General features: G+C 43.1%; 7 protein-coding genes across 11 annotated transcripts in view; 2 read left to right on the top strand and 5 right to left on the bottom strand.

The window, feature by feature from the left end:
• The first annotated feature begins 11,469 nt into the window (after nucleotides 1-11,469).
• On the top strand, nucleotides 11,470-15,101 carry LOC134092278 (NADPH oxidase organizer 1-like). Its single transcript, XM_062545081.1, has 8 exons — nucleotides 11,470-11,579; nucleotides 11,778-11,858; nucleotides 11,954-12,026; nucleotides 12,166-12,343; nucleotides 12,555-12,757; nucleotides 13,117-13,230; nucleotides 13,467-13,584; nucleotides 13,924-15,101. The coding sequence occupies exons 1-8, from the start codon at nucleotides 11,514-11,516 to the stop codon at nucleotides 14,627-14,629; spliced, it is 1,539 nt and encodes a 512-aa protein (XP_062401065.1). The 5' UTR covers nucleotides 11,470-11,513; the 3' UTR covers nucleotides 14,630-15,101.
• Nucleotides 15,102-18,133: 3,032 nt separating this feature from the next.
• slc2a10 (solute carrier family 2 member 10) lies at nucleotides 18,134-22,647 on the top strand. Its single transcript, XM_062546397.1, has 6 exons — nucleotides 18,134-18,228; nucleotides 18,873-19,220; nucleotides 19,551-20,780; nucleotides 20,960-21,082; nucleotides 21,439-21,574; nucleotides 21,955-22,647. The coding sequence occupies exons 2-6, from the start codon at nucleotides 19,217-19,219 to the stop codon at nucleotides 22,046-22,048; spliced, it is 1,587 nt and encodes a 528-aa protein (XP_062402381.1). The 5' UTR covers nucleotides 18,134-18,228; nucleotides 18,873-19,216; the 3' UTR covers nucleotides 22,049-22,647.
• A 1,183-nt stretch (nucleotides 22,648-23,830) lies between these two features.
• LOC134093090 (casein kinase II subunit alpha) lies at nucleotides 23,831-31,494 on the bottom strand. Its single transcript, XM_062546398.1, has 13 exons — nucleotides 31,380-31,494; nucleotides 29,508-29,743; nucleotides 28,198-28,309; nucleotides 27,609-27,710; nucleotides 27,302-27,352; nucleotides 27,132-27,191; nucleotides 26,783-26,866; nucleotides 26,051-26,161; nucleotides 25,758-25,859; nucleotides 25,511-25,611; nucleotides 25,266-25,414; nucleotides 24,798-24,887; nucleotides 23,831-24,356 (listed from the first exon to the last, which is right to left on the bottom strand). Exons 2-13 carry the CDS (start codon nucleotides 29,606-29,608, stop codon nucleotides 24,241-24,243), a joined length of 1,179 nt encoding a protein of 392 aa, XP_062402382.1. The 5' UTR covers nucleotides 29,609-29,743; nucleotides 31,380-31,494; the 3' UTR covers nucleotides 23,831-24,240.
• Nucleotides 31,495-33,683: 2,189 nt separating this feature from the next.
• On the bottom strand, nucleotides 33,684-35,581 carry LOC134092254 (transcription factor 15-like). The gene is made up of 2 exons (XM_062545055.1): nucleotides 34,971-35,581; nucleotides 33,684-34,848 (listed from the first exon to the last, which is right to left on the bottom strand). The coding sequence occupies exons 1-2, from the start codon at nucleotides 35,436-35,438 to the stop codon at nucleotides 34,789-34,791; spliced, it is 528 nt and encodes a 175-aa protein (XP_062401039.1). The 5' UTR covers nucleotides 35,439-35,581; the 3' UTR covers nucleotides 33,684-34,788.
• A 4,804-nt stretch (nucleotides 35,582-40,385) lies between these two features.
• Nucleotides 40,386-43,477, bottom strand: LOC134093088 (ubiquitin-conjugating enzyme E2 variant 1-like). The gene is made up of 4 exons (XM_062546396.1): nucleotides 43,325-43,477; nucleotides 41,893-42,041; nucleotides 41,602-41,727; nucleotides 40,386-41,084 (listed from the first exon to the last, which is right to left on the bottom strand). The coding sequence occupies exons 1-4, from the start codon at nucleotides 43,344-43,346 to the stop codon at nucleotides 40,938-40,940; spliced, it is 444 nt and encodes a 147-aa protein (XP_062402380.1). The 5' UTR covers nucleotides 43,347-43,477; the 3' UTR covers nucleotides 40,386-40,937.
• A 1,501-nt stretch (nucleotides 43,478-44,978) lies between these two features.
• On the bottom strand, nucleotides 44,979-67,020 carry LOC134093087 (proto-oncogene tyrosine-protein kinase Src-like). 2 transcript variants are annotated; one of them, XM_062546393.1, is made up of 13 exons: nucleotides 66,718-67,020; nucleotides 62,506-62,775; nucleotides 61,240-61,339; nucleotides 60,421-60,438; nucleotides 59,456-59,554; nucleotides 59,193-59,296; nucleotides 53,841-53,990; nucleotides 53,019-53,174; nucleotides 51,967-52,146; nucleotides 50,601-50,677; nucleotides 50,041-50,194; nucleotides 49,763-49,894; nucleotides 44,979-49,615 (listed from the first exon to the last, which is right to left on the bottom strand). In XM_062546393.1, the coding sequence occupies exons 2-13, from the start codon at nucleotides 62,765-62,767 to the stop codon at nucleotides 49,407-49,409; spliced, it is 1,641 nt and encodes a 546-aa protein (XP_062402377.1). In that variant the 5' UTR covers nucleotides 62,768-62,775; nucleotides 66,718-67,020; the 3' UTR covers nucleotides 44,979-49,406. The 2 variants fall into 2 exon arrangements, with proteins under 2 accessions (XP_062402377.1, XP_062402379.1); XM_062546395.1 differs by lacking the exon at nucleotides 60,421-60,438.
• A 1,459-nt stretch (nucleotides 67,021-68,479) lies between these two features.
• LOC134093085 (protein phosphatase 1 regulatory subunit 12B-like) overlaps nucleotides 68,480-69,673 on the bottom strand; it is an 11,214-nt gene continuing 10,020 nt past the window's right edge. For all 4 annotated transcript variants that reach the window (XM_062546391.1, XM_062546389.1, XM_062546390.1 and 1 more), the window contains one exon: nucleotides 68,480-69,221. In XM_062546391.1, the coding sequence (XP_062402375.1) occupies nucleotides 69,135-69,221 (87 nt within the window). In that variant the 3' untranslated portion in view covers nucleotides 68,480-69,134. The remainder of the gene's footprint in view (nucleotides 69,222-69,673) is intronic.

Below are 69,673 nucleotides of genomic sequence, written 5' to 3'. Positions count from 1 at the left end.
AAACAAACCATTGAATTATCAGAGTAACCATTATACTGCTTGTTTCAATTTCTTCCTTCAGAAACAACCCTGCACACCATGTCTCGTCCACATGCCAATAGCTCTTCAGCACAATGCTGAACTTCCTCCTTCTCTGCAACAGCCGTCACCACCACAGCACCCCCACCCCCACCCCCACCCGCCCCGACCCATGGCCTGAAACTTACACAGCACAATCTGCTGGGTCTGAGCAAACGCAGGAAGTGTGGTTATCAGCCACCATCCTGTAGCGGGCTCATTCCCATGTGAGGAGAAGGAGATTTGTTTTTCTCTCTCCGCACTCTCCTTTAATCTCACTCTCATCAAATCTAGACATATTTACTTTTAAGTTCCCCATGCAGCAAATCTCTGAAACATCACATAGAAATATGATAATATGATAATCACACTGCAATCGTAATATGCATGCCAACTGGCCAATTTGCTGATGAGACAGTTAGATTTGAGGGCAGCAGAGAAGCAGGGAGATGGTTTGAAACGAGCTAGTTGAAGAATCACATAAAATGAACTTATTCAGTTCTATACAGTATGTACAGTGACACACATTGTGCTTTGATCATAGAAGAAAAATCATTGCCTTTGTAATCACTGTAAAAAAAATCTATAATTATTTTTAGCCTGTGTTGTGAATGCACAAACAAATCCTTATGCTTTCAAGACATGTACAGTAAGGTATGATTAATTCAAGTGTTTGCAACTACTGTATACAACTAGCTGTGGAATAGACAGTAAGAGCTGTAAGAAAGACTAGAAAGTCTATTTTTAGTCCAGTTATAGCTATCTGCGGCTTTGAAGTTTACCATGTCTTTCCTGGAAAATCAATGCTTTGATGTTATTGGCCACAGCCGCCCTGTAATGGCCCCTGTTTAAGGTGCTGGCTGGTCAGCGGCTCAGCTGTTGAGAATGAGGGCCTGAGCTGAAGCAGCTGAAGAACTCGCTCTATGCCCGTCAGCCCGTGGATTGTCATACTGGTTGTTTCATCACAGCATGCTTGATAGCCCAGCACAATAGAAGACGAAGCTCTGTGAAACCTACAAGGCGTTGTGGAGGTCATAGTATGTTATTGTGTAAAAGAAAATTGAATGATTGCTATACACATGAATAATGTTTTCAGGAAATATGTTCTGTGTTAAACTGGGCAGGCCTGTTAATGAATTTGTACTGTGTGTAATTATCGTTGTTATACAAACACACAGCGTTTTCTGCCAACACCCAATCGATCAATTAGTCATTCTTCTCGACCACAGAGCAGCTGACCATTATAAATTAGACTTGAGTGCATCCCTAATTCATACTCGTCAACACTTGTCTGGTTCCTCTGACTTAAGGAACAAATCTCTCCCTCTGACATATGGCTTCTCGTCCATGAAACGTCTAAAGAAAATATATCAGCAGATGCTTAGCACAGGCCAGGGACATATTTTTCAGTGTTTCATATTTCGCTGATGGCCGAGGGAAATAGTGTAGTGTTGTTGAGCACAGATAGACGTTTCAGACAACGATGGATAATGGTGTTCAAAAGCAATCATGCATCTGCCGTTCTGGCTCACCCAAAAGATGCAATCGCAACAGGAGTCAGGCTGGCGTATAAAGACCAAAGGAGGTTAAGCAAAGATAGTTTTATGATGATGCCAAAGCACAGGCGAGATATTTCCATACACACATTCCCAACACGCCACATGCTTACTCTTACATTATCTCTCTCTCTCTCTCTCTCTCTCTCTCTCTCGCTCTCAGACACAATCTCATGCACATACAGACATACAATTTTAGCCCTCAACACGTACACACACACATACACACCCATACACACACACGTATACACACCCATATACACACACACGCATATACACACACACACACACACACACACACACACACCCAGACACACACACACACACACACACACACACACACACACCCATACACACACACACACACACACACACACACTGAGCAGTCCCCATGGCTGTTATTGCTGATGAGCAATGAGTACATTTTGGCCGGCTGACTCGTCATCGGCTCTCACATGTACTGTATGCATCATGCAGCTGCTTCCGCTGGCACCTTATGTAATGCGTGTGCCGCGCCACGCCGCCCCGTGCCACTCCGCTCCGCAGCGCAAACGCTCCGTGCCCCAGCTTGCCCGTCCCGCACACACTCCACGCACACACTCCACACACACTCAACTCAAGAGGGGAGGAGAAAGGCCCCACAGCAGAGACACAACGTTGGCACAGGACAGGAGGCAAAATGTCATCTTGGTGACGGGCACTGCCCAGGGAGGTGGAGCTGAGCACGAGCACGAGCACACTTTTCAGGGCAAAGATCAGCACGCAGAGACCAAGGGTGCCTCTCATTCATCTGTTATCTATCCTCCCTTCCTTCCTTCCTCGGTCCTCGTTCCCAATGATCTAGATGAAGAATGACGGGGCGGCAACAATGGGATAGTCTATCCAGTGCTAGTTATAGATCAGTGGGAACGAGTCTGGAGGACCGAGCATCGAGGATCGAGGAGGGATGTTGAGAGAGGCCCCAAGTCTGCATGTGATTGGAAAGATACCCTGCCAAAGGAGCGGGCCCTTTGATTTTACCTATCTGGGATACCTGAAATTACGCACCATTGTTTATTGTTTGAGTTGGTAAACATGGCAATATGCTTTTGACTTTGACTGTGTCTCTTGAGAGAGAGAGAGAAAAAAAAGTTATAGACCAGTTATGTTATTATCAGATGATTTAATTTAGTTCCAGGTCATTTCCACAGTCACACAGTCAGAAACATCAACCATGAAAATGTCCAAGCAAAGACCTGTTGTTCTCAGTTCAATCCAAATATTTGTGTTCCGCCTAAGTGCAAACGCAGCATACCTGACCACACTAAATCAGTGAGGTCAGGCGAGATATGCTGGCAAAATGGGACTCATTTCTGGTGAGGAGCCATACCTGAGGTCTTGGGCCCACAGACCACTAACACCTCGGACATCAGGGCCCCCACCCATTATCAGCGTCAAAACCTCAACAGCTGCACCACAGTAATTAAGCATGCGTGTAGCATAACCACCAATTAGATATCACATGATTATGGCCTCCGGTGCTTTTTTTAGGGTTCTGTGTTGCTTTGCTTTTCCCAGGCTGCATGGGGGGTGGGGGGCATGTGATGTTTGGCAGTAGGACAGAGGTGTGGGAAGAGGAGTTTTTCTTGGGTTTTTTTTCTTCTTCTTCTTCTTTTGGTTTCAGTCAGTGATGTTCACATGGTACATGATGGCTTCAGCTCTGGCTTTGTCCCAATCCTGGCTATATTTGGGTATAAACGGCTCCCAGCTGGATATATTTAGTCTGTGGAACGACTTATCCTGGATGAAGGGCAGTCCCGTTGAATTCTCATAAATGGCTTTTATCTGGGGAATTTAGGGATGATGCATGAACATGTCTGATGGCCATTTCTACCCCGCTGCAGCATGGCAAGGCAGCAGATGTTTGCATGGAGAGGGCCGGCCTGCGGCCGGGGACTCATTTCTCACAGGCGAGGATTAGTCTCAATTGGGATCATTTCTGGGGGGGAAAGTCTATGCATCTGTAATGGCTTAGACAACTCCGGCACAGACAGTAAAACTGCATTCAAAATGCTAAATTTGCCCTATAATAAAGCATTTGTGTCCTCTGCTCTCTATTCCGTTGTGACAGAAGTGAAGAATGTGAACAGAATTAATGTACGCTGATGGGAGTGGATGTTTTGATAAACTACTGCTGATAATATTAACCCTTGAGCATCAGTTGTTGTTGTATTTTGCATGTTTCAGAGCCATATATGACAGCGCTGGCATGTTTGTTACAATACTGCCTCCTATTGGTGAGAAGGCACTGAATAATAACTGGGTAAACAATGACACCTGGTGGTACAAAGTGTTATGGCCACTATATTCATGCAGTCCATGATTGAAAGAGAATCGCTATAACCATTCTCTTATCATTCTGCTCTAAATGATCTACATGTGTAATTTCTGCCATTTCAATGGCAGTTGGGTCAAGATATTTTTGTTGCTTAGTCATTGCGTCAGTGGCTTGACCTGCATGTGACTTTAGTTAAACATGTATGCAACAAAGAACTAAATTATAATAAAGTAAATTCCACCTACAAATCCCGCAGAACCTCAGAGGGCTTTATACCCTAAACAAACATACACACCTCAAAGTTGTGGAAACTGAAAAGTTCATTCCCCGTGTCATTTCTTTCTCAGAGAGCAGGATTAGCCAATAAGATTACTTATAATTGCTGAAAGGATTTACACGCCTCAACGGATCCTTTTCACCTTGGTATTAGATTTATTTTGTGAGATCAGTTCAAATCCACAAAGCTATTATGTCCATTTAGGCAAGGCAAGGCCAGGCAAAGCAACTTGATTCATACAGCAGATTTCATACACAGTGGTGATGTGCTTTACATAAACAAATGTAAAAGTAGTACATAAAAGGGCAACAGTTTAAAACATGCATGGACCTCACAGATTCTCATGTTTTGACATTAACAGTTCAAGGAATGATTAGCACTAGCAGCAGAAAAGCATGAAAGGGCAATAGTTTAAGGAACAAAAACATATTTAAAAAGTAAAGTGCATAACATTAAAAAAAGAGATCAAAGATAAAGGATAAAGATACAAAGTAAAATAAATGAGAGAGTAACAACATACAGAGAACATAACAACTTCTGATTTCTGGAACACAGCCAGCAACCTTGTGCTTCATCTTTTTAGGCTTTCGCCTTTGTTGTAGTATCCATGTTTCTCCCACGTTCCAACTAAGCACATGGACACTCACAGTGGGAAAAACAAGTAACCGCGGGAGTGATCCCTGATATTCCGAGGTGGCATGAACGGACCATAACACCCTGCTCTTCTCCCATAGACCTCTGAAGTTCGTCTACAAAAAAGCCATCTTTGCCCATATAAGGAGATCCAGTCTCTTGAGATTTTTTCCTATGGGAAAATAACATGGAGATTTTGAATTAACGCACCTGTTAAACTCTCGCAGGGAGGAAGAAATCAGAAGTGCAGACATTTTGCTCTACACACTTTTGTCCTCTGCCTTCTAGTGGATACTGTGATCTTTGGCATGTTATGAAGGTACACTTTGAATTTTGCTATCCCAGAGCTAACTTACAATGCAACTTGCCATAGGTAGTTAGCTTCAGTTACTGTAACACCAGGATCTCCATATATGGGCCTTGGTTCCTTTTTAGGTGAACTTCAGAGGTTTATTTAGTCATTCAGTCAGCATCAGTAGAGTACTGATAATTTGGCTCCACTACTTCGTTATTCAGACTGTATACTTAGAATCACCTGAGTATTGATCATCTGACTCCACTATTAAGACTGTACTTAGCATCACCTGAGTACTGATCATTTGACTCCACTACCTTGTTATTCCATCATGACCTGCACCTGCTGTCAGATCTTTATCCTTGGTCATCTGATCTTGCACCATAATAAACTGGACTTTGGAGTTTTCATTGAATTAGTGGATATTGAAGATTTAGTTTACTCCAACAAACCAGCAGATCCTTAGCCCTTGCCAGATTTGTCTCTGACAAATAACAGTCCACCTCAACAGTATATTTGCAGTCACCCTTGAACTCCATTAGCTGTTGTCTACAGAGCTGTCCATCAGATGCCAGATAACCCTAACAATACGTTTCCAAAATCATTTTGATGGCACAGTCTTATAACATGACAAATGGCACTTCTGCCCTCTGTTGGCGATTTTGAGGCTGACACTCTTTTTTTCCCCAGGAGAGCTCTACTGCAGCCTGGTGGAATGGAGCAAGAATGTCAAGAGCATCTGTTATGACCTCACACTCCAACAATGTAGGAGGGGTCACACATCTGTCCTGTGGAAGTTCTGGATGACATATAGCAGACACTCTCTAATGAGGAGACACAGAACTCATGGAAGCACCCATAGAAATGTATGGTGGTAGTCTGTAACGCACAGGTGCCGTCTAGAAGTTGAGGTAAATACATCGTGCCAATAATGTGCTATGTTGTGAAAACATTGTGCCATTCAGGTGATCTTGCAGCTGGAGCCAGGTTGGTGTCGTGGTTGGTTGAAGCCTTTACACACGCACAGTTCTGCCTGGAATAGATGTCCAAGAAATGCCCAAAATGCATTCAGGGTGCGTACACCTTTTTCATGGCCAAATTCAAGCACCTTTTAAGGACTTTCAAGACCAGTTTTCCAGTACCATTAAAGGCGAAATCGAGTGTGAACAAATCCAAAGCCCTGTTGTTTGAAGTCACTGTAGGACAAAGAACCAGAAAATTTGATACAACCTAAGCCGAATATAGAACCAGCAGCTATCGTTAGGTTAACTGAATGGGGCGTAGAAAATGAAAATGAAACAGAGTGTGCCCCATTTCTTTAGTGTTTGCTGTTGCTCTTCTTGGTCTATGTCATATCAAATTTCCTTGTTCTTTTTCTTACTGACAGAACTCGATGATATTAGGGGTGTGATAGGCAAAGGACAAAAAAAGAGGAAAATATACCCAGCACCCCCAGGAGAACATTTTGAAATTAACCCCTTAAATTATGACATCTTTAAATTATGACTTTTATGAGAACTATTAATAAACTGTGATATTTCAAACAGTATAACATACTACAATATAGTCTATAAGTCTATAACTAATTTATAGCAAAGTAGCCTAGGCCTACTCAAGACTAAACCAGAAATGAAATATGTAGGCTATCATGATCATTCTGCCAACAATGATGTATGACCAAAGAAAAAGGAAAAAATAAATATAAATAAAAATAGGGAGCTAAAAAGGAGCTAAAAGGTAGTGTCACAGGTTTAAAAAGACCATCCTGAAGAGGTGGGTTTTTAACCTCCCTTTAAAAATGTCAATACTTCCCGCAGACCTAACATCCATAGGAAGTGCATTCCATAGTTTGGGGGCTGCAGCAGCAAACGCCCTATCACCACAAGTCCTAAGGCGAGTGCGGAGTACAGCAAGCAGGTTGGACTGACCATGGAGGGCTGTGCATGCTAACCTGATTACCATCGACTTTCAAAGGCTCTGCGAGACTTTAGTCTGACCAACAGCCTGTGCTAACACGGTTTCTTGCCAGTGCTGGTTGACCCGCCTCCTTTAAGTGCCTCGATTTGCTACTGGTAGATGTCAGAAAGCGGATTGCCGAGTTTAAACCAATAACAACACTCTTTCCTCTGCCTTGAACACGCCTCTACCCAGAGCCGTTGGAGCTGCTCAAAGTTGATTGGTTCTCGACCAAAGGGGGCAGTTCCGCAGATTTCGGGAACTCAGAAATCCTTCTCAATGAGCAGTTGACCAGACCAGCAGCAAAAGCCTGAAGGCGTTGCGTCACTGGGAGGGCGTGCCAGGCTATGTGCATGCTAGTGTTAGAATTTTAAATTGAATCCTGTAGGCCACAGGGAGCCAGTGAAAGGAATGAAGGAGAGGGGTGACATGGGTGCGTCTGTTTGACCTGGTGAGGAGTCTGGCAGCTGCATTCTTGATAGATTGCGAACGGTGGAGTACAGATTTGTTAAGTAAGGAGAACAGAGCATTACAGTAGCCAATACGGGATGAGATGAAGGTATGAATGAGCATTTCCAACTCTGACTGGGAAACCACAGACCTCAGCTTGCATATGTTTCTCAGGTGAAAGAAACTGGATTTGGTGAGTGATTTGATGTGGCTGTCAAAAGACAAGGACTCATCACCCCTAAATTCCTTATATAGGACGCACTAGAGTTGAAAGACAGCCAAGTTTGCTGTATCGTGGGCAGCACGTTGTCTGGCACAACAACTAAGACCTCTGTTTTATCCATATTGAGTTCCAGAGAATTTTCTGCTAGCCAACCCTTGATGGCAGATAAGCAGTCAAGCAGCTTTGAAAGCTTAGGGGTCTCATTTGGCTTAAGGGTAAAATGAAGCTCCATATCATCAGCATAGAAATGATAGACAATGTTAAAACTCCGAATGATCTGGCCCAGGGGCAGCATGTACAGGGAGAACAGTAAAGGGCCCGGCACTGACCCCTAGGGTACGCCACAGGTCAGGGGAGACTGGGATGAGAGAAATTCACCAATGGATACGGCAAAACTTCTATCGGTAAGGTACAATGTGAACCAGTCAAGAGCCACGCCTGAAATGCCCACCCAGTCTCGCAACCTATATACAATGATCCACAGTATCAAAGGCAGACCTGAGGTCGAGAAGTACCAGCACAGAACAACAGGCAGAGTAGGCCCTCTGAATGTCATTGTGCACTCTCACCAGGGCTGTTTCCGTAGAATGCTGTTTTCTGAAGCCAGACTGAAAAGTATCCAAAAGCTCAAAACTGTCAAGAGCACAAGTGAGCTGGTTAGCAGCAACTTTTTCAAGTATCTTGGACATCAGTGGTAGTTTGGATATGGGTCTATAGTTTTTTAGCACTGGGGTCCAGATTTGTTTTTTTTAAGTATAGGTTGGATAATGGCATGCTTGAAAAAGGTGGGGACGCAGCCTGAGGCTAGTAAGGAGTTAACTATTTCAACAATAGTGGGTCCAATAGCGGGTAAAACCTTGGAGAAGTGTGATGCTGGAAGTATATCCTGCGGACTGGACGATAACCTCATTCTCTTGGTGATGGCAACCAGGTCCTCAATACTGATAAGCTGGAAGGACACTAGAGTGACAGGTTGAGGAGGAGGAGGTTGACTACAGTCATTGGGGCAGGACGTTGGCTGTATACTGGCTCGGAGAGACATGACCTTATCAACAAAAAATGCAAGCAGCTTTTCACAGTCATTTTGGGAATGTGTTGTCACCATAGCAGGAGGGGCGACAATTTTGTTAATAATTTCAAACAAGACCTTAGGGTTTCTCTTAGAAGAGGAGGTCAAGCTGGAGAAATATGCTGATCTTGATTCAGTAACCAGATTAATATTTACACACTTCTCTGTCAGTGACCAAATAACCTTGTCTATGCTCCAGCGCTTTCCTTAACGTCAGGTTTGTTTGAATATCTCTAGGATGTGAAAAGGTCAATTTAGAGTAGGTCCACTCCTCAGGATGTTTTTTGCTACCTTTTTTCACTATTATTTCCTATTATCTTATAACTTGGGCCATCACAAGTTGATAATGACCACCCCCCAACTCGGCCCCATTTGGTATCAGGGGCCAAAAAACACCCTTTTTGGGAAAAGATTTTGGCGGAATGATGTAATTGTGAATATTAAGGTACTATAGCTACATAAATGATCATATACCCCTACAATTTTGCATGGTGTATCCTGACACAGGGGAAACTACCAAAAAAAGATTTTGGGGATTGCTGCCTTTTTGCTGTCAAATGTCACCCTCAACATACCCCAAAAGACAAAAACAATATCTTCTTTCACAGCGTTCTTAAGAGCGCTCCAAAGAAGATCTTAGCGTTAAGAGCTTCTTAACAACTTTGGGGAACGCGGCCAATAACAATAAGCCCTATTTTGGGGAGTTTTAGTCCATGGCATGCCCCCAGTATCATGCCCAGTATCCCCCCATGCCCCAACACTGAAGACACAGTAATGCCCCTGAACTCACTGTACATAGAGTGTAGGAGGTACTTCGAATCAAGATATGGGACTAGAGTTTGTGTTTTGTGTTTCACATGCTTTGTGAAACATAAGCAAAGTCTTATTGGAATAAAGATTGAAGCTGCATTAACCGTAGACCGCATGTTTTTTCGTATAAACGACTACACTAGGATGTTGTTAGTGCCGTGAGAAGCACTATTCAAATTATAACAGTTCAAGCGAAGTCAAGGGAGGGACACTTAAACCCTTGAAGCAACACTAAAGAGTTTTTCGTACTTTAAAATAATGTCTCCAAAATCATTTCAGCGGTTCATCAACTCGTAACAGAGTGAATGGTACTTCTCCACACACACACACACACACACACACAGATGCACACACACACCCATGCAGACACATCCATCATTTATGTCAGTATGGAGGCCTCAGCTTTTGAAAACTTTTGTTTGAGAAAGGTTGAGGTCAGTTGGTCTGTGTGTGTGCTCGCGTAGTGAAATGTAGGTTAGTAGTGCCTTACATTTCTTAGCAGGTGAATAGAAATGTAGTTACTTATTAAATTCATCAAAGAGAATGAGAAGAACTAAGTTTATCAAGAACACTAATAGAACAACAATAATAGAACACCTGAGGCCAGCTGAAGAAGGGGGTGGAGGGTGAGCATGTGACCTGTCTACCACATGTGCACAGGTGCCCCCCCCCCCACACACACACACACCTGGCCCCGGCCAATGACGTCCTGTCCTGTGCACGAGACCTCGGACAGCACCCCTAGTCTCTCGGGCGACCTTAACAAGGAGCCTCTGAGCTCAGGCTTGGCAAGGCATCAGAGCGCCGCATCACACTAGTGGCCTCTGATCCAGCGTCAGGTCAGGTGCCAAGGTCCTCTCACTGCCTCAGGTCTGACAACACACCTGCAGTCACCCCTGAGTCTGGTCGGTGCGCCAGGCAACCCACACACTCCCACCAATATTCCTGGTAAATTAACAGAGGATTGGGGGCACTGTGGCTCAACAGGCTAATGCGCTCGACTCGTGCCATGAACGGGTCCGAGTGCCCATGGACCCAGGTCCGAGTCCGACCTGCGGTCATTTACCAGTCCCACCTCATCTCTCTCTTCCACTTACGTCCTGTCTCTCTCTCTACTGTCCTATCCAAATAAAGGCAAAAAGCCCCCAAAAATATACTTTAAAAAAAAAAAAATTAACGGAGGATGACGGCTTGCTACCACACAGTGCCGCTGCTGCTGTCAGATCTTAGATTAACTGGAAAGGCCCAACCAAAACTTTTACTTGCATTAGGCTGGTATCTCGGTTTGCACAGTTTCATCTCGACTAATGCCCAATCAGTGGGAAAATACACATGTTGTAGGAATCCCTCTCTGCCTTCTCTCCATCCTTAAGCAGGCTGTCTCCATCATTTATCTGTTTACCCTATAAAGACAATCTAAAACCAAGATTGATAATGAACTCTACCGATGATGTTTTACTGTTCCACAGTAGGCTAATCAACTTGTGATTTCATGAAATTACATGACGCTAATGGATGACATTTATTGCTCAACTACTGTACTTCTTTGAAAATTCCTGTTGCTTAAGTTGGGTGGAGCACGTGATTATTTATGGCACCGCATTTGACTTGCTGAAGCCATATTCGGTGTGGACCATTGGGGGCGTATTACTGTAATGATGCATTCCAAATCCACCAGCCTTGATTTCCTGTCAACGGATAAATGCGCTTTGTCGCCGCCCACTCAAATGTTTTGCACGTGCGATCTATTTTCTTTCTAGACTCCGCCTTTTACGTGAGTGTATTTAAACGGAGCTCAGGGATAGGTAACAGTACTAAACCCATCGCACGTGATAAGTCTCACTGATCAAGTCTCTGCTCTGTCTTCATTATGGATGACCAACGCTTTCCAGCTAATGTGCGCATTATTGGAGTGATGCTCAAAGATAAAGTTAAGGTAAGGCCATCAAGACCAAGAGCATGTCCATCCAGCTCTCTCTCTCTCTTTTCTCTCTCCATCTCTCTCTCTCTCACACACACACACACACACACACACTGCACTTGCATGTTGTTGGTTGTGCATATTCAATATTTCAGCTCCGTTGTGCTCATCATCACGCTGAGATATAACTAATCATCTGTTCACTTTTTGCAGATGTTCATGACCTCTGTGGTCTGGTCTGATAGGAATGAGGTGATCATCTACAGATCATTCCAAGATTTCAAGAAACTCCATGTAAGTTGCAATAAATCTCCAGAAAGAAAAAAAATCTCTTGAAATAATTTTATAAAGCACTCCTCTGAACTTTCATTTTTTTTGTCTTCAAACAGAAACAGCTGAAAAAGAAACATCCATCGGCAACTCCATTATGCAAATCTGACAGAATTCTCCCCAGATTCAGAGGTACAGTATACAAGCCACTGTCAAATATATCAGTACAGCATAAATGAAATAAGTACAGTTGGTGTGAAATGCTCACTTTGTGTGCTAAGTCCTTATTTGCGATGCCACTGAAGTATCATCATGTTTTTCTCAACCACAGGTGTGAAGAGGAACTTCAAGAAAAAAGGACCGAGTAAGAGTGTCCACCGGGTCAAAGCTCTGGAGAAATACTCCACAGAGCTGTTCCAGTGTGACCCCAGTGTCGCACAGAGTTCAGAGATCATCCAGTTCTTTCGGCCAAAAGATCATGATCTGCAGCCAGACTTTGCCAAAAACAGGTAAGTGGGTTTTTTTTCTGTTTGAGATAGGTCAGAAGTATCATAACAACAGTCTCAAAAATCACAAGTACAGACCAAGTAAGGAAAAGGAAAGTAGGACAACTAAAAGACAAGTAAAGATGTGTAAAAACCATCTGAATAAATTGTATTGGTAAATTGTTTGATGTTGGTAATATTATAAATGGCTAAATTACCATCCTTTCTCTTACAGCATCCTCATAGTTCCGTCAGATGACCTGGGAGAAGGGACAGGAAACAAGCAGAGCAAGTGCCTCAGTATGGGCAATGTCACCCAGCCTTTCCTGACTCAGACCTACCGCACCGTTGCCCCTTACGAGACCAAGGACACCAAGAATAGACCCTTCAAAGTGGATGTAGATCAAACCCTGGATGTCCTCATCAAAGACCAGAAAGGTACAGTCTGTCAAACCATTGCAAATGGCAATCCTTCAATTTGGAATCCTGCGTCAGTCCCTTCAATCATAGGCTTAAAGAATTTCCATTTTCGTGATGCTCACATACTTTTTCCTAGATTCTTGTTGGGTCACTTCACTTGTGATGTGTCAACAATGGCATCTTATCAGCCCCGAGTGGGTTTAATTTGTTAAGTGCATAGCTAGGATATGTGAACAACAGGTCTTTCAGCATGTTCATTATCATTTTGTAGCATCTTTGTGTGTGTGTGTGTGTGTGTGTGTGTGTGTGTGTGTGTGTGTGTGTGTGTGTGTGTCTGCAAACATATAGATTACATTTCTGTTTTTCTGGTTTGGCAGGCTGGTGGCTTGTGGAGAATGAGGAGAAATGTCTTGCATGGTTCCCTGCCCCATACCTGGAGCCGTGTGATGAGCAAGAGGACGAGGATGATTTTGAAGCTGCTTCCTTTGAAGGTAAGAAACCATCTCATTTTCATCATGCATAATACCAGACAGCCCAAAATGCTTGAATGTATGATATATAGTATATCTTTTTTATAGTATATACTATATATCAACACAAATCAAATAATTACAATATTACTAAACGTCTATTTCATGAATTATTCAAATGTAATACATTTATATGACTACCAACTAATTATTTGTCTTTTACGTTTTTTCTTTTATTTTATGTCATCTACCAACAGATACATTGTACTGTGCAGCAAGAAACTATGTCTCTAAAAAGAGAGACGAAGTATCAGTAAACATTGGCTCTGTGGTGGAAGTGTTGCGGAAGTCTGATGATGGCTGGTGGCTTATCAGGTATACATTTTCCTCACCTGTGGAATTCCAATAACGTCAGGCTGGGAAGTAGGGAGGCAAATGAAGGCGGATTGGCAGGAAGAGTTTCCACTTGTTAGTAACATAGTGTTGTTTGAACATGTAATATTGAGGAAATTCCAGTGGCCCCTCTCCAGATTCCAGCAACACCTGTGTGTCAAGTGTGTGTTGTCGTCATCATGTAAAACCTGAACTTACTGCCCTCTGGGCGTTTTTTTAAATCTAATGTCGGTGACCTCTCTTACGTCAGGTGACTGAGAATGTGTTGCGTGTTTATCAATTTGATCAACTTTATTGACTCTCTGTTCTTGTTACCTTCAGATACAATGGCAGGGTTGGCTACGTGCCGTCCATGTACCTCCAACCTTACAACAACCCGTACTTCGGCCTCCAGAAGAAGCTCCACAGCTCCACCTTCAACCTGTCCCAGCTGCCGGGCAGCCTACGTGGACGCCTGGCCCCGACGGGTCATTCCCGCTCCATGGAGGACCTTCTTGAACCAAGTCGCGTGCGTGCCCGCAGTACGCTCGACAATGCCGCATCTGCCGCCATCTCCACCGACCGCCAGCAGCTGGATAGCAGCATGAGCATGGCCAGCGACGACACCGACTTCAGCTTCAGCTCCTCGGGGAGCCTGTCGGGGACGGAGGCGGAACAGTCGCCCAGGGTGTTCAGCCATGGGGCAAGCCCCAGAGGTAGCCCCAGAGGTAGCCCCAGCAGTAGTGTTAGCGGTAGCCCCAGAGGTAGCCCCAGAGGTAGCCCCAGCAGTAGCGCTAGCGGTAGCCCCAGAGGTAGCCCCAGCAGTAGCGCTAGCGGTAGCCCCAGCAGTAGCCCCAGCAGTAGCGCTAGCGGTAGCTCCATTGGGAGCCCCAGTGGCAGCCCCACCACCGCCAGGGTCCCCCCCAGAGTGCCGCCCCGGCCCCAGACCCAGGAGATCTTCGCCCGCTGCACCACCTGCACCCGCAAGGCAGCCATGGCCTCCAGGGCCCGGCTCCTCCCACAGCAGCGTGAGATCCAGGCGCGCTAGCGAGCAGAAACTGAACTAACACCGAAAACGTGCCGCGTTTGAAGAGACCTCGGCAAAGAAGATCAACAGAACATTAACGTGACATTGCATAAAACAGACTTTTTCTATAGAAATTATATATCTCAGTTGTAGACATTTGAATAGAATGTCTCCCATCCAGCTAGGTGTGAGGGAGTGTCATTGGCCTACTTAATTGTATGGGCTCCATGGTTACCTCTATGATGTTCATTATTATTATTATGTATTGCTTATGTGCACTGCTTATGTCTGTGTTATATGTAAGGTATAATCAACTCCGCGCCGTGCGTTTATAGGATAATAGTGCACGTTCAAAGTGGTAATAAGGTCCTGACGCAGCAGGCAATAATACATATTTTTGTACTTTCATAACCTCTGACTCGCTTCAGGTCTTATTGCAGGACTCCCCTTCCCCTTTCCCATGGTTATTCAATAAACTTAGCTTTGATTGGAATTCATGTTGTCTGCTTGGTGCTTTCGCACCTGTGCAACCTTAATTTAAATCTCTCTTAAAGAAGTCCCTGGGTACTAAGCCTGGGGTGGTGTAGTCAGGCTACTGTAATTGGCTTATAGCCTCTCTCTCTCTCCATACCCCTAACTGCTCTGGTCACACATGCCTATGAGTGAAATTCACCTCTTGTGTTGTTGCAAGGGAGGCCTCCGTGGTTGGAGAAGATAGTGACGTCAAGTCGGACACTCAAAAGTTCCGCATAAGTCTCCGAGCAAAAAATCCAACCCAACTTTGTGTTCAAGTCATTTTTCTGATATCGGAGGTCAGAATTTACGAAGGTCCGATGTGACATAAAGGCACTATCAATCCATAGGGTTTCATATGACGTTGGTGATGTTGGAGGAGGAGACTGGCTCTCAGTCTCTGTTTTAATTCATCCCAAAGGTGCTCTATTGGGTTGAGGTCAGGACTCAGGCCAGTCAAGTTCATCCACACCAAGCTCTGTCATCCATGTCTTTATGGACCTTGCATTGTGCACTGGTGCACAGTCATGTTGAAACAGAAAGGGGCCACCCCCAAACTATTCCCACAAAGTTGGGAGCATGGAATTATCCAAAATCTCTTGGTTAATGCTGAAGCATTCAGAGTTCCTTTCACTGGAACTAAGGGACCAAGCCCAGCTCGGGGATGGGCCCTTCCTGCTCCATCATGAATTAAAGCGGAGACAGAGAACCAGTCTCCTCGTCCAACATCAGTGTGTGACCTCACAAATGTGCTTCTGAAAGAATGGTCAAAAATCCCCACAAACACACTTGTGGAAAGCTTTACCAGAAGAGTTGAAGCTGTTATACACTAATCCAGCGCAAACTTTATGGGCGCTGCCATCTTGAATATCGCCATTACTGCGTGCCTGCGACTATGACGAGTGACACTTGCCTGTGATTTTCAATGAAAGCATCCTGTCAGAGAATGTCTAACAAGAGATCCCGCTCATAAAAGAAAATGTCAGATGAAAGGGAACATTGGATCAATGATGTCAGACTGTGCCAAAACATACCGATGAAGGTAATTTATTAACAACATAAGGTATTAAGACGTGTATTAATGACAGCTAACCTCTGCAAGAGCCGCCTATGAAACCAAGGGGCTAATTTCTTAGCAGCCAGCCACGCAGTAATGGCGGCGCTGTGTTACTTCCGTGTTTCGCTGGATTAGTGTATAGCTGCAAAGGGTGGACCGATATCAAATTAAACCCTATGGATTAAGAATGGGCTCCGAATTTCGGCTTCCACCGCTGTGTCCTTGAGGCACTTGCAGGCCTCCCTAAAAGACTATCAAACAGCTTCAGGTGATTCAAAACACAGCAGCTTGGGTTCTCACAAAAACAAAAAAAGAACTGACCACATTACTCCAAAGTCTCTGCACTGGCTTCCTGTAAGTCACAGAACTGACTTTAAAGAGACCCTTTGCAACATTTTCATAGTCATAAAATGTTCGATAAAACTGGTCAGTCAAGCAAAACAATGATTTCTAAGTGATTTTATTACTATGAAAATGTTGCATAGGGTCTCTTTAAAGCACTACTGCTTGTTTGTAAATCAGTATGGAGCAGGACCAAAATACCTACCTACAGTATCAGACATGCTTTGGCAGTATACTTCTCTTCCTCGCAGGTTTCAAGAGAAAAGCCTGTTAGTAAAATCTGCTAGAACTAAACATGGTGAAGCAGCTTTTAGTTGATCTGCGGCTCAGATCTAGAACCAACTCTTGGATGACATTAAAAAGGCCCCAACTGGCCTGTTTAAATTTAGACCAAACTGTTCTCAGATGCTCTTCACCTTGTGGCTTTTAAGTTTTCATGTTAATTATTCTTTATTCTATATTAAATTATTTTACCTTGTGTATTTTATGCTTTCTTTTCATGTTTTATTATCTTATTACTCTTTGACTGTTTGCCCATAATGCTTATATCTGCTATTACTGTTTGGATTTGTTTATGTAAAGCACATTGAGTGACCTCTGAGTATGAAATGAAATGAAATGAAATAAACAAACTTGACATGACTACAGTGCCTCTGCATGTACCCTCCTTGCCTGAGTGCACCTCTCAGAAAAATCGAAAGCAGATATGTAGATGCAGAGAAGGTCCAGCTCTAGCCTGATTACCATCGACTTTCAAAGGCTCTGCGAGACTTTAGTCTGACCAACAGCCTGTGCTAACATGGTTTCTTGCAAGCGCTGGTTGACCCGCCTCCTTTAAGTGCCTCAATTTGCTACTGGTAGATGTCAGAAAGCGGTTTGCCGAGTTTAAACCAATAACAACACTCTTTCCTCTGCCTTGAACACGCCTCTACCCAGAGCCGTTGGAGCTGCTCAAAGTTGATTGGTTCTCGACCAAAGGGGGCAGTTCCGCAGATTTCGGGAACTCAGAAATCCTTCTCAATGAGCAGTTGACCAGACCAGCAGCAAAAGCCTGAAGGCGTTGCGTCACTGGGAGGGCGTGCCAGGCTAGTCCAGCTCTACAATTCTTAACATAATTCAGTCTTTTCATATGTTTTCAGCAAGTTTGTAAACTAATGCATTGATGTATTTCCAAACAAATATTTGCATTTAAACCTTAAGTCAAAAGTCAAGTCCTAAGATTAAATAACGTGCGCACACAAGATTATTGCCACAAGATAAGAACTTACACAAAATATAAAAGATAGGCTAAAATACATACTGTAGTGTAAACTAAACTAACTATAACTAAAGAGGTTTCTGCGCAGATCACAAAGGTCTGTATGCATCCGTTAAGTCAACTAATTAAGGACAGATGTTGCATTTTGGACGTTGGTTAACTTTCAGACCTAGAGGAGTATTCTTACCAGGCATACAGTAGCTGGCTGTGTAACCAAAACAGTGAGAAGAGGGCTGTGCCCCGAAACAAGCACTCGATATTTCATTGGATGGAGCAAGGGGAGCAAGAGAGTGCAAGTATCCTTCTGTCCTGTCAAGTTGGTGAGAAACTTGATGCAATTTGAGAGGACTCTGCCACGTAGGTCCCACTTCCTGGTGTCCAGATGCAGTCGGCACAACAATGACCGCTACATCGCAGGGGAAACATGCTTGTTTACAAAGACTAAACTAGGTAAGGCACTACGCTGTTCCGATTGTTGCTTCTTATATTTCCACGTTTTTCGAAGACCTGGAAAACGGTGATTCTAAAGTTTGCCATATGCTATCCTATTCAGAGAGCGGGATGACTGACTTCCAAGCCAGAATTCATGGAAAAAGTTTGGATTCTTATTTATCTCGGTGATATTTGTGTAGCCTACTCGCTCCCTTTGTGAAGATGAATCCAACGCGCACCTCGTAGCTTATTTGGTGCCAAATTAAGCGCATAACATACTAACACTGGGATACTGTGTAATGTAAATTGATTAGAAGTAGAGTGCTTCTCAGACTGCATCCACTTGGAAAAACGGCGTTGCATGGTTTCATTGTTAGGCTAGAAAAAAATATGTGTTGGCTGTAGCAAACAAGGAATGCAAAAGCCAGATAGACTAGTTGTAATTGGTTGTAAATATATGATTGGTAAGGCAAAGCTGTGGGATGAAATTTGCTCAAATAAAAAACAAATAGGTTCTCTCACAGCCTAGTCTAGGCTATTACGCGCGTTGCCGCTGAAGTGTTCTCAAGTGGACTTCACTTGTCTAATGAAATCATGGGCATCAACAAGCTCGTGTCGTCATGGATACAGACCTAGATGCAATTGCTTTCTTTTCCCTGCAGCATGACCTCAGATGCAGGACGCAGAAGACATGGAAGTTGACATCAAAGAAGAGCAGCAGAGAGATGACCGGCTGAAATGTTTCCATTTAGACACCTCATGCTTTAGTTTAGCCAATTACAAGATGTCGATGTGTAACCCAATTTCCTGTGGAACAGTCCATAAAAGACAGAAACGTTTTACCCTGCCAATTAAGGTATCATTGACAACTGGACACTGTGAAATGGAATTATTGACTCAAATGTTGATCTAAGTTGTCATATTGCCAGCACCTGATTGACTGTGGGATCTCCGATGAAGATAGGATCTGATCCAAATGAACAGCTGAGTAACCACGTTTTCAAAAATGGGTGAGACATCTGTGTGTGTGTGTGTGTGTGTGTGTGTGTGTGTGTGTGTGTGTGTGTTATAAGCTGCTCCACATTACTATCAGCAAACCCTCAAGTGTAGTCTGTGGTCGGTGGCAAGGCAATAGACCCGTTTCAGAGCAGCCATTTGACATGAGATAGTAGTGCGAGTATAGGTGTTACTAATTAGGTTAAAGAAGTCTGTTCAAATTATTCATTAATAACTCCTGGGTCTGCCATATATTTCCTGAGAAAAATGCTCATGTGGAAAAGGTCCATATCTGGCTTTAGGTGCTGCAGAACCCCTGCCCATAATGTTTTCTTCCCACTCAGGTTGCCATACTCCGATGCTAGCGGCATCTGTGTCCACATTGGGAGGACTGGTGTTTGGCTATGAGCTGGGCATAATCTCTGGAGCGCTCCTCCAGCTCAAAACGCAGTTCCATCTGGGCTGTGTGCAACAAGAGACCGTCGTCAGTGCCCTGTTGATGGGAGCATTCTGCGCCTCGTTGATTGGTGGCTGGCTGATCGACCGGCGAGGGCGACGGAACTCTATTCTGCTGAGCTGTGTTTTGGTGATAGCCGGGACCAGCTTGATGTCCACCGGCGGATTCTTTGCCATCCTGGTAACAGGCCGGGCGATAACCGGCTTTGCCATTTGTATCTCCTCCATGTCCTGCTGCATCTTCGTGTCTGAGTTGGTGGCCCCGAAGCGCCGGGGTCTGATGGTGACTCTCTATGAGGTGGGGATCACTGTTGGGATCCTGACTGCATTTTCCTTCAACTACATCCTGACAGATGTTCCTGAGGGCTGGAGGTACATGTTTGGTTTCGCCATGGTGCCCACGATGCTCCAGCTGATAGCGATCTGGTTCCTGCGCTCCAAGGGGGCCTCAGCAGGCCGCCTGTCACGGGAAAGCCAGAGAGGGCTGGTGGAGGAAGCAGATACCGAGGTTCCAGTGGAGGACCACCAGGAAGAGAGACAGGCGTACAGCACGTGGAGTTTGTTCCAGAGCAAGGACAACATGCGGACACGCACATGCATCGGGCTGGGGCTGGTCTTGTTCCAGCAGTTTACGGGGCAGCCCAACGTGCTTCTCTACGCCTCCACCGTCTTCCGCACGCTGGGCTTCCAGAGCACGGACTCGGCAGTGCTGGCCTCGCTGGGGCTCGGCATCGTCAAAGTCCTCACCACCCTGGCGTCCACGATTTGTGCTGACCGCGTGGGTCGCCGGCCACTGCTGATTGGTGGGAGTGTGATGATGGCAGTGGGCCTGTTGGTCATCGGGGTTTTGAGTGGCAGTTCAGTGCTGGATGCCAGAAGGCCCTGCAGTTCACCTGCCAATGGCACGCTCAATACTTATGGCAATGCTAGCCTGATCAGATCCCTACACGCATCCGGGACTCCTCCGCTATCAGCAGACCCCAGGCCCCTCAGCCAACTCCATGCTAGCCCAGTTTCTACAGAAGCTCCAGGGGAAACTGACCAAGAAGCAGTGAACTGGGTCATTTTAATCAGCATGATGGCTGTAGTGAGTGCCTTCTCCGTTGGCTTCGGACCAAGTAAGTCCATTGGGTATATATTAATAGAATTTTAATATGCATGTTGATTCTTTGGAATATTCCAAATGTGTTTATGATGCAAATAGGATATTTGTACATGTTGTATCAATTAGTGATATGGGTAATGGTTAAGAAAAGGCTGTAGGTGTCTATAAAATAAAGACTTGTTTTGTGTTTAGTGACTTGGCTTGTACTGAGTGAGATATTTCCAGCTGGAGTGCGAGGAAGGGCATTTGCTTTCATCAATTGCTTCAACTGGGCTGCCCATCTCATAGTGACCTTCTCTTTCCTCAATGTCATTGGTGAGTTTGTTTTGGGAGCCTGTGCTTCATCTTTATCTCTAAAAGTACAGACTCATTTAGAGAAATAATCCCTCAAGGTAAATACAGAAATTAATGAGAATTAAAGGAAAACAAAAACTCACAACTGACAAATGTCCTACAAGTTATTTACATTTTTACACCACACAAGAAAAGTTCTGTAGTAAGAATGTCTAAGGTCTTGGCGGCTGGTCACTCTGGGCCTTCAGCTTACACGTCAAACTGAAATGCACCTGTGAGACTACAGTAAGATAACATTGTGCCTGGAACAGAACTCAGGCCAGTGAAGTGGTTTTAATAGATTCTGATTTGACGTTTCTACTTCTATCTTTTTCCAGATGTGATAGGTATGTCTGGGATATTCCTAATTTATGGAGCAATTGCAGTGGCATCCACTGTTTTCATCTATTTCATGCTTCCAGAGACAAAAGGAAAGTCACTTCAACAGATTGACCGGGAGCTCTCAGAGAAAAGGTAACACATTTTGTTACGCGCTTTGGGTGGCACTTGTGCACGTTAAAATGCGCCATAAATAAACATTACTTACTTACTTAACTTGCATTTTGATTATTTTCATATCTATTTAGACTGAACAATGTGTATATTCTAAATCAACGTACCAGTTCTTGTTTGTAGCACCATAGTTAATGCAACTTGCATGAGCTGCTGTTGATGTAATGCATTTTGATTTCTTTGTCCTTGAATTATTTTCACAAATCATCCATCTGACCTATTGTGTAGAATAATTATATATATATATATATATATATATATATATAAAAAAGTCTGTCTTGATGTGATGCCACAGTGCAAGACGGCCCCCCAATTATTGCGTTGCTCTTTTTTTCCCTCAGATTCCATGACCGATCTGACTGTTTCCGGAGGATAGCCAGGGTATCCTCGCCAGGGTATCAGAGGGTGTGTAGCGTCTCAAACGGCAGTGTGTAGCAGTCCACAGACCACAGCAAACCGTAGTGGCCCACAGAGACCTCTGAAGCGTCTGTGAAGCAAGGTTGCCATAGTGATGTTAGGATGCAGCCACTGTTGAAAGCCACTTTGCATAATGTGAATCATGAATCGTACCAAATGAGGAAACACTCTTTCTCACATGGGCTAGCTTGATATTGAAAACATGAACCAATCTCATTGGTTTGCCTTAAAATAGGACCCTGAAACTGATTGCATTCCAAAACAGGAATGTGCATTTCCTCATGCTGTTTCTCAATGAAGATGAGAATCGTCCTGTAATGGCCTTTGTGTGTAGGCTTTATGGAGATGGAACATGAATGTTGAGGCAGACACTCCACTGAATATCTGGCTGTTACAATATATTCTGTGTAGAGACTCCTGCTGGTGCTACTTGAATCATTTGAACCCAAATGGAGCTTGTGTCTATTACTGTATACATATTTATTATTATTATTATATACACATTCAGCAATTATGTATTTACTAACATTTAGTGATGATGTAAGAGATATTTGACTGTCCTTAATAACTGCTGTGAAAACAACCTATGACTGAAATAAATACAACCAAGTCAAATGTTTTAATAAACAAAACACTTGTTTATTTACACAATTATTCTCAAAGACTACTCCTCTACATTGGAACATAAAAATATATACAGTGATGTGAATGACTCATACAACTTCATTATTTGAGTTGATGTATGCATGTATTCTGTCGGACTAAAGTTTCAAATGAAAAAGAATGCATATTTATATGTACATTGAGTCTTAAGTTACAGTAACCTCTTGGGCACTATAAATGCAAGGAAAAAAAATATTTCATCCCTTCAAGTTCAGTACATCCTTAAGTATTCAAGTGTGAGCCAACAGGTGCACAGAACAAAGTCCTGACTAAATATTAAAATGAAAAACACTTTCCAGGTATTTGACAGCAGATCCAACAGATGCAGCATTCCACGCTATATCCACCATAACAAGTATTACCTTTGTTCTTCTTACCCTATTACCATAACAAAAAGAATTGCCTTTTTTCCTCACTCTTAAAAATAACCTATTATTATTCAACCCGTGGAGATTTCAAAACATTCACCTTCAGCTAGAAGAAACAAAAAGGAGGATATTTTGTACTTTTTTTTCTTTTTCCAAGCATTTGCGTAAACTTTGGTTTTCATAAACTACTTGAATGAATTCAAGAAAGTGGACAAGCAGCAGGTTGAAAACATCTCTTTGTAACGGAACACTTACAGCAGAAGGCTACCGTCGCCAGGCAACCTAACTGACTGACCGACAAGACTGCGCAGTCGTTGTAACTCCAGGCAAAAGTGCACTCAAGTCCCAAACCCACGACTCGTGAAATTAGGAGTACAGGTCTCAAGTTGTCATAAGAAAAACAAATGAGCATGATGTTTGGTATACAGGCTTGACATACGGCACAGGCAGAAGTGTTTTTATTTTAAGGTCAAGTATATGTGAGTAGGGCTGCAGTTCAGCCCACCGATTCAGCACAAAAGCACCACTACCAAAGTCCAACACTGTGGCATCCACTGAACTAGGGATCCATCACGCTAATACTGAGCTAGAAAGAGCTGCTTTGTTACGGCCAAAAGCCCCTGGTAGTCAGCACCAACTAGACCTTCTTCCTCGTGTCTTTGCAAACATGCTACTTTTGGTCCGAACGACTTCTCCTTTCGCATTGTCTAAACACTAAACTAAACTGTGATTTTGACACCTGTGAGTCTGTGTTGATGTTTTTTTCCCCCCATTAGGAAAAAAGGAAAATCTTCTGAACAGCTCATCTGTGGGTGTGTAATGTCTCATAGAACAGGAGCATAAACATACAACACACACACGCATCCATCAGACACATTATTTTTTTTGTCAAGCAACTAAGAACTTGTGAATCTCAGACACACACACTTGCGCGCGCGCACACACACACACACACACACACACACACACACACACACACACAGAAACTCTGTCTTCTGATTCCAAACACCACCTCACACCCTCCTCCCAATACGACCCAGGAAAAGAAAAGTGTCACCACTGCAAAGGTTGGCATTGCCCCGCTCTGTGCCAAGGCTCAGAGGAGGGGGTTTTGTAGTAAGGGGGTGGGTGTGTGTGGGCGGGCAGGGTAGGGCACGGCACGGCACGGCACGCTGGCGCTCACTGGGGGGCGCCGGCCGCCGCCGCCACCGGGGCGTTCAGGCTGTTGGCAGCAGACAGGACGGGGGAGCCGGCCAGTGGACCCAAGGCGGTGGAGGCGGGCAGTGCAGCGATGCCTGAGAGCAAGGAGACAAAGTCGCAGTTAGCCGTGAAAAATACATTAGAACGCGCATTCCACCACGGCCAACACATGAAAGTCTGCTAGAACTTTCCACGCACTGGAGGAATTCCATGGCTGATTCAGCACCCACTTGGACATGATGGCATGTACATGCTAGATCTTATCCTGCTCTTTTCCCCCAGTTAGTTTCCCCTTAGCTGTTTGTAACTGCTGGTAAACACCAAGTTCAGTTGGGGTGAAAAGGAAAGAAAGCTGAAAGTGTGTGACAAGCCGAATTCTCCCTAGCCTGGTTGGAGGACCACATCACAGATCCACAATCAGCAAGTAAACATACAAGCCTCACACTCTATACATAACACTTGGTCTAAACAACAGTTTCTCACTCAGTCCACAGAGGGCAGTGTTTCTCTACAGGAGTGATGACCGGGATACTCACCAGTGATCATGCTGGCGGTGCTTACAGCTGTGTTGGCAGCAGGGACATTAGTGGACCCGGCCATACGAGACTGGTCCTTCACAATGGGGTCTGTAATGACACAGCAGACTTGTTTTTATAATCACGTTTTCTTCAGCTGTAAAAAAGCTTGAATGGAAACAGATCCCATACAAGTTAAAGGAAAGCTAAAGATTCATGGAGCATAGAGTTTTTAAAAAAAAAAAAAAATGATTATGTCATTATTATGTCATTATTCAAAAAAATGGTCCATTATTATGTCTTGGATTTTTCTGAACAAAGTGAGAAAAGAACCAAAAGAATTCAATATATCACAATATCATGAATCACAAGCTACAACAGCATAATTACAGAGAGAGCACACACACACACACAGTTCAGCCAATTCTATATTCCAGCCCAAACTCCCGTGACTCTGCCCTAAGGAAGTGAGGATGGTGGTTGACTCACAGAAGTACGGGTGCTCCATGGCTTCACGTGCAGTCAGCCGTGCCTGGTGATCATAGCGCAGCAGCTTGTCCAGGAAGTCGAGCGCTTCAGGACTGACCAGATGCTGGTTCTCACTGTGCACAAAGCGCTCCCACCGCTTGCGGGAATGCCTACGGGAGCAGAGGAATAGAGGTCCTGCTGTGAGCGGAGAGAGCGGTGGGAAAAACTGAATCAAAACGACGGTTCTGGAAGTGCTCGCTACTCACCTTCCCAAAATGTCATTGAAACGTGGCTCCAGTTCAATGTTGTACTTGTCAATGTAATCATAGAGGTCCTCAGTGCCCAGAACCTTGGCTATTCTCACTAACTATTATACAGGAAAGAAAGAACAAAGAACTTCAACATTTGATCAGAGAAGACCATACTACTAAATAATGCAAAACATCTGTAGCAAATATGGGCCAATTAACCATGAAAAGAAGTCAAAAGTTGAGTAACAGTGATCTTCCAAACCTGATCATAGTTGTCATGGCCATGGAAGAAGGGTTCCTTCCTGAAGATCATACTGGCTAGCATACACCCCAGACTCCACATGTCCAGGCTGTAATCGTACATCTGCAGGGAGAGCAATTATGAAACAATAGTAACGGACTGGCAGTAGATGTTGCCAGATCATACTTGCCTTATGGCATCTGCATCTTAACCCAACGGCCTTACCCACAATGTGCACAAGACTGATAATCCAGATCTATTTTTTTTTTCCCCAAAAAAAATCTCACACATAAAATAACACATCCTGCACATACCTGGTAATCCACTAGAAGCTCTGGCCCTTTGAAATAGCGTGAGGCCACTCGGACGTTGTACTCTTGTCCAGGGTGATAGAATTCAGCCAGGCCCCAATCAATCAAACGTAACTGTTGCAAGAGAGCCAATCAACATGTTTGCTGTATGAAATGACTAGTTGGTAAAAGAAAACTTTGCCAAAATAAGAAAACGAGAACATACATGGTTTCCATTCTAAAAGGGAGGTAAGGGTTTGTGAGACTAGCTGAATGACAGTTTATGAGATAAGTGACAGCAATTCACTTACATAAAGATTATCTGCAAACACTTGTGTAGGCAGTTCCTGTTCACTATTGGATGACTGGAGGTTACAGTTTTGTATGCCACCCATGCTTTCTTTTTTCTTTTTAAGATAGCATTACCTTGATATTCAATACTGATGTTCTGATCATTTCACAGCAATAGTGCTTAACCTATACCGTAATTTCCCAACTACTAGCCGCGGCTTATACAGTACATTGATTTTGCAAAATGTCTTCAGCTATGAGGTTAATACAGGGGGGCAGTTAATATGGTGTTGATAAGGTTTTGTTTCTTTTAACTTGCATAAAACACTGTCCTGCGGCTAATACACAGGACATTACTGTATATATAATGTGTAAAAAATGGTACAAAAATGGTCAATACCGTGTGTCCGTTAAAACAAATATTTGGGGATCACACTTTTCCCAAGTCCGTCCCTCTGTCCTTACCTTCCTGTGCTCGTGGTCAATCATCACATTGTGCGGCTTCACATCCCGATGCATGATACCCATGTTGTGGCAATAATCCAGAGCCTGTGGGTCCAGGAGGGGGACATTTTAAAGAACCAAAATAGCATCCATCTCCCCTCGTTCCAGACAAAGCCGCATAACATCAATATACTCATGTTCACTTAAACTGATAGGATCGCAAAACTGTAGGTAAAACACTAAATGTGCAGATGAAATATGTAGTTAAAGATAAATTTACATTATTAGGCCAAGAGCCAGTTCTATGTTTCGATGTTGGTGTAAGACACAGTTCTATATGTCGTTTGGTAGCAACTACAAGCAGACTCACCTTGAGGATTTCATACATGTAGAAGCGAATGTCATAATCAGTCAGCGTCTGGTAAAGTTGCTGTGGGAAAAATAAAAGAGTGTAGGATGTCACTACAACTGTTCGAAACTAGAGATTAATCACTGCAGCGTCCAACGTAAACACCTAGACTAAGATAACAGATCACTTACTTTGAAGTCAGTGTTGTTAACATGCTCAAACACCAAAGCTGGGGTCCGAGACTGCAAGCAAAATGTAACTTTTAGCATTTGCTCATCATCATCAAACACTTGAAGAACAATTCTACATTAAGTTATACAAAAAAGTATACAAAAACAATTAGTGACAAAAACAGTAACATAACATACTGCGAAATATGACCCAGAACACCAGTGCAAATTAAATGTCAAAAACTTATATTTGATTTGTGTCCTTAAAGAGATAGAAAAATACAAAATCAAGGCCATGTATGCTGATCATCTTTTCATCTACACTCACCACAGGGTCCTTCACAATGTCTATAAGAGAGATGATATTTGGGCCTCCACGCAAGTTCTCCAGAATCTTGATCTCTCGCTTGATCTTCTTCTTCTTCACTGGCTGCAAGAAAAAAAAAAAAACACAAAAACATCTGCTTCAGACTGTAAATTCAGTAATGGAGTCTGACCGTCTGTCTTAGACAGATGCAGTCAACATTTCTGCATCATGTGCGCTCATTCCAAAATTACCATGAGTTCACATGAGGAGGAATGCAAGTATATTACATTACATTACATTTAACAGACACTTTTTGTCCAAAGTGACTTACATATGACAGCTATATTACAAGGGACTACACTGTCTCTGGAACAACTCAGGGTTAAGTGCCTGGCTCAAGGACACAACGGTGGAAGTCGGAAATTAAACAGACAACTTTGAGGCTACTACAAGCTAGCCGAGCTCCTTAACCGCTACACTACCACCGCCCAGTAAGTAATGACGCAAATAAGCACGTTTTTTTGCAGGCAGATACCATATGAATACAAGATCAGTTATTGACAAAACTGTATGGTATGGAGCATTAAGTATTGTGCTTGAGCTGCTTTACCTTAAGGATTTTGACCACCACCTTCTCATTGTTGGTGATGTTGATGGCCTCAAACACTTCGCTGTATTTTCCCCTCCCCAGTTTCCGCACCAGCTGAAAGTCATCTTGGTTTCTGTGGATACAACACCACTTTCAAATCACAGCACACAATCACCTGTGGAGCAGATGATAAGGTCATCACTTCTTCTCTTTTTGACAATTTGCTGATCTCTCGCACTCAAACTCACACACACACCTAAAGCAGGACTGTTCTGTCAGAGGGAAGAATACATGCTTATACAGCACTAGCAAATCAGCATGGGTTGTAATTCTCTGTTATAGTTCATGAATACCAGAAAATAAAGAATGAAAGTGACCAGTTGTGGCAAGGCAAGGCAAGGCACTCAACTGAAAAGTGCTTCTTCATGTGGATTTTGAATTTGCATTACAAAACTGGTACACATTTACAGTATGTAATGTTTGGCATCCTGTTCCAATAACCAAGAGCGGTCATTCATTAAAAGGTATCCAAAGAATCTAATGAATTCAGACACAAGTCCATTCAGAGTTCAACAGACATCTTGTGAAGGTTGTCACAAGTGGAACTAAGAGCCCTGCGAAATGCAAAAGAATGTGAATTTCTACTTCAGCTGGCTACGAAACCCACCTGGTGTCACAGAAATTACTAAAACAAGTATTTTTCGTGAAGTGAAAACAGAATGGTTGCCAATCCCAAGCAGTGCACAATGCTTTGCCTTTTTTATTGAGTTGCTGAATGAGTTATTGAATTCCATAATGCGCAAAATTTGACAACTGAACACTGCTGTTAAACAGGTTAATAGTCTTGATATGACTGCTCTTATCAACATATAATAAAACAAAAAAGCGCTTTCTTCCACAATGAATGGTCTACCAATACTGACAATGTCTTGATGTGTTCTTGGCCATAGCCCTTCTACCATGACACAAAGTAGTAATGGCACCCATTTGGAATGTTAAACAGCAAAGAATGTTGAGCATTCTAAGCCATTTCCTGGTTTTATACAAATCTTTCATTTTCTATTTTCACCCAAGAGTATATACTTTAGCCCACTAAAATTGCCAATGTGCAACTGATCTAAATTATATCTAAGGCACATTCCCACATCACCATCACTAGTGCATTCGTTTTACGGTTTGAATGGTCATGCTTTTCTTGGCCATATTTTGAGATTCCCCTACTCTGACGGACTCTAAACACATACTCAAACAAACTACATACAACACATACTAGAACCTTTAAAATGCAATTTTAAAAAAAGTTTATTTTAAAATGAAAGCATTTTGCATACCCCCACTCCACCACATGGGACTCGTAGTCCCAGTACTCGCGGGGACGGTGTGTGTTGACCTCTGTGTAGACCCGCGCCCGACTCGGAACCGGACCCGACATGTCCGACAGCTTGGCAAGGTAAGGGGTGGGACTTCACTGCAGCTGGATAGGACTGGACCAGAGGAGGGGTAGGGTTGTGGATGAGGGCAGGGGGCCACCGGTAGGTGAGGGAGGTGTGGCACCTCTGTACCGTTACTGAATCACAAAGAGAAAGGAAGAGAACATTGAAGTTTCATGTGCATTTCATCCAACAAATGTTTTACATATCCATTCACCCAACAGGGCCATAATCATAAGATGGACACATGGTTGAAACACAAAGGTAACGGATTTAGTCATTCTGTTCAGTCCGCTGACATTTATCTTTTGAAACTTTTGAAAGCAACCAAGGGCATCATTCTTAAACACAAATGCTCCTGCTTCAAGAAATACAATTACCATTCACCACGGCCATTCATATCGCCTCTAATCTCCATACCATTTAGCCTACTTCGTTCTGTCATGGTACAAGCTGATTCTGTGGGATCTACACATCAGCTGCTGAGGTTAATCTCAGGGCAAACACATGCACCTCTAGCCTCATAGCTTTCTACATTACAAGTTCCGACACAGCAAAGCTTTGATACCAGTGGATGTACCAAAAACGTAGGTGGAGAATGCACTTAAGGACACAATCATCTATGATCCCAGAAGTCTTGAATCCTCCGATATGAAAGCAGTAATCAAAACCCAGTAGCACAATCAATATGCAGTGTTGACATCTTGGACATGGGTTTGCATTAGAAAAAAAACATCCCATTCTCACCAACATGCGTTGAAAGGGGTATAAATATTTACATTCCAACAAATCTACACAAATCTAGCTCTAACTAATGCCACTGAGGATCTATCCGTCCTGTAACACCTGCAATTCTTCAACCTTATGACGGCAAATTCGGCAATGGGCATATGGACAAAGTTCACCGTGGCTTGCAAAAGCTAGCGTTTGCATCATTCATTGTAACCTCCTAACTTAAGCATGGTGATTGATTCGCAAAACTCATCGACGGGTCCAGTAGTTATGAGACTGGCAATAGTTAGCCCAGAGTAAAGGAATGGTCGTGTAAAACCACTGATTCTAACAACCGGCCTCGACAGAAAGGCGATGAAGGCTTGATGCTAGGGTCACAGGAGCACGCGTGATGCTGTCGGTCTTGGCGAACGAGAGAGGAAATACTCTATAGCTAGTCATGCATCAAAGCTGAAAACCCCGAATGTTTTACTAGTTTAATCGGCTATTACGCCGCTAATAACGTGGGCCAGGCCCACCAGAAAGCACCAGTTAGCCAGTTTCAACTAAAGGATTTGAGCCTGTATGTTAGCTATCTGGCCACACAAAGCTAGCGTTACAAAACCAAGCCAAGTCATCTTTCCCACTGCCCATACGTTAGCCACTATTACATCCCGACTTCAAGCTATTGAAGTCCAGTACGTAAGACAAATGAGGAACAGGGACATGACATATTTGTAAAGTCACGTTACTCTGGCTAGGAACACAGCAAAGATTTCTGTTAAGGTCTGGCAGGTAACGTTAAAGCTCACGCTATGATGACTAGAGTGTGTTTCCCACCTCGCCCATTGCCTGAGGACAGCCAACATGCTAGCTAGCATGATAGCTAACTAGCGGTAAACCAATATGCGAATGGCTGCAACATGCTATCGCTAGCAAGCTGCCTGAAGCCGGTTCCACTCTCGGTAGCAGTTGGCTGGCTCGTTACTGATGCTGCATTAAAAGTCCGGAGCTTCTCGGGGTAAATATTCAAAAGCAACACAGTGCTGGAGTTGCATATACCTTTGATGAAACCTGCGAAGCAAACCACTCTTAATAGAAAGAGTCGTTGAAATCTTCCTCCTTTTCGGTAGTGTAGTAAGATTATTCTGCTGTCTCAGACACAATATGGCCGACGTATCGAAACACTCCCCCGAATCTAACGTCCAATGAAATGGTACCTTACGGGAGTTCCCGCCTTGGGAATTTGTTATTTGTGATATGATTGGTGTAAGCAATCATCTAAATTCCGCCATCAAGATCCGCGAAAATGCGTTCTCAGTCCTATTCGCTGCTGTCACAATTAATGTAACCCAATGATTGACCTATGTTAAAAATATAAAATAAAATAAAAAACACACACAAATGTGTTACAGTGATATTATTTTACAAGATGAACAGGCCTCAGTATTAGTCACCACAGGAAAGGTTCAGTTGAATTTGACAAGGAATCATTTGCAAATAGTGAACTCTGAACAACTTCAGTTGGCCTTCAGATGAATAGTGTTCACCTTGGAAGATATTGATTCAAGAATGTGCAAGCCCATGGATATTAAATATGCCTTCATAAGACATACTATAAACAGGAATGCATGACATTGAAATAGACCTACATTAATTAAATTAACCAAACTAAATAAAACATGGCTTATGTCTTGTGTAAGTTGTGTGTCTGCTGATAGCTGATGGCTTTCTCTGGGCCTTTGATCACCCACTGCTAGAGAAGAAATATCTGGAATTCCTTCTTCAGCAGCACCAGTGTCCGTAGCGGCAGTAGGCCTTTAGTGGCAGGTAAGGAGCAAAAGCTGAGTTGTAGCAAAATGGTGCAAAGTGTCAATTTATTAGATTTGAGGATTTCAGATAGTTCCAGAGAGTTCCAATACACTTGCCAACTAAGATATATCCAGCATAGGCCTCCTTGAAACAGTTAACTACTTCTTCTATTAGAGGGTAGGCCTAGTTGTCTTTGGATGGAGTATAACTTTGCAGCTATAAGAAATAACTCACTCTGAAGGATCTTCTCACTAATTTGTGTTACTTGGCAATTTCCCCTCAACTTCATGACCCCTATGCTCAAGCTGAGAACAGTGACAATGCTCCTGTTTCCGTTTTTTAGGAAGGTAGCTGCCGCTGATCCTCCCATGAGACATGAACTTGCCCCGGGGTATTGTTTTATTATTTGAACAGAATGGGAGGGATCACCGGATCTGGAAATTTTCACCTCTGCCCCCGCATCTTAGCTCAACGGACTCCTGACAACCTCCCATTTTCGTGGACAAAAAAAAAAGAGAGGGAAGTTCAGAAATGTCTTGCAATCAGATAAACCTCACTGACACTGGCTCATGCTGTCATTAAAAATTCTGTTGCACCTACAACCACAGGGAAACAATGCATAGCACTAACACTAGGCTACTATAACTACACTGGATGTTGTACATTTTATGTGCTTTACGTGCTCATTTCTATGTTGAGTAAATGTTAGTGTTACTGTTAATTCCTCTAAAGAATGAATGGTGTGTTTGTGTTTAAGCACAGCCATTATTCATGGGTGAGATGGGTGGATACATCTCAATATTCAGAACAGTGGTGTTTGTTCCATCCATTATTTTCCAACATTTTGTATTCAAATATGAAAACATTTGTCAGGTCATTCCATAGTCCAGAAGCAGATTTATGACGCATAGCCTATGATATGCATCTGATTTGGTGATTGGAATAACGCTCAGAAGTTACCATGGTGCACTTTCAGTAGCAAAGTGCAATAGGGACAGTTCATTAGGCTTCACTGCCTGCAGCAAAATAGACTTACAATCACTTATTTTGATAATTAAGAGTTAGGCTCATGTTGCTGACCCTTTAGGAGAAAACAAAGTCAGGGAATACTGTCATAAACACCTTAGATAGACTTGTTTCATACAGGCACCTATGTTTAAGCAATATGGAGGGAGTGAGAGTGAAGTTGCAAATATACACCATACGAACCACAGTCGTGTGTACGTCCCTTTAATCCACTATTTTCATGTCCCTTATCTGCTCTGTTGTGTTTTGGTCCCCTTTGGAAAACAGAATTCCCACTCCAGATTGAAATGGGGCTGGCATGCACTAGTGAACTAGGGCTCAACATGATGTCAGAACTGGCCAGGGCCCAGACACCTCAGGAGTTGTCCCCCAGGGCTCGTCCACACAAATGCTTTCCTTCCTGCAGCTCTACAACATCCTCCGGTGGCGGGGACCCCAGGGAGCAATTTGCTGCGGGCGATGAGCCAAGGCGATAGGTTGAGACCCTAACCATCCATGGCAGCTGTGGGGTCAAATGGTCCACGGAAAGGTGACATGACTTTTAGGACACTTTGACACCTCAAGTAATTGAGCTGGAGACAAACTGCGTTCGTACGTTTTCTGTTTATACACACACTGCTAAAATGCACGCAAACAAATGCATTTGCAAAGGTCGGACACAGTGAATAACTTTTGACTTGAGTCTTGATTCATGCAGTGGTCTGTTATTCGACTGGATGATTTCATCTGTCTCCCTCGTGCACAGGAGACAATGTCCATGGGGTTTCTCAAGTCTGTGTGGTCAACATCACATTAGAACAAGTCTGCACACACACATGCAAACACACACACTCCATGGTCTCTTGATTCTCCCTCCTCTCCCTCCACATGTTTTCTCTCAGAGTGATCAGTGACTCACACCTTTGACACAACAGCAGCTGTGGGTTCAGGCTGAAAAGCACAGGTATTATTGGCTGTGACTAATCAAAAGCAGACCGGCATAAATCTGTCTTGTGACTTCATTGTAACTCATTAAAACGGCTGCTCATGTTTTCTTGCATGTGACACATATAGGAAAAGCAGAAAATGCATGGTTCACACAACTTTCAAGTCTTCTTAAACCGTCTTAAATGCTCAGAAAATGGAATTCAATCCGCCATTTCCCTATCACACGATGAGCACATGGAAACAACAATATAGCCAACCTTTTTTTGTTCAACCAGAGAAACAGAAGTGTTTACATTTTGTAAATTAGTTTGTTGAGCTTCAGATTGATTTCTTTAAAACTCATTCATTTATAAAAGATGATCTCATGTTGTTTTGACCACAGCAACATTAGAAAGCAACATTAAATGACATGAACGATGAATGTCCCTCATGTAAAAATATATATATATATATTTAATAAAAACAATTGTTAATCCTTGAAATCACAACAGGATTGTATTCAAATAGTCACAGACAGTCTATTCATTTGGAGGTCCAGGCAGCTCATGGGCTGACTAAATCCATTGAGATGCAGCTTTGTTCAGCTCTGTAGAGAGCTGGTGGACTGTATCTGATGAGGTCCTCCATGATGTCCACCAGGAGAACTGATGCCACGCTTCAAAATAGGCCTACAGTAGTAGGTTGTAGACTTCAACTTCTCTTTGGTCTACCGTTGACTGATACGCGTCTTGCAGTGTAGCTTCTGACAGTTTTTTCCGTCCTTCCCCTAGAAGAGGAAATAATTGGTTGAAACACACGAATCACCTTGGATACGCTTGCGTGTGCGCACTGTGCTAAAGTACATTCTATATGTTTTTGTGCTGTAAATAAAAGTGTGTGGCCTCTTACCCCTTTGCGTTGGTTTCTCAGGCAAAAGGTGCAGATGGTCCGCGGCTGCTTCCCCTCAACGGGCGCACTGAGACATGGCTGGCCCTCCACATGCCCACTCTCAGTGACCAGACAGTTGGCGAGGTGAGAGATGTAGCTTGACGCTAAGCGAAGTGTCTCGATTTTGGAGAGCTTTCGGTCCACAGGTTCCGTGGGAATTAGAGTTCTGAGGGCGGTGAAGGCTGTGTTGACGCTCTGTGTCCGTTCGCGTTCCCGTGCGTTGGCCGAGTTGCGTTGCCTGACCACTACTATCCCCCCAGTGCCTGGCATCAGCGCAGCTCCCCGCTTCTTCTCGGTAACGGCGTAGCATCCATACATTTGGTCTGAACTGCTGTCACTTCCACTGTGGTTCTCATCATCGTCTGACATTAAATTTAAGTCCGCGTAAGAGTAGTGGGACGCGATTGTCCTCAGCATCGTGAAAGCCATTATGACTGCTATTCTTGCAAAAAAGAGAGCAAACAGCAAATAATGTATTTGCTATAACGTGTCTATTCAACAATATTCGACATAAAAAATGTCCTAAAGTTTCAAATAATTTACCATAAAATGTTACTCAAGTTATTCCACGTGGCTTGGCACAAAGTATGACAACAGTCTGAGGAGGTGGCTTTTTATTTGACCCTTCTGAGGGGAGGAGCTGGTCAGACAGCGCCACAGAGGTCTCCACATGAGGTCTCCTCTCTCAGATAGCCTGCAGCTTAACATTAGATATGGTCACAGCTTGTCTGGTTTCTATCTATCTATCTATCTATCTAACTATCTATCTGTCTGTGTCCAGAGTATAATTTCTGTTCATCATGGGGTTTGCAACAGATCCCATTTAAGATAAAGACTGATGTTTGTTGTACTATAGGGTCACAAAAATTGCCTCACTACACTTTTCTTATAAACTTTTCATACTTTTACTATAGCCAACAGGAATATGCTAAACCAATTGAGATTACATTATACATTATAAACCATTACTAAGTTAATGACTATTGAAGTCATTGTATCCTGTCCCTGGGCTACTGTAACCTATAGTGACCTAAATATTTGTGGTTGATTTTTCTCAGTAGCAGGGCTGACCCAGTGGTGTTCTAAAAGTGAGTTAGTTGGGGTAATGGGTTTATCTTTAGATAAACAGTTTGCAGATGCTGAGTGTGATTGAGTGACACTTTCTGTGGGGAAACCAAATGGTCTGCATGTTTGTGGAGGCTTCCCAGCGCTGGTGCCATCAAAGCAGACACTTTCACAAACACCCCCCTGACACATCTAAACTCTCTCCGTAAGGGCTCAGCTGCACCAACAATGCTGACCCGACCTGCAGCCTCCAATAAAACTCCAACAAAAACAAACCAAGCATGCGGACGCGCACGCACATGTGCGCGTGCACACACACACACACACACACACTCACTCACTCACTCACTCACTCACTCACTCACTCACTCACTCACTCACTCACTCACTCACACTCACACTCACACTCACACTCACACTCACACTCACACTCACACTCACACACACACACACACACACACACACACACACACACACACACACACACACACACACCACATTTTTAAACATTGGTTTCACTGGGTCCTTAGCTACATTTGGAGGTTCTACAAAAAAATCCAATTAGTGCAGTTGGCTTTAATGCACAATTTAGAGTAATAGAATAATATGAAACAGAATCTAAATGCTATAGACATTTAGAATTCACATTTGATCATTCACATTCAATTTGAAATTGCACCAAGCACAGACATTCTGTGGTTATGGAATACAGAAAAGCAGGCCACAAGTAAACTAAAATCACACATGTTCATTTTCATCAGATCAGACAATTGAATTGTGTTAATTGAACATGTATAGTACATCATCATTTTAGTCATCTAATAGTTTTTGTTGCTCGGTTTATTTCTGTGGCGTCTATAATACTGCTGCATAAAGGAGAGTGTGAGGGCGCAATGACGCATCAGGCCTGACTTAAAATGAGAAATGAGAAAATACCATCATACAGCAAAGTATAAGGCAGCATTTTATGAAGTCACTCATGCTCATTCAGAAAATTTCACAAGAATAACGAGCAACTCATTTCCAGAGAGCAACAAGCCATGCCAGCGACAAGCCCTGATTGTGGGGGTGTGTTTGTCTAAGACCGGTCGGAGATGTATTGTGCTGCAGAAGTGAGGTCCTGGAGGTCTGGATCAGGAGTATAGGGGCTCTCCTGGGGGTTAAGGGAGGAAGACGTGCTAATCTGGGCCACAGGAACCAATCACCTGGCTGGGTGAGAGCACCGATAGAGGGGTGTAGAAGAAGAATGGTTGCGTGTCAGAAGTCTTCCTGTTGTTGGGGGAAAGGTTCTGAAATGTCTCCGGAAGTACAGTGTAATTACGCCCTCCTGCAGGCATGTGGGAAAATTTGGCGCATGTGTCTGTTGTCAAAATAGCTCCATTATCTACCTTGAAACACTTCACCCAAATCCTAGATCAGACCAAATCACCTCCACTGTAGGGTATTCTTAAACTTCCAACCCTGATGTGCAATAGTAATCGTTGAGTGTTGGTGTCAGCAATATCAATAATTCCGTTTATCTCAAAGGCTGATATTTGACAAATGTGTAATTAAAGAATTCATTGTTGACAAACAACATACTCCTTGTGCTTGATTTCTGGGACATTCAGGAGGTCTCCCGAATTAAATCCCATTGTTCCAGTATAGGAGACCCCAAAAGGGCCAGGAATCATGTTAATATTAGAGCTCCATTTGCGTCGTCCTCTTGCAATACTATTGTATTCCATCCCAGTAAATTGTGATACGATAAGAAAATCCACCACACAGTGCAAGAATTTTGCTGTTAATATTTTAGGTTGACATTTCACCAATTTCAGATTCTGATACCATCAACATTCTGTACCTTGTCTCCATAGCAAAATCCAGGATACCATCCTCCCAAAATCTTGAATATTAGGATGGTTTATCAGATTCATAACTTGGTAAAATTGCACCATGTGGTGGATTTTCCAGATCACATCACACTATGTGTTCTTTCTTTTGACTTGAAACATTGCATTGGGAAGGTAAAATTCCCAACTCAATGAGATACGATCAATGAGAACATTCCACCATGTCCCTTTTGTCCCTCCAGTATATACAGTTTTTCTGTTGCTTTGGTGAATTTCTCAGATCAGATTCTCTAAACTAGTTCAGCCTCCACATAGTCATAAAAGGAATTTCTCATTACCTTGAACAAACAGTAAATTCTTTCAGACATATATGCAATTTTGTGTACAATTATCAGCTTTTACCATATCAATTACTAATGTCATATCAGTCATGTCAGTCAGGTTCTCTATGATAGAACCTCCAAAATAATGTATGCATTAGTTCATTGCTCGAGTCATTCATTACATAATCTGTCAAGTAATTTCGACTGTTTCACTATTTAACTTTTTCGGAAAGGAGTGCTGTTCTGCAAGAGTTCTTTTAAAGCTTTTTTTTAGCATGACAATGAATGTCATGTCAATGAATGTTTGTCTGACAACAAACTAGAGTAAAGTTATATTGACAGCATTGCATTTTGATGATCCTGTTCGTAAGGATGGTGCAAGAACATGTCACTGTGATGGTTGACGTGTTGATTGGTTAAGTCCTTGCTTCGTCTTAGGTATTTCACTGTGTGAGTATAGTTTGTTCAAACTGTTTCAGGAATGCACTCACTGTTGTCCAAATGTGGATTTGAGAAATTAAAGCGATAAACAAATGTGATCTACTTGGCAATCTTACTATTCAACCTGTCAGAGTAATGTTGGCTCATAGATAAATGGAGGCCATGAAACAAAGTGCAACATCTTTTAAAAAATGTTCAGCTACATTGTTCAACTCAATATGATTGAAGAGGACACTTTATTTCTGAGAGTATACTGGTGTAACCAGGCAGCCTACCTGTTATCCACAAGTTATTATGGTGAAGTTCATAAGCTGATATACTCAATTAATTTATGATCTGTGTCATCCAACTCCAATAATACAGGGACCGTTTTGTGTGAACAGTGTTCTTACCATTCTAATAGATTTACACTTATTCATTTAGCAGACACTTATTGGCATGCGTTAATTGTCACACAAATTGTACAAATTACACTCCATATGTTTACAAACAAAAGTGCAGAATGTAGGGGGCCTTAAGGAGGTTAAATGTCAACTTCACCAACAGGTCCTTCCAGACATCCTTGTACAGGCAAAGGGTTGGAGGTCCATTTGAACCCATGACTGTATATGCAATTACTGACCTGAATCAGCCGAAGCTGCCATTCTATTTTTCTCCACAGGGGGGATAGTCAGCCTGTACTTTCCGTCCATGCCTTAAAGGTCCATATTGTCCAACTGCTGCATCAATGTTTCATGTAATTTTTGTTCACATATATTCAAGGAGACAGTGTCATCGCTGGACTGGATTTAATTTTTCTTTTTTTAAATGTGCATGCCGCCCACTGTATGGACAGTCAAGACAGAGGTCTCAGATGGGAAAACTGGTCGGTGCACCATCTCCTCTCTGTTGCAGATTCAAGTCTCCCAGCATTGAAACATGCCATCTCCAGGTCGTATTTAAAAGTAGATGCACTGTACACATGCACTGTAATTAATGGGGCATTTGAAATGTATATTTTTTTCTATATCCAGCAGAATAGTTCTGCATTGTACAAGGGAAAATGCCCTTTTCACAGTTAACTAGCCTAAACCTTGGATGTTTCATATGTGATGAAGTTCCACTGAAACTATATATCAATAAGTAATTCATCTAGCCTGGGTGCCAATTGAACGCCCCGCCCACACCATCAGGCTATAATTCATCAAGGTATTTATATACCTTTATGGATTTTCCTCTACAACACCATAGGAGGAGTAGGCCGTCTTCTTCATATATATAAACACAAATTTAAGAAAATGTCCATCTAATCACTAAAAGGAAAATGTATGAATGTAATTTCTGGGTTTTTGTATGACACAGGACATCTAGAACACAAGATGATTCAGACGGGGTTAGTGACCAATAGTGACCTCTATACACTAAACTGCTTGCAACTTCAACTGTGGAACAGCTGATCTCAGATCCTGATCTCAGGTTCTATAAGAGGAGTCAGATTAGGCTAAGAATAGCCTGAAAAGCACAGGTCTCTAAGTAAAATGTACGCATTCAGAAGTGACTCGGGGCGCAGTCCTCAAGTGCAGGCCTCTGACCAAATTCTGATGACTTTTCAAGAGACCTAAATGGGTCGGCTAGATCTCTGACAGTGAATAAAAATGTCATTAACTTTCTGCTGAGGCAGCCTGCTCACCTGAAGCCACCTTCACCGCTACGAGGAGGAACACAGCACACACAAGCACACTTAATAAGACCATTTATGTTATTTTCACAATCTGCATGTATAACAAATAAAGATTAAAAAAAAAAAGAAAAAAATAGTAAGATGTACAGTATTTGCTTTTCTTTTTTTTCTTCCGTATTATAATGTCTGGTCTGCATGGGGGGTGGGGGTTGTTGCCCGCCTGTGCATCCATCTCTTCTGTCCAGTGAAGTCTCCTGCTGGGGGAAGCGCTCACTGGGTGCTGCAGCAAAAAGGAAGTGGGAATAGCATGGAAGCAGGGCAAGGGATACTGAGGATGGATCTGTTTTCATTTTTCAAGAGTCTTGCAAAAACTTTGAAGAGTCTGTGTATACGAATGCCGGTGGGGACGTTGTGTGTCTGTGTGTCTATGTGCATAAGTGGTGTCGTGCAATGTGTTTTTGAGTGCACGTGTGTGTGTGTGTGTGTGTGTGTGTGTGTATGTGATGTAGAAGTGTGCTGAACAGTATGGAAGGAAGGTGGCTGTAGATAAGGGGGGCTGGACGAGGGGCAGGGGGACGAGGGGACGAGGGGACGAGGGGACGAGGGGTCAGTTGTTGTAGAGTTGCCCCTCGGGGGGCTGCGGAAGCTTCAGGTTCTCCTTGCACATCATGAGTCTCCGCAGCTCCTGCAGAACCACGCGGATGCTGTACGAGGTCTGCCACTTGGACAGTGAGGACACCGCGCGTATGTCAACCTACCCGTAGTCAGGACAAAAAAAGAATCTTAAAGCTGAATTTCAATGCTATTTCAATGTACACACAAACACACACATACATATACACACACACTTCAGTAAATGTTCGGGTGCACTATGTAAATTAAGGTATTCAGGAGGAGCTGTCTGCGTTGACAAGAAGGACCTCTTTGACTGACATGCAAAACAACCAACCATAGACAAAAGGACCTCTATACTCCATGTGAAAGCCACAGTCTATCGCTGGCCATTTTTCAGTGTCGTTTAAGGAGGGAAGAGAGTGACTAATTCCCACAGTGCTGCCAACATAGCAAACGACGTACACAAGTATGCACACTGTAGGCAGAACATTGAGGGCTGAGATGATCCAATGCGCAATTCAGATTAGTCAGTAGGCCGAGCGGATTCTTAAAAGGGTGAATTGAAGATATTACTAATCACAAAAAAGGTAATGTGATGGGTAGGCCGAGTTAACAAACCCACTATTACTGGAATTCAGAACATGAGGACAACTCACCACTCCATTGGAGTTGTGCACACCGTTCAGATTGATCTTGGTAAGGAATCGGACAAACGGGGGTATCTCCGGGTATCTCGGTCCACATTCCACTTTCAAACTGTAAATCCTGTTCTCATAAATTGTCTGGGAAAGGCAAAGAAAGAACAGTTTAATGACCACCAACACTACATTAAATGCAGACCACACGCTGCCACAGCTCCATCATCCAGAGATGATCATGACCCCCATCCGGCTGAGAGACTCTTAGCATGAGGGACTGAGAGTTAGCTTAGTGAGGGCCTGCCTTACCCTGGGGGGGCCTATAATGGTTCCATTCCAGCGTGTGAGTGTCATGTCCTCGTCGTCCTCCAGACCCCAACTGACAGTCCCATCGCCAATGCCCTTCTGACCTTCCTCCAGCTCTTCAAGAAGCCGGAAGTTTCGTGGAACTTTGATGCCTGGGGAGAACATAGACACTTATAAACACTGAAACTGTCCAACTGTGAACTGGACATTTCTGCAGAGGATGGGGGGTGGGGGGGGGGGTTCCTGGAGAGAATCCAGGCATATCCAAAATGGAGCACAGGGCATACTAAAAAGAATACTGCAGTCAGGGTATACGGATGGCCCCTTTCCTCTCTTTTCAAATGAAAGAGGATTTGGCCTAGCCATACAGCAAGTTGCTATAATTTCATTTAATATGTGAAATGTGTTTTTTTTCCTCGTTTAGAAGTTCTATTACAGAGACTGAAAACTGCTGAGTCTTCCTTCAGTTCCTTGTTTCTGCCACCTGAGGTGTTTTGCCTGTCCATGTGACTCTCCAGTTCACAGGCTACAGCCATGCATTACAATGAATAGCAGGTCTACTCTCTATTCAACAATTAAACGAAACAAGGCAATGCAAATGTGCAAGATTCTCATTATTGCATTTCCTGGTCCATGAACTAACATTTAACTCCAATCGTTTTCATTATGCCATCTAAAGCAGAGGAATGCACAGTAGTAAAAAAAGCGTATCCAAGACTAATCAGTGCCGAACACGAACCACTGACAATACGTAACGTTATTGAATTAAACTCATTTCAAGCAAATGACTGATTCAAGTGAACTTCCAACCCTTGAATTCCCATGAAGTAGGCTAGATATAACCACATTCGACAACGCACAGTGCTGGGCATTCGAACACCAGACCAATTATTGTACCTTGGTGGAACATATTCAGTATTTTGGTGAATACTGTGTTTCATTGAATGCAATTAACGCATGTTGAGAATTAATGAATTTCCATGCTACTCGCTTTGCAGGTTGAGTCAGTCGGTCATGACGCTGCAGTTGAATAAGCTAACTAGTTAGCAGCTAGCTAGCTTTCCATTGCGAGGATGACCATAATCTGAACAATATGGTATTTTAACAATAAACAACAGAATATCACGCCAACCTTACATCAAATAAACAACGTGCAAATAGCAACACGAATGCTACGCCCAGCTGCTAGCGTTTCACTTGCACACCGCCAACAGCTTGTTGGTGCCGCAAAACACCCGGCAGCAAGGCAAGTTCCGAGGCAAGCAACCCACCCACATTGTGAAACGACGGGCAGATATTCTGGGCTTTTCTGGACAAATACACGTGATTCGTATATCAATGCACCAACAACTAATCGAAATTATATACGATCAATTAAAATGCAATATGATTCTACTGACACAATATATTTAAAGAAAAATGTATATTCGTTAACCTGATCCGGCGGCACCCGCCATCTTGTCGCTGTAAAGCGGGGGCGCGCACGTACATCCAGTGATTGCAAGGCTCAATTGAACAAGTAGAAGGCGTAGCCTACTGAAATGCAGCTGTTGTAAGCGCAACTTGTTTCGTACGCAGCCAAGGGTAACTGTAGCCTCGTTGACACCAGACCCTTCTGAATTGAGTGGGTCTACTCTGGAAAGGGTTCGTTGACTTCCAGCAGGGGCGCAACTTGCAGTGAAATTAACTATTTGCATTAAATTAAATATGTGCATTAAACTCAAAAACATTCATTTCAGATGCAATCTTGTAAAAAAAAGGTTGACATTTTCACTCAATTCCTTGCCGGATTATTTATATCATTATTTGCATGTCCATGTTTTAATACCATTCAAAATGACCTCTTGGCCAGACGGACCAGCAAAAAACTTCGTTCCGAAAGTTCGTATGGGTAGCCTAGCCTACGTTGTGGAACTTATGGAAATTACAGTTCCGGTATGTAAAAAAGACTAAGGCAGGAATAAGTAGGCTAAGTCTAGCCCTCCATACACAACGGTAGCTGAGAGTCTGCTTCTATTAGAAGTTGAATTATTAAAATCCCTAGGTGTAGGTAGGTAGTCCCAGGATGTAGGCCTAATGCTTGACTCATCAGGCAGGACACAGTTTATCATGTTTTCGCCCAAGCCTCCTTGTTTTTTTTTCTACACCATTCTTGTGAGGTGAGCTATTTGAGGAGGGTATTGATGGTATGGATGGCCTAAACAATTATTCAGCATGAATGCCTTTATGACTTAGGGCCTATATTTTATTTTGGTGTCGACATTAGCCTACCTATAATGGTCAGTCAGGACCTACTATATCTAGCCTATTTTAAAACAACGTGCAAACAAATAGCAAAAAAAAATGGCTTGTTACTGCCCTCTTGTGGTGGCAGATGGTTAAGTAGCCTCTAATTTGCGTGTGTCTGATCTGTCAGGCAGGGCAATCAAGTAGCCTAGAACATATCCAGCACTCAAACTCACAAAGCGAACATCTGATCAACAATATGCACATCCACTGGTCCGGAGCCTTCTGAATCAATGTCCCTTTGGGGCAGCCGTGGTGTACTGGTTAGCGCATCGGGCTTGTAACCGGAGGGTTGCCGGTTCGATCCCCGACCAGTCCACCACGGCTGAAGTGCCCTTGAGCAAGGCACCTAACCCCTCACTGCTCCCCGAGCGCCGCTGGTTGGGCAGGCAGCTCACTGCTCTGGGTTGTGTGATTCACCTCACTGTGTGTTCACTGTGTGCTGTGCGTTCACTAATTCGGTTAAATTGGGTTAAATGCAGAGAACTGAATTTCCCTCACGGGATCAAAAAAGTATTCTATTCTATTCATTCCTCCAATAACACAACACTACAGCAGAATAAGGTAACTCAAGCTGCATCTGTTATTGGAGCTGGTCCTGCAAGTGTTCATTGATTTAGACTATATCCACATACTAGGACTGGGTATGTTTTCTTGGTAAAACAAAACAAAAAATCCAAAAGTTTGGCCGAGCCATTTCTTTTTTAAATCTGCCCAAGCTGTGTACCAAAGCTGTTCTATAGCACGTCTGAACTAGTAAATGGAGCAGGATGCTGATGGCACCGAAACATGAGCACAAAATGTTGTATAAAGAGAACACTCTTGAAATATAATTTATTGCACATTTACAGATAACAGAGCTCCACAATGATTCAAACCAATCTGGGTGCACAAAAAGATTGTTACAAAATCGTCATTCTTCTCTGATTTGTTTGTCCCCTCAGAAGGGCTACAGAAAACAGAAATAGCAGACCAGAAACTGCATAGGTTTACAAAAAAAAAAAAATGAAGTTGGATTGTTGAGCTGTACAAAACTAACAAATAAACCAAAATCTAAAACATAATGCAGGTCCTGTAACTAAGCTGTTACTGCAGCACTACATGGACAAAAGTACCTCCTCGAACAGACTTAATCTCCCAGAGAAAGACCAATAAAGTTTTCTGCGCTGAAACAAAAACAAATCGTCTTGGTTTCAACTATTTGTTAAGTCCTTCCCTGGTGAGTTTAAGCATCAACAATTACAATTTCATCAGGCTCTTAGGAGAAGAAAGACTAATTCCACGCTGCTACTTGAATAATTGTTGGTAAGAAAATCTACAAGGTTTTTTTTTGTTTGTTTTTGTTTTTTTTTTTACAGAAAAAAGTTATAGAGGATCCAAAGTGACTACATTTATGTACAGAGGGAAAATAATGCCAAAATGTGTTTGAAGACCAACATTTCATTTCAGCAGGCTTCCATATCTCCTGCAAGCTTTTTGGAACAGCTATGGAAGAATCGTATTTTTGCACTTACAGGCATGTTATTTTATTGCTATCGTTGCCTTTGCAACACTGCAAGAGAATTAACCAATTGTTGAAGTGTATAGCCAACAGGAAATGGACAGATGCTCAGTTTCTGTTGTTCAACAACAAATGTGGTATCGTATCATCAATGCATTTTGTATAAGCATGTGGAAACACAGAAACGTAGGCTACTAAAAATTCAATTAAACCTCAAAGTACACATAAGAAAGTAGCCACACACTCCAAACAGGCTAAAACAGAGGATGTCTTGTTTAGCATTCTAGCAAGTTGTTATGGTAGCCACTAATTATTATCATTATTTGTTTTCCAATATTGAATAGCTGTCCTTCACAACCAATTTCTGATTTAAGAAGCTGTCTCCAGAGAACAAATGATAGAAGCTTATATGGAACACAATTTAGACACAGAGACATATAAAAATAATACAGTACATACACACTCCTGTCTATCCACATTGAGGCAGACATACACAGTTCATACATATAATTTGAAGGCATTTTAATCTTCCTGATTGTATAAAAGCATTACTTTATCCATGCAGAAAATCCCTTTGATCACTTAACCAATCAGTAATGTTCCTGCTGTCAATTTTCATGCAACACACAATACAATGTATTAAATCCAGATATCCTTTTGAGTCAAGTCATCTGAAAAAGGCACAAATGAGATATCTGTGTGCGGCTGGAATCAGCTTTTCTATGGAGACAGCTACTGCAGAATTGTTAAAAGGAGGGGGAAATCATTTTGGTATCCTTTGCCTCAAGACGCACCATGTTGAAAAAATATTGTTGACCATCCAAGGGTCAGTTATGATATGATACGCATTTGGCACTATTTCTTATCTGGCTATTTGAGTGTGAAATTTATTTCTTATTTATATTAGCATGTTTGCATCAATGATATGACCTAAGTCATTCTACTCTGTTTCTCAAGAATGTACAAAGCCAGATCTCTTTACACTGTGGAGCTGGTGAGCATGGCGGCCATCTACAAGATGGATTGAGAAGTGAACGTTCACAGATAAATAAATGGGCCCGAGGGTATTTCTAGCCTTCAACCCTGTACCTTTAATGGAATAGTAGGCACACGTTGTTTCCTAGAGAAGGCAATAGATTTGGTACCATGAACAGATGTTAAAGCTCACTCTTTTGGCTTTTCAGAACTCACAGTAGACTGTTAAACTAATGTCATATTTTGTCAAAAGGACATAAAGTCAGCAGAAGCAGTTGCAGGTCCTAATTTTGCTTCCTGTCCAGAGACCAAAGCAGGAGAGTACAAACTGGTCATCACTAGATACAGACAAAACAAATGTATATTTCACATGATAAAAAAACAACAAAAACAAAATCATAAGGTGTAAAAAAACAAAACAAAAAAACATGCAGAACAGTAAAAATCAAATCAGAGAAATTCATCCAACATCAGACTCTTTCGCTCACGCTCACACATACAGTACACACACACACACACCATATGTACGGTTTAAACCTACATTTTTGTCAGGGAAAGCAAAAGGATTTTGTCTCGAGAACATCAGCTCACATGCTGTCCATCATGTCAGGCTTGAAGTGGACAGAACCTGACAACATCAGGCACAATACAGTAAAAATCACAACACACGCCAGAACATCCCAGAATGCACTTCTTACATCATGAAATACTGGACTGTACCAGTACTGTTTCCTGTACAGAACCCTCAGAGTCAAACCAGGGCCAGTTTGGGTTCATGGTGAAACAGGTCTATGCACACGGTTTAGGTTCAGATATGGTATGGTATGCTTTCTATGATACGGGTAGACAAATTCTGAAGGTACATGTAAGCACACGATTATATATGCAGACAGGAGTATAAAATACAAATGGCTTTCACTGACACACTAGAACAAAGTTCTTGACAGTTGAATTCTTGATTGTAGAAACCGGGCTATCAGTAGTTTTGTTTTTTTCAATTTTCGTCTGAATTTTGGAGGTGGAGATGCATTACTTGACCATAGAGGGAAGCTGATAATGTACTGATTCTGCTCTACCAGGCTACTATCTTGCGTCCCATGCAGAGCTGCCATTACAGGTGTAATGCATAAAGTGTCAATATGTTCAATCTGATTTTAACACCAGCTGATGCAGGCTGTAGAAAAGGCAGATGCAGAAGTATAGACAAATGAAAAAAGAAGAGGCATCACACTGAACAAAGAGTAATGCAGATAATACCTCTCAGGCTTAAGAAAAGAAACAAATCATCGTTAACATCTTGTTTCTTTGACTCTTCGTGCCTGGTTTTTGTTCTTATGTACTTGTCAAGGACACTAAATGATTCTGTCATCTAAAAACTATGAGTCTTCAAATAATACTACTACTGTTAGAGAAGACTGGCGCTTGTATTTTCATTTGACGTAAGACTCTGGACAGGTGAGTGGGCAGTGAAGGCGAAGAGCAAGGCAGTGAACAGACTTTGGCAGTGTGGCCATATTTCTCCCAGTGACCATGAGGTAACTGCTGAGTGTCCCACTGCTAGGCGAGGGGAGTCGAAAACAAACATAGGGAAATTCCAAAACTAACAAAATAATACAAAACAAGACAAAAACAAAACATAACATAAATGCTCGTTTGGGGCACATGATCCGTTTGACACATACTTTTACATATTCTGTCCATCCCATTTACAGTATCAACAATATATTTACTCTCCCCATAGACCACTTCATATGAATCAATCAACTTTTCCTTCTGAACACTAACATTGCATGTATCTCTCTGTTCCTATGTAGGGTTCAGGCAGCAGAAACACAATACAACGACAATGCATGGCAGCACTAAACACCCCTAAGTTGGTGCTTCAAGTTTCGGAAAAGTACAAAATACATCCTACAAAAATTTTGAAAAGAGGACAGGCCACACACCCTATAGATAGGACGTGAGAAGTGGGGAGATCAATACCCAGAGAACAGGCAAACGAGGACTGACCCTGGACCTGTTCCTGGATTGTGAGCCGAATCTGGCCTACAGCCAGCTATCTGGGTATGGCACAGAACCTGTAGTGACACCTCTCATCAGAGTACCATCTGCCCTGCATGTTTGCCATGAAAGCAAGTAGCTCGTAGCACAGCGTGGCGGGATTTGGCGAAGGAGAGAGAGAGAGAGAAATGAAAAAAGAGACAAAAAGTAGCAGCGGCTACGTCGAAGTTAATAAGAAAGAAGCCCCCCCCTACTTTAGGTCCATTCCATCTCCAAGGTCAGGAGAAAAAAAAAAGATAAATAAACAAATAAACGTCACTGTCAGTTTGAGTCAAATTGCTGGCTGCTTATGCAAAGGGCCCGTAGATACTGGTGAGGGGAGAGGGGCGAGATCAGTAATCGTCAGTCTTTTTGGCACATCCAGGTGCTCTGTCTGAGGTGGATTACAGTTCTACCACCACAACTGTGGTTGATAGAAGGGGATATGTAGCCAATTCCCTCTCCTCCTAAACCAACTCTGATTCCCAATCCATCAACACTACAGACGTGATTTTTCAGGTTTATCTGCCAAACCCACTCATTCTCTCTCGCTCACCCACACAAACACACGCAAACACACACACACCATTTCCCTAACTGGAAGTGCCTCCCTCCTGCGTCCTGTGTGTGCACATGTACAAACACACACACACACACACACACACACACACACACACACACACACACACACACACACTCAAGCCTGCGGGAAACCCTAAAGGTTGTCCCCTGGTTGATACTGGGGTTCAGTGGAGGTGAAGTAGTCCTCCAAGAAGCCTTGCAAGTACTCGAAAGTGGGCCTCTCCTCTGGCTCCCGTCGCCAGCAGTTAAGCATCAACTCGTGCAGGGAGCTCGGGCAGTCGAGGGGACAGGGCATCCTGTAGCCACGTTCCACCTGGTCCAGAACCTCCCGGTTCACCATGCCTGAAGAGAGAACACAGACAAGACAAGTTCCCGGTCAGTAACTTCACACTGACCACATAGAACCTTCTAGATCTTTGTATTGTATGTTTTAGATATATGGACATTACATGATGCATGCAGGTTTAGGTTAGACACAGACAGTGGTACCTGGATATGGAACTCTGCCTTTGGTGGCTAGTTCAGTGAGAAGTATCCCAAATGACCACACATCTGACTTGATGGTGAAGCGTCCGTAAAGTGCTGCCTCTGGTGCTGTCCACTTAATGGGAAACTTGGCACCTAAAATTCAAAACAATTCTTAAACATCACAGCCCAGGCCTTACAGGTGTACAGTTACAAGTACAGTATGTTCTGTTAGCTTAGCATTAACCTAAGAACGGCAGGTTTGTTTATAATAGCACAATTAACATACTGGGATTCCTCACCTTGTCTGGCTGTGTACTCATTGTCCTCAATCAGACGAGCAAGTCCAAAGTCTGCTACCTTACACACCAAGCTGTCTCCAACCAGGATATTGGCAGCCCTGAGGTCTCTGTGCACATAGTTCATTCTCTCCACATAGGCCATTCCAGCAGCAATCTACCCAAAGTGGACAAAGGTGTGGGGTGAACAAAATGAGTCTTAAAGTCTTTCGGCCTTTAACGCTGAGCTTCTAACTGTGCGTTCAGACCAAGACCGTCAAAAGCGTCAAGAGCGCCGGAAATCATTCATTTTCTATGGAGAGTCGGCGTTACCGGCGTCAAAAGCGTTCTGGGCGTGAGCGTGGCTTCATGAGCGTCACGGGCGTCAAAAAAAAAGTTGAGAGTCAAACTCGCAGGATTGCTGCTTGTGGTTTGTTAGAATGTTTCACGTCATGGCTTTGACGCTTTCGGCGCCGAACTGGGTTGAGCGTCGCGCTATGAGCTTCACCAGCGACTTTGACGCTTTTGACGGTTTCGGTCTGAATGCACAGTAATGACCATAAGCAACATTCCTGCACACATACCTGTGCGGCCATGTCCACCAGCTGTGGCAAACGCAAGAGCTTCCCTGCATCACCTTTGAGGAAGTCTAAGAGGCTCCCTGAAGAGGGGAAGAGGGGAAGCGAACGAAGATATCAGAGTCAGACCACAATAGACAAGGATAGCAGGTAGAAAAACAAAATCCAAGGAAACATGGAAAGTTGACTACTAGTGAATAAAATGAAATCCTGCCTCACTAAGATATGGTTTGGTAAGGGGTAACGGACAACATGGCCTTCAGTTCACAGAAATGAATGTGCAGTTGAGGTGGTAAAACAGCCTTGACGCGCAGCGGAGCCAAGCAGTGGAACAATGAATGATATTTGATGATTCAGTTAATTCTGAATGATTCAGTTAATTATTTAGTCTTTTAAAGGGATATTCCGCCATTTTTGGAAATACGCTCATTTTCCACCTCCCCTCGAGCAAAACAATCGATATTTACCTTGTTCCCGTTCATCCAGCCATTCTCTGAGTCTGGCGATACAACTTTTAGCTTCAGCCTAGCATAGATCATTGAATCGGATTAGACCATTAGCTTCTCGCCTGCTAGCTTCATGTTTAAAAGTGACTAAGATTTCTGGTAATTTTCCCATTTAAAACGTGTCTCCTCTCAAGTTAGAAAGTGCAATAAGACCAACTGAAAATGAAACCTGGCGTTTTTCTAGGCTGATTTGACATGGAACTACACTCTCATCTGGCGTAATAATCAAGGCAACTTGCAGCTACTGGCACTACTACTGCTTGTTGTCTATGGGGACTATTTTCAGATGCTGCGTACGATATCACTGCGCCTATGGTAAGTTTGCAAGTTGCCTTGATTATTACGCCAGATGAGAGTGTAGTTCCATGTCAAATCAGCCTAGAAAAATGCCAGGTTTCATTTTCAGTTGGTCTTATTGCACTTTCTAACTTGAGAGGAGACACGTTTTAAATGGGAAAATTACCAGAAATCTTAGTCACTTTTAAACATGAAGCTAGCAGGCGAGAAGCTAATGGTCTAATCCGATTCAATGATCTATGCTAGGCTGAAGCTAAAAGTTGTATCGCCAGACTCACAGAATGGCTGGATGAACGGGAACAAGGTAAATATCGATTGTTTTGCTCGAAGGGAGGTGGAAAATGAGCGTATTTCCAAAAATGGCGGAATATCCCTTTAAAGTTTTTTTTCCTCTTTTTTTTGTTAAATACTATCATCTAGGCCCTTTACTAAAATGGCCTCACTATAAACTATGGTTTTACTATAAACCTTTTAACATTAATGTAGTGTTTACTGATGTCTTTGTAAGCCACTTTAGACAAAAGCATCTGCTAAGAACCAGAACATAATCATATCTGCATTGGCCAGACCTTGGCTCATGTACTCGGTGACGATGTAGATGGGCTCTTCAGACACCACAGCGTAGAGCATCACCAGCTTCTCGTGACGCAGCTTCTTCATGACCTGCGCCTCCTCTAGGAACGCCTCAGGCGACATGGTCCCCGGCTTCAGCGTCTTTATGGCTACCCGCGTCGTGCCATTCCACGTGCCTGAGGTCAAAGGTTAAATCCAGGGGTCACAGTTAGAGAGGCCATTAAATCCATTTACTGACATTTGAATCCTCATGTGCAGTAAACAGTAAATGCTGCAACCGTTAATCATGAACGTATGCAAGGGCATTTGTTTACACATAAAACCACGAAAACCTTAGTAAACAGGATGACATATTTAATAGGGTAGAGGGTGGGGTGTGATAGTCTGCATTTGGTGTCCAAGACACAATGAACTCTCTCATAGAAGTCAGACAGTTTTACCACTTTCCCAGGATGCTAATCATATTTTAATTAAATGGTTTTGCAAATGTAATTAGTCTGCCACTGTGATTTTCCTTAGAACAAGTTTTCCTAATCATTCTAAGGATAACATCCCGATGAACCTATCTTAACAAATAAACACAGCCATGTGGGTTAAGAAAGCATTCGTTCATAGATTTAATAGGGCCAATTTGCACAAGCACTAATTATATCACTGATTCATGCCACTGTATGTTGGTATTGATTGTTGTTGGTTAAAACAGTCTGGTGCTATGTCAGCATTCATCTGCATCTCACACATAAAATGCCGAAATACTACACGCTGCAATACTGAATTCTGTACAGCACATTATGAACTTGCAATGAAAGTAAGACTGTGCAGCATGTTCTTCACAGAGATATGAGCCCCTTCTCAACCTCTCTCCTTGATCCTCGATGCTCAGTCCTCCAGGCTCGTTCCCACTGATCTATAAAGAACACTGGGATAGACTATCCCATTGTTGCCGCCCCATCATTCTTTATCTAGATCAGTGGAAACGAGGACCGAGGAAGGAAGGGAAGATAGATAAAAAAAAAAAAAGACGAATGAGAGAGGCCCATTCACTTACCCATCCATACTTCCCCAAAGCAGCCCTGCCCGAGTTTGACGTCGAGGCGAAGAGACTGCCGTGGGATCTCCCAGGCGTCCCGCGCCAGGCTCTGTGTCTGGGGCTTCAGCGTCGGACACACATCGGTGAGGATGTGGCACAGACCGTCGGCGTGCTCTGTGAGGGGAAGCATTTGGGCTTGTGAGAGGAGCAGGCGCCACCATTCAGAGCCGCAGTTTATGCTTGGACTGCTTGAAATGCATCATGGATTTTCAGGCAAATGTGTTTAGGGAGATATTCACCAAAGATATACACAGTTCATTTATGCATATGTCATGTTTAAAATGGACTAAGAACCTTAGTATGCTTTGCACAGTTAACATTAGTCACTTTCATTTAGCAAAGATAGCAATCAAACCTATCCAAAAGGCTTCTAAATTAATATTTTACAGCCCAGTGTATGGCTTCAAGAGTGGGTCATCTTGAGTTGCCTCACCGGTTTGGTGGTTTTTAAGCTCTGTATACTTTGCTAAGAGCATGCACGTACAGTAATCTTTGAAGAACCCATTGTTTGTTTGTTGTTGGGAACTCATTAAATTATAAATACAAATAGAAAGACTACATGAAATGAAGATGGCCTGCAGTTATTTGAAACTATGTTGACTAAAATATGAAGATGGTGGTATGCTCAGATGGTGCAAATGAAGCATCCTTTATATGAATGTTAAATAGTTCCCATGGGGCATTATGTACACAATTCAGCCTTCCTGGCTCCGAATAATATAGTGTGAGACGAACAGAAGCATTGCACTATGAGGTGAGGTGAAGCAGGCAGAGACTCACTGCGATAGTGCATGACCAGCTGTTGCAGGCTGGTGAACTGAGTGCGCGAGGTGATGTAGAAGCCGCCACTGTCCAGCTTCCTGATCTTGTAGTGCTTTACATTCAGGCCTTTGGTGTTGTCGTAGTCCATCACAGACAGACAGTAGGCCCCTGGGGGGAAAAAAATAAGGGAGGGAAGGGGACAATTTATTCCACTGACAGTGGCATTGATTGGAGGTGTATAGACATCATCTCATCCAAACACACATACACACACACACACACACACACACACACACAGCCGCTCATCTACAGACTGCATTGGCAGCTCCAAATTCCATACAAACCCAACAACAAATGCAGCAATTGGAAGCACCAGTTGGAAGAGAAAGTGATTTATCAAACACATGGCTACCAAACAATCACTACATTATTCCTGCATCGATTCAATGGAAGCCTTTAAGGAGTTTAAGGAATGTTTAGTATTTGACTTAAGGATTACGTAGACCAACATTACAGCTGTTGGGGTACAAATGACAGATGGAACAAATGACAGGCAAAGTTCCTCTCTATGGGCCATGGCATTTGCCAGTTGCTGTGTGCCTGTTCATAAGACATCCCTGTGCCCGAGAGAGAGAGAGAGAGAGAGAGAGAGAGAGAGAGAGAGAGAGAGAGAGAGAGAGAGAGAGAGAGAGAGAGAGAGAGAGAGAGAGACAGAGAGAGAGACAGAGAGAGGGAGAGAGAGAGAGAGAGAGAGGGAGACAGAGAGAGGGACAGAGAGAGACAGCGCTGTTGCGAGGCCCTTTGACAGTGGAATCAATAGCCCCTTTCACATTCACCGAATTTAACGCTAAATCAGCCGAATTTAAAGGGATATTCCGCCATTTGTGGAAATACGCTCATTTTCCACCTTCCCTCGAGCAAAACAATCGATATTTACCTTGTTCCCGTTCATCCAGCCATTCTGTGAGTCTGGCGATACAACTTTTAGCTTCAGCCTAGCATAGATCATTGAATCGGATTAGACCATTAGCCTCTCGCCTGCTAGCTTCATGTTTAAAAGTGACTAATATTTCTGGTAATTTTCCCATTTAAAACGTGTGTCCTCTCAAGTTAGAAAGTGCAATAAGACCAACTGAAAATGAAACCTGCTGTTTTTCTAGGCTGATTTGACATGGAACTACATTCTCATCTGGCGTAATAATCAAGGCAACTTGCAGCTACTGGCACTACTACTGCTTGATGTCTATGGGGACTATTTTCAGATGCTGCGTACGATATCACTGCGCCTATGGTACGTTTGCAAGTTGCCTTGATTATTACGCCAGATGAGAGTGTAGTTCCATGTCAAATCAGCCTAGAAAAACGCCAGGTTTCATTTTCAGTTGGTCTTATTGCACTTTCTAACTTGAGAGGAGACACGTTTTAAATGGGAAAATTATCAGAAATCTTAGTCACTTTTAAACATGAAGCTAGCAGGCGAGAAGCTAATGGTCTAATCCGATTCAGTGATCTATGCTAGGCTGAAGCTAAAAGTTGTATCGCCAGACTCACAGAATGGCTGGATGAACGGGAACAAGGTAAATATCGATTGTTTTGCTCGAGGGGAGGTGGAAAATGAGCGTATTTCCAAAAATGGCGGAATATCCCTTTAACGTTAAGGCTGTTCCTTTCACATTGACGACACGGGGTGGGGAGTCAACCCGCCTCGGCAATCCAACCCGTCTCGGGGGGTAGTATCAGAGCCGAGCCGTGTTGAATATGAAAGGAACAGAGGTCAACCCCGCTATTAGGGGTGTGTGACTGATGACGTATTTGGCCAGGCAGGAGGTTAAAATACAGGAAACACACAAGAGACTAGGATAACTTTAGCTGCTGTGTCCATAGATATGTGTGTCCAACAATCACGTTTTTTATGCTGAGAGTGCCCTGAACTTCCTTTTCTCAGCACTTCGGTCAAGTGTTTATTGTTGCTAGGTTACCAAAACCGTCTGCTGCCAGCAGCACGTCTTTTTGGAAAGTTTGCCTAATGATAGCTAACTAGCCAACGAGCTAACTGTCAGAGCAGAAGTTGTTCAGGACTCAGCACACTGAAATATGACTTCGACAGACAAAAGGACCTCGTTTGGCATTCAAATAACATAACAAGTGGGCCGCCATCATTTGGAAGCTAAACCACGTAGAACTAGCATGACAGTTGTGTTTATCAGTTTATCTCCGAGGTCCAAGGCATGCTTAACGTCATTTGTTCACTCCATAGACAGTAAAAGATATGGACAGAGCTATCACGTAGACGGCAGCAGAGACCGAGGAAGCAAATTTCAACGGTTTTTTTAGGTCTTCTTATTCCGTCATAGGTCTCCTGCGCAGGCTCAGATGTCGTACATGTGACGTAGGCACGTAGTCTGACCTATGGCGACGCTTTACTCTCGCTGGACGCATGCGCCTTTAACACTTTAGCATTGACTTTCGAAAAACGTTAATTACTCCGCCGATAAGACAGTTACGAGATTATTATGTCAATTTCACAATGTAGTATGTACCCCGACAATAGAAAATGTTCATATAAAGGCTTAAAACGCTTCAGCTGTAACGTTATTTGATGTCAAAGTGGCGCTTACGCCCCATAGGATTCAATGGAATGGCCAGCTAGCCACGGTCTTCTCGTTAGCATGGCGGCCGCCATACTGTCTACACTCTCAGAACGTTCGCTGCCCCCTTGGTTCACTCCCAAATTGCGTGTGACGTGCTGCTAGGCAACGCCTCCCATAACTCGCCTCTGAAACCGGCTTCAGACAACCCCGGGACCAGAACACGTCTACCTTTCACATTGCGAAATCCCCTGAACCCGCTATTTCTTAAACGCTAATGTATCGTTTCTGAATGTGAAAGGGGCTAATGCCTCTGACCTGTTGTGAATGGGCCTCCTGTAAGGCTAACCCACAAGAGTGAACGCCCCCTGCAGATTTCCACCATTGAGGCTCTTTTTTCAATCTCATCTTGCGAGGCCAAAATGCACACACACACACACACACACTTGATAATGTGTTTGGACAGTTCAGCCGTTTCGTCTGCCTGCAGGCTTTACAAAACAGACAGTTCTGACAAGTTGGTGAGGATTTTGTGGCGCTATGTAGACATCACTAAGAGAGTCTTTTGGGGGAAATCTTCCTAAGAGGCACACATTTCAATCAGCTTAATAACAGCAGGAATCCTTAGCAGTAGTCCAAAACCCCGGCCGCAAAACTCCCATCACCGCTCAACTCTCTCAATCAGAGGCTAGTCACTGTCTTTACAGTACAACCTCGAAAATAAACTCCCTCCAGCGAGAATCAATCTTCTCCTTGCGTCATTACAGCTGGCAACGTCTGAGAAAGCCCTCCCCCCTGCATACCGATACTGACGAGAGGAGGAAGAATGAAAGAAAAAGGAAGAAAGAGGGGGAGAGAGAGAAAACGAAGGGGGGGAGAGAGAGAGAGAGAAAGAGAAAAGTGAGAGAGAGAGCGTGCAAGAGAGACAGAGAGAGAGAGAGAGAGAGAGAGAGAGTGAGAGAGAGATTTATAGCCGAGGGGTAATCCTGCACCCTCACGCTGTGACCTACTTCTGGTGGATGATTCAGCCACGCTCATATTCACTGGGGGTCTCACGACCGATCAGACTCTGACTCTCCCAGATAAACCCGCACTCCCCTTTTCCCTGCCCTCTGCTTAACTTCACACCTTCTGTGAGCATGCACAGGGTGCCAACACTGGAGCCCCCCTAAGCTTCGGTCCGCCTGTAATCTCTCGCTGGATGCGGTTTAATTACTTCCTGTGGAATGATTGAAAAATGCCTCCCATGTCATAACTGACCAAAGCATGCAGCTGCAACAGTAGACGGTATGTTGCTACAAGCCAAAGGCAGATTTCAAAAGGAAGGTTTAAATACAAGATATTAAATGGATATGTAAGGGGTTCCGAGACTTTTGGGAACATTTAACTCTAAGGACTTGCTAACACCATTTCAAGCATATTTGCATTTCACTCCAAACTTTCAACATTTGCTATCTTTCCATAACACACTTGCCTACCTTAGTCCAGCACATTAAGCAATTCCTGTAGTCTAAAATTTGGGAACACATCGTCACATGTCAAGGCCTCCTGGTGGCAAACTGAGAGAGCAGCAAAAGGGGCCAATTGAGCCAAGAGGAGACACAGACTAACACTTTTAGTCTTACTCGAACATTCAATTTCAAACAAACAAACTTCCAGTACTTTCCATATGCTCCATTACATGTCAGAATTATAGCTCATTGATGTGTCTAAATTGCAGATCAGCTCCAGAACATACGTGGTGTGTTGTGAACATGTTAAAACATACAGCTGACAAACATATTCACCCTTAAAGGTCAGTGTCCTAACTGGTAGGTAACCCCACCCCCCTCCTCCCTACCCCACCCCAGGCCTCACTTTAATAACAATTCTCCCCTCAATTAAATATTTGTTTCAATTAATGCAGACAAAAAAGCCACACATCACTGCAAAGTTGTGTGATTGTCAAGGTGTTTTTTTTTTTTTAAAGACTATTGGGCTATCAGCATTTTTGTCTCATATGTTCATTAACTCCCTTTCCCCATGTTTTAGGCAACATCATACATGCTTTAATATGGATCTTCTAAAACAATGGCCTTTTCCCCACCCAATAGTAGAGAGTTCCATGGATACTTCTTAAGATCATGGACTATGACTCTAGTGATGGACTGGACTGAGATAACCTCTGATTAATATCCACTCAGAATGTGTCTTGAATACTTGGTTTGAGGGCAGCCATTACTTTACCAAGCATTTGAGTGGTGTGATGCAACCTCCACTATATTCTTACGGATTCAATTGTACATCAAACACCTGAGTGATTTCCCTCACATAAGCATTTTAAAAACCTAATTTACTGCTCTGTTACTTTACAACTTTGCTGATGACAGTTAGAATACAATGAATTTTAGATCCATTATGAGAACTCTACTTTCATCACTGCTAGGTGATACCACTAAACTGAAAGTCACTGCATATTTACTCCGACACAGATAGTCTGTAATGTTGTACGGTGTTTTATAAGTCTCCAAATGGTGCTTCCTTTCACTCAATCGGAGTTGTTTTGTTTCAACGCCCTAATGACATTATATTTCAGGCACATTCAACACTATAACCCCAAAATTCCAATCTAATAGCCTTTCTTCCAACAAAATGCTCATGGAATACTTTGCGATGACCTCCTGATTCCGATAGGGATGATCCCAGAGGGCCTTCAGAATCAGATCCCTCGCAATTTCTTCAAAACAGCCCCTTTATTTCCCCCGCTCGTTTTAAGCAAAGCCCACCATCCCAGGCAGCCTACCCTTGGTGGTTTCGCTCTCCCTGACCAGGAACGTCCCTTGTCGGTTCTGCACGCTGAGCAGCAGCCGTTCCGAGTCCCGGCGCGTGATCTTCCCGAAGAACCACCTGCCCAGGGGGGAGAGGGGAAGAGAACACGGACTGAGGACGGAGGACTGAGGACTGTGGAAAGCCCTCCCCCAACACTGTGCTTACGTCGCAGTGATCACGCGTGCTTGCTGGGAGCCTGTGGCCCAGGGAGACACATGACAAGACGGTGAGACTTACTCTTCTGCTTGGATGGAGTCAGAGGGCGCCACGTAGTTACTGGGGATGTAACCGCTCTTTCCTGTAGTCAGTGACCGAGCCAGCCACCAGTCCCCTTCCCTGTAAACACACACACACACACATATATATATATTTGGACCTTTATTTAGCTCCAAAAAGTCCAAAAAGCTAGCAAGGAACCAAATACCAAAGTCATTGACAAGGTCTACATGACTGACATACTCTTTCAAGTTGTTCGATTTATAACACTCAACACTTAAAGATAAATAGCATACTCTCACATACACATACACACACAAACACACACACACACAAACACACACACACACAATGGACCATGTCTATGATACCATCTGGTAGGAAATATCTCCTAAGCCAAAATGCCAGTGCCTTGAAGACAACAATCTCCAGTAGCAGATGACTGGTTCAAATTTGGGTTTAATAAAATATTTTCTACAGACTGCATTATACTACAGATTTTACTGTCCGTCTCACCTTATGCATGAGAGAATGGACTAGGGACGCTTCAGAAACCACACTACCCCAGTGCAGAGAACAGTTGAGACCCACAGTGGCTAGCAAGTAGGCAACTAACTAGAAATTATTGCTACATAAACACAATATAATTCTCCCCCCCCCCCCACACTTGGCAAGACGATGGCTATAGCTACATTACTAATGCTCCACAAGAGTGCAACAAGGAGTTAAAAGTGCAGCATATTATCCAGTGGGTGGAAATGCTGAGAAGCGTCTGTTTTGTTTGGCTAATTAGGCATGAGAAATAGAAGAACTGAGACGCTGCTGAGCCATCTCCGCATGTACAGTATAGACCCAGGGTGGTGCATAAGAGTGGGAGCCCACTCACTGTCTCCCCTGACATCCCTTACTTGACTGTGACTGTGACAGACAGGGCAGGCCTGAGAGGGAGAGAGGTGTGAGAGGAAGAGAGGAGGAGTGTTACTGACCTGAAGTTGTACTTTCTCCTAATTTAAAGCAAGAAGCATGAAAAGGAAGAAATGACAGAGAGAACACAGATGGGGGTCAGGTACTCATCGAGCGGAGGCAAGCGGCCACAGTTTTTTTTTTTTTTTGATCACAGCAGGAGCATCTTTGGAGGGTTGGGGGGGTAGGGGGGTAGGGGGGAAGGGAAGGCATGCACAGGTCGTCTGGAGATGCTTAGGCGCTAAGCATAAACCTCTGTGAACCATTCAAATCGCAGTTCATCTATACATGTAATGCTGGCCATCTGTAAGTCAAAGATCTAAGGTCTGAAGGCGCTCCAATGAACACACCATTCACAGAGAGTCGAAAAGGAAAGGCCAAGCTTGCTCCAGCAGCAGGATAAAAGTCATGAAGCACACAAAAACAAGGACGAACATATTTATATAGCGTTTTTCAAGGCACCCAACGTGCTTAATGTGGCCTTAGTGTCTGTGTGCACACAGCAGCATGACTGAAGCAATAGCTGGTAGCTGCTCACTGAGAGGCTAAATGACTGAAGCTTGATATCATTTATAACAGAAGATTGTGACAATCATCAGTAAGCTGGGACTAATTTACCAGCTATATCTTGTCATCTACCAGCTATATCTTTTACCAGCTATATCTTTTCACCAATCCATTCATATGTCGGTATTGCACCTGCTTTAAAATGATATGTAGTAGACAGTACTGGGGTGTGTGTTGGATCAGAGGAGTATTCCCTGCTAAATATTCATCCTTACATGTGACAGTACAATTTGTAATGATACAAATTAAAGTGAAAATGGCAACATTGTCCTTACGTGTTATTGACAATCTGAAGTCTCTCGCCCTTCTGGAAACTCAGGTCAGAGGCGGTGCGCGATTCGTAGTCATACAGCGCCACAAATGTTGTGACACCACCTGCAAGACACAACAGACAGAGAGAAAGAGAGAGAGAGTGAGGGAGAGGGAGAGAGAGAGAGAGAGACAGAGTGCACCTGGAAAAATGCCAAAGCCCAAGCATTCAAATTCAATGGAGAAGAGCCATGCAGTCTCTGGTAGCCTGGCCCTGCCGGGGAAGGCAGCTGGGTAAGATCAGACAGCTGGGGAGTGATAAGACAGCTGAGGTTGCTCGAGCCTCTGTGCCCCTTGCACATCAGCTGCTAAGCCAGCTGAAATGACTTCCATACTGAAGGGCCTGTGGCTATGGCTGTTATAACAATAATAGCTGCCCTGTCCAGGGAAGAGGCATGGACTGAATCAGTGATGCAAGCATAACCCTGCGTGGGGGCACCGCACCGGCCACATGACATAACTGGTTTTTCCTCTTTAATTTGTCCGACCTTGATTGCATTATCCCAGAACAATGAAATGACTCATCTCGGTAAGTAAAATGGTCTGGCACAGAAAAAAAATATAATCATCTTTGAAAACCCAAGGCCACACAGACACACACACATACACACACACACACACACAAAACACAACAAATTACCTACGTCATCATTATTTATTACAAAAACTTGTCGCTGATGCAGAGAACATATCACGGCATGTTCCATGTCCCAAATGGAAATAGCATGATAAAGGCTTTTTAAAAGGTCAACAGACAATGTGCCATTAGTGGTAGATTCCTCTACCTTTTAAAATTAATTATAGAAAAGGAACGAACCCAATGGACCAAGTGAGATTAAAGGCATACATGGGGCAACTTCTGAAGCAACAAGAAAAAACATACAATCAATCCCATGTGCTCTGATTGGATGATCATGAAAATGTGCCTGCTGATGATTAAAGTTCAATAGATGTGGGCCATAACAACAATACAATTGCCTTATGTATGACTACAGCTTAACAGATCTGAACTATAGGCTGTGACAGAACTGGCACTTGGTGATTATGAGTGAAAGATATGAGTGAAACTGCATAGCATTCTCAAGATCAAGTTCCCCACAGATAATCATGTTCGGCTGAAGTAATTATGCATGACTAAAATGCTTGTTCAAGCCTGAGACGGTTAGTCTAGTCTCGACCAACCCATAGCACCCAGTTAAACTGAGCACGGAATGAATGCAACAATGTCCTACCTGCCAAGGGTCCCCCCCTGTGGGGGGATGTAATAGTGTTGGAGTGGTCCACCCCTCCAAAAAGAGCCAGCTCCGCACAGTGGGCTTGGGGTTGGGTGCCCCGTCTATTGGTTCCCACGGCCGGACTGCGGTTTGGCGTCTGGGTCTGTGGGCCAGGCATCAGGTGGTGTCCGTGCCCGCTCCCGCTGCCCATGCCAATGGTGCCATCCAGGCTCAGCGACCTCTGACCCGGGTCTTTGGGCTTGCTCTTTGTTCCGCCCATCGGAGAGCCTAAAGAGCAGAGGGGAAGGTGACAAGTATGGGTTTAGTGGTCATGTAAAATGGTTCAACTTAAATAATGATAATAACAACAAAAATAATAATAATGAATCTAAAATATCCTCAACACATGCAGTAATCTAAAATAACACATGCAGTACACTTTTTCCACACAACAAATTCTGCAGTGAAAACATTTCTAGTCTCAAACAGTAATCAAATTATATCTGTTCACAGATGGAACTACTGAAAAAGGGTTGCTTGTTCTTGCAATGCACAATCTGGATCTCAGGTATACTTTTCAACAAAGGATTATTGGAGGCTGCCGTGGTTCAAGCAGCTGTATCGACCTTATCATATTCGGGTCCAAGTACCCGCAGGGACCCAGGTTCGAATCAAGACCTGCGGTCATTTCCTTACCCCACCCCATCTCTCTCTCTCCTACTCTTTCTATATATCCATCCATCTATTTATCGACTAAGACCAACAAAGTTTTCAGACAGACCAAAACAAAACAGCTGCTTGGATCCCTCAAGACTGACATCATGCCTTGAGGTCCTTGGCTCATCTCCAGTTCCATTTAGAAATGTTAGAAATGCAAAAGGACAAGCATTGTTGAATTAAGCATGATATTTTCCCATCCGCGTCCACCTTTCAGAACCTCGGCAAACTGGTTCTACCAGATTCCCGTTATTGTGTACATAGAGGGAACCTGCTGTTGCTTCATCCTGCACACACACCGATATCTATTTCCACGGGATGGCTAATGCATACTGATCTAAGGAAAATCCTTACATCAACCTCATACACAGAGGGGTATGACGCCCTCTCAATAGATAAGATTTAATTAAGTTGGTCTGTGCATGTGTGCTAAGAACAATTCTCAAATTGAATCTCATACAGTCTAAAGTCTGCACAGTCTAAAGTCTGCACAGAGAGGCATGATGACGCCTCATAGCAGTTAGGTTGTAATAAAGCCGGCCTGTGCGTGTCAGTGGAGTGCAGTTATATGGGCATAGTGCAGCTGTTGAGCTATCCTTTAAAATGTATCGAGCTTCTGCAATATGACCAGACAAATCACACAAATTCCCTTTTAAACTAATGTTTATAGAAATAGCCACAGCCATGAGAGTCTGATGCAGTCTCTCTCTCCACATCTGCAAAACTCTTAGGCAGTCAGCTCGCAGATTTGGTCCCATATGTGTGCACTCATGGACAGAGCGTTCCAGTAAACTGGCTTCTTAGTGGTGCCTGTGGTTTGGGAGTTGCAGGGTCTCCTTCTCAAACCCATGGTGGATCCAGAGCCTGCAGGGCCTCCTCGTGGTTCCATCCAACAAGGAACCAGAACCTGACAGGAGGGGCACTCTCATTGACCAGGGCTCGCTCGCTCGCTCGCTCTCTCTCTCTCTCTCTCTCTCTCTCTCTCTCTCTCTCTCTCTCTCTCTCTCTCTCTCTCTCTCTCTCTCTCTCTCTCTCTCTCTCTCTCTCTCTCTCTCTCTCTCTCTCTCTCTCTCTCTCTCTCTCTCTCTCTCTCTCTCTCTCTCTCTCTCTCTCTCTCTCTCTCTCTCTCTCTCTCTCTCTCTCTCTCTCTCTCTCTCTCTCTCTCCGCTGCAAGACTTAAGCCAAAAGCTTGCAGAGCTCATCTAAATTCACATTTTACTGTGTATTTGGGGTAAGTCACACAGTGGTGTATGAATAAATTGACAGCTAAAGTAATAGAGGGAATTCATTACATTATAAAGCAATGCACTGATTGAAGGGACCACTGCTGCTATGCCCATTGGTCTACTTTAGTATGAACTGTTCTTCATGATCAAGATGGCTTAGAACTGGAACATGCTCTTAGAACTGGAACATGCTCTTTGCACAAAGCCCCACCCATGTACGACAAAAACTTTTTTTTTTACGACAAAGTATCAATTCATATTGCAGGAATGGCAACAAACATACAGCAACAACAACTGCGATGACTCTGTTGTTAGGTGTCAGCACTGGACAGCTGAGAATCAAATCCAAACAGCGTGTGTAGTCATACAATAGCCCAGCCTAATATGGTGTTTAGCTGCTAAAGGACTGGGATTTACAGTCACATGTCTTACTCATAAGGCGACAATGGGGAAGGGGGCATTGAACAGGGAGGGAGGGTAAAAAAATAGATAAAGCAAAAACATTAAGAGATTGACAGCTAAAATCCTTTGAGGCACCAGTCAGTGGCCTAGCCATCTTCAGTCATTTGAAGGGTAAGCAACTGGACAGGGAGAGCTTGGAAGAGACGGTCCTCTGAGGACTGCATTACCTCAATTTTCGATCAAAATCAAATACCTTTGTGTGAATTAATTCATCATGTAGCCAACTACCATTCAGTGACTTGCATTAGATAAAACTTTACAAATCAAATGCTATAGTTTAAGAGTGACTAGCCTGTGACTCCACACAGATGTCTTTCTGCAGGTGGCTTCAATTACAGTGAAAACACGGCCAAAAAGATGATGGCAATCTATAGAGGATGGATGTACAGAAAGGATACCTCTGCATGAGAGAACTGGAGTAGACACATCTACAAGTTGTGGCATCTCTTATGCATGCATGCACTTACACTCATATAAGGCTTTGGGACAGAAGAAACAAATCCCCTTGATCATTTCAGTGGGCCAAAATGTCAGTCATTTCTTGGCTTTAACTGTCAGGTAAAGATCACCACTTGTCTAACAAATAGCCAATATAAACTAATACAAATTAAATTAAGCAATCAAGCAGTATCCCAACAGCTGGAATGAAATTGGCATAGGTCAGAAAGATTATTCCTCAACACAAAAATGACCACCGATTATTCTGCATTCTATGCCATAGAAACATCACAATGAGCACCAACACATTTGACAACAAGGTGATTAGTAGAGCACATGTGGACGAAGCAAAGCATTCTTCATCTGACGTCCACAACGAATAAACTATTATGGCTAAATAGGTAAACAAGTAAGGATAGGCTATGAAGGAATCGTCAAGAGTGATGAACTTCGAAGAGGGTCATCCAAATTTAAGGACAGCCTGCTGCCTGATCACTGTTGGTTTAATTAGGCAACGAAAGAAAGCACAATGTAGCCTAGAAACAGTCCTTGTAGGCCTATTTTTTAAATCATTGAGAGTATTGTTATAAAATCTAACCTAGATGACCTAAACTCATGAAATGCTTCTAAAACGAATGAATGGAAGAGAATTGGTGGGATTCAATCGATATAGCGCTGAAACCGAAGGCCTATGGTGTCTGGGCTAAGATTAGGCTACAACAGGAGGTGTTACCTTTCCCACGGCAGGTAAGCTATGGACTGTCTCGTTCCGTGATTGTCTCGTGGTGGTAACCCTGATCGAGACGGAAAGGGGTCACGCCATATTTAGCTCGCGTCATTTTTAGCCCATCCACTGTAACATTATAGACTAACTTACCAGGCTACAGCATATGGGAAACAATCGACTCATCCACGACACTGATTATTGGTTAGCTTACAGCTATATGGGCCGCCTGACCGCTCCATAGCTTTTGCATACGATCTAGCTTGAGGATTGATTCTTTTTGTTTTAGCCCAATGCTGTCTGAACACATTCCCCACGTTGGGGAAAAAGCGTCGTTTAACGGCCTATCCTTAAAGGCGACTGCGGTAAATTGCAACGGCCTATGTTTGCATTGATCTGGTTCCGCAGAATAGGACAGAAATCAAGTAGCTTTGGTTTAACATAACAACATAGGTTACATTACGTCCATGCGGTTAGCTGTTTCCACACAACATATGTATCTTACGCCTGTAAGTGCAACATTGTTTATCAACATCACACGCAAATACAATGTTTCAACATAAGATGGAAAGTAACACACTCCAAACTGACAAAGGTAACATTTAGCCTAAGCCTTCAAAGAGGCTACATCGACGAATCTTTTGATAAAATCACAGCACTCACCTTAGGGATAGTCAATGACTTGGCTTAACCTTATATCAGAGATGGAGCCAGGAACAAAATTAAACCTTCTCACGCTTAGTCATGAAGAAAGATGATGAGCCTAACAATGCGTCGTAGATCAACGCAAACGAGTCAACTATCGATAAATCCCATTCACTGAAATCAAGAGGCGTTGGGAGGTCATGACTGAGAATACCGTGGAGCGCCGAGGGCACCACTCAGACTGCGGTGATCCGGTTCAAAAACAGAGACGGAATAGTGGAGGAGGGCATCCATCCGGTTAACTCATTTACTATAATGTATGAGAAAAACGCAAATGAATGCTGTTTGACCTGGTATAAATATTACCACAAGATGCTAAATCGTATTGCAGGCCTATGTAGCCAAGCATAAAAACATGGCTAGCAAAAGGAAAATCAACACCCCGTCAATAGGCTACCACCGAAATAAAAACGGCCAGTGGTGATAGGGGAGGAGGCGATTCTTTGCGTAACTAGGTGGAGTCGGGAATATGCTTTGGCGTAAGTTGTTAGTGATAGTGGATTCATTGATTACGAGTCGCATTGAGACACCCTGGTGGCCTTTTCGAGTAATACTTACGGTATGCCATTACCGAAACACTTTATGACTTCTACTCAGACATTCGATTTAATTATACAATCACGTGGCCTACAAAATGATATGATAGGGTGTGGTAGCCTAAAACATCCCCTACCCCATATTCTAAAATGTAGGCCTAGTCTTCTGATGAAGTTTCCTGACTGTTCCCTGCAGGTGCATCTAAAAAAAATAGAATATCATAGAACAATTATTTTTCCCCATAATGTATTTCAAAAAGTGAAATATCAATTATTTTCATCCTGATGGTTACCGTTTACAGCTCATGGAAATAAAAAATCCAGTAGGTTTAGGCCTAACTCGAAGTACTAGAATAAATAACTTATTATAGGCTACAGAAATGTTGACCTGTGTGGGACTCTAACCAGCTAATTAAGTCCAAAATACTGGCAATGGTTTCCTGAGTATTTAAGTCTAGGCAGAGCAATGGACTTTTCCATTATTTTAATTGTTTTAGATCCACCTGTATAGCAAAGAGCCCACAATCGTTGTAATTTATGCATTTCACAAGACAAGCTGTCTGCTCAGTATCCTAAAAACAAAAGGATTTATAATATCGACAGAAAATGCACATTAGAACACCCGAAATGGTCTCTCAAATGGTCTTCTCACAATTAGATGGAGACATAATTAGTCTCTCACCTATGGGAGATATGTGGCAGTTTCCAAAAAAGAGAAGTGTTTTGATATCCAAGTTGAGTTTGAATAACCTTGTGGATTAATGCAAAAGATTGAAAATACTATGAAAAAACCCTCTGTTTAAATAATGAATGTTGTTTTGGACATAAGCGTCTGCTGATCATTTTAAATATAAGCATGAACATCAACAAACACAGCTTCCTGTGCAATGTCTGTCTGTCAGTAAGACAGCTAAAGTTGTTGCCGCTAGTTCCACTAATGACCATTGGCTGGCGCTTTAATGCTGTGTGCACCATGCCATCGGGATTTAACCTCCGTTTATCCTCAGCATTAATGTTCTGTTCATTATAATTATAGATTCATTATCAGCACAATGCAACTACTTCGACATGTACAAATGTTGTCAACATTTTACTTAGTGTATGTACTGTAATGTTTGTATCTATGCATATGAAAATGTAATCATGGTATGTAAACTGTGCAATGAAGGAGGCATACAATAAAAAGAGTTTTCACTTGTGTAATAAATAAGATTTCTTTGATTGAAGAGAAACAAAAAGAAATGCCTTACATATTAAGATGGCATACTCAAACCAGGAGGAATGTGATCAAAATCCGCATCAAGACAACACACAAATCTTCCTCAGATACAGCTAATGTTTTCAATAACTCTTAAATAATCTTCAAATTAACATAATGTGAGTATCAAGACTTAACATGCAATACAGTACCGCAGACTATATGGTCACTGTAACCTACCAGGCAAGGGTGATGTGATAGTAAAACAGTGTCTCAAATCAGACTACCAGTGTAGACACAACTCCCGTTACTCCAAGTTATAGCAGGTGTATATCTGAAGTTAATTTGAGTACAACAACTGTCCATAATTTGAATCAAATTCAAATTACTGCAAAGTATATTCCACATACTGTGAAGCAACACTAATGTTCTAACAGTAGATGGCAGTAGAGTGAGACAACCGTAACCCCATAGACACGTGTTCAAACGGGGTCTTGACAGTGGTGTGTGTGTGTGTGTGTGTGTGTGTGTGTGTGTGTGTGTGTGTGTGTAACACTTTATTTAGACAGTAGGAACTCCTCAGGCAGTGACCGGAGAACTGGTTTGAGTCTTGAGGTTTCATAGTTTCATCCTCTTTGTTTTTATTTGGATAACTTGCTAATGACGCGGATCAGTGCTCCATTCTCATCCTTCAGCCGCTGGTTCTCACTCTTCAGCTCCGTCCTCACCTGTAGAGAGAGAGAGAGAGAGAAACATGGCTGAGGTCACAGGAACAGAGAAACACACAAACACACACGCACACACACCCCAGAAGTGAAACTTACAAGAGGGAACGGAAATATAATTCAGACAATGATTTTATCTAAAGCTATATTTAGTTGTTCTGCTTAAAGATGTCTGCATGGCCTTCCGTGTAATGTACCCAGAATACCTTTAAAGGAAATTACTATCTATAGTATTTCGGCACAACACGTTGTAGTAACTTTATAGGAATATATATAGGCCTATATAAACTTTATTAGGTTCTAGACAACAGTAAAACATAACATAAACATAAAAAAATAAATACGGTAGATGCATAAACACATACAAACATACTCTGGTTCATGACAGGCACCCATACCAATGTTTCCACAAAAATACCAATGTTCCCACACTACCACATAAGTACTATAGTAGT

This window comes from Sardina pilchardus, chromosome 9 (genome assembly GCF_963854185.1).
Source record: "Sardina pilchardus chromosome 9, fSarPil1.1, whole genome shotgun sequence".
NCBI lineage: Eukaryota > Metazoa > Chordata > Actinopteri > Clupeiformes > Clupeidae > Sardina > Sardina pilchardus.
The sequence above is the reverse complement of the archived record's forward strand: the minus strand, read 5'-3'. Positions and strand labels throughout refer to the sequence as shown.

What these genes read in the sequence shown, in the direction of transcription:
- LOC134092278 (XM_062545081.1), top strand. Translation starts at nt 11,514, where the DNA reads ATGGATGACCAACGCTTTCCAGCTAATGTGCGCATTATTGGAGTGATG. An exon ending in TGCTCAAAGATAAAGTTAAG is followed by an intron (nt 11,580 to 11,777) that starts GTAAGGCCATCA and finishes CACTTTTTGCAG; the next exon opens with ATGTTCATGACCTCTGTGGT. An exon ending in AAGATTTCAAGAAACTCCAT is followed by an intron (nt 11,859 to 11,953) that starts GTAAGTTGCAAT and finishes GTCTTCAAACAG; the next exon opens with AAACAGCTGAAAAAGAAACA.
- slc2a10 (XM_062546397.1), top strand. An exon ending in CTCCGTTGGCTTCGGACCAA is followed by an intron (nt 20,781 to 20,959) that starts GTAAGTCCATTG and finishes TTTTGTGTTTAG; the next exon opens with TGACTTGGCTTGTACTGAGT. An exon ending in CGGGAGCTCTCAGAGAAAAG is followed by an intron (nt 21,575 to 21,954) that starts GTAACACATTTT and finishes TTTTTCCCTCAG; the next exon opens with ATTCCATGACCGATCTGACT.
- LOC134093090 (XM_062546398.1), bottom strand. Translation starts at nt 29,608, where the DNA reads ATGTCGGGTCCGGTTCCGAGTCGGGCGCGGGTCTACACAGAGGTCAAC. An exon ending in TTAACAACACTGACTTCAAA is followed by an intron (nt 27,192 to 27,301) that starts GTAAGTGATCTG and finishes TTTTTCCCACAG; the next exon opens with CAACTTTACCAGACGCTGAC. An exon ending in GCCATGACAACTATGATCAG is followed by an intron (nt 25,612 to 25,757) that starts GTTTGGAAGATC and finishes CCTGTATAATAG; the next exon opens with TTAGTGAGAATAGCCAAGGT.
- LOC134092254 (XM_062545055.1), bottom strand. Translation starts at nt 35,438, where the DNA reads ATGGCTTTCACGATGCTGAGGACAATCGCGTCCCACTACTCTTACGCG. An exon ending in TGAGAAACCAACGCAAAGGG is followed by an intron (nt 34,849 to 34,970) that starts GTAAGAGGCCAC and finishes TTCCTCTTCTAG; the next exon opens with GGGAAGGACGGAAAAAACTG.
- LOC134093088 (XM_062546396.1), bottom strand. Translation starts at nt 43,346, where the DNA reads ATGGCGGGTGCCGCCGGATCAG. An exon ending in CCATTATAGGCCCCCCCAGG is followed by an intron (nt 41,728 to 41,892) that starts GTAAGGCAGGCC and finishes TGCCTTTCCCAG; the next exon opens with ACAATTTATGAGAACAGGAT. An exon ending in TGCACAACTCCAATGGAGTG is followed by an intron (nt 41,085 to 41,601) that starts GTGAGTTGTCCT and finishes GACTACGGGTAG; the next exon opens with GTTGACATACGCGCGGTGTC.
- LOC134093087 (XM_062546393.1), bottom strand. Translation starts at nt 62,767, where the DNA reads ATGGGCGGAACAAAGAGCAAGCCCAAAGACCCGGGTCAGAGGTCGCTG. An exon ending in TGAGTACACAGCCAGACAAG is followed by an intron (nt 49,895 to 50,040) that starts GTGAGGAATCCC and finishes TTTGAATTTTAG; the next exon opens with GTGCCAAGTTTCCCATTAAG. An exon ending in AGGCAGAGTTCCATATCCAG is followed by an intron (nt 49,616 to 49,762) that starts GTACCACTGTCT and finishes TTCTCTCTTCAG; the next exon opens with GCATGGTGAACCGGGAGGTT.